Below are 71332 nucleotides of genomic sequence, written 5' to 3'. Positions count from 1 at the left end.
CTGCTGATACCAGTGCCTGGTGTTCCCGCAGCCTGTGACTGTGCCGCTGAGGGGTCGGACACTCTCCAGTGCGATCGAGCCACTGGCCGCTGCCTCTGCCGACAGGGGTTTACCGGGGCCAGATGTGACCAGTGCAGCCGAGGCTACCTTGGCCGCTTCCCCCAGCTGTGCGCCCTGCCACATCTGCTTCTCCCATGTGGGACGAGGAGGTTGACTGTCTATGGGAGAGGATAGAGGAACTGCGGGAGAGGCTGGATCGGGCACTGGGCACGGAGGTCAACGGCACTGCCCACCGCGCCCTGCAAGAGCTGGAGGAACAGCTGGCAAAGCTGCACTCTCTCATCTCCTCACTGCTCCCCAACAGCACCCTGCACCTGTACCCCCTGCGAAACCTGTCCCGGGACCTCAGGTAGAACGGCACTCCCCTCCCCCCCCCCCCCACCCTCTCTCCACCCACCCCGCTTCCCCCCCCTCCCCCCCTCCCCCTTCCCACCCCCCCCCCCCCCACACTCTCCCCCCCTGCTCCCCACCCCCTCACCACCCGCTTCCCCACCCCTCTACCGGGATTTCAGGTAAGCACTCCCCTCCCCCACTCCCCTTCCCATCCCAACCCTCCCCACTTCCTCTCACTCTCCCCCTCCCCACCCCCTCACCAACTGGATACTCACAGAACTCATTCCCCTCCCCACCCCCACATCAACCTCTACCTGGATTTCAGGTAAGTACCCTGCAGACCCCCCCACCCCCCTCCTCCCTCCCTGCCCCCCCCCCACCCCCCCCCCCTCTCCAATCCCAAACCCTCCCCCATCCTCCAGCTACCTGCCCCTTCCCCTCCCCCTACTGCACCCCCCCCCTCCCCCCTTGCCATCCCCCTCCCCAACCTCTCCCTGGGGCTTATGTACGGTACCCGTGGACAGCCCTTAAGCCCCCACCCACTACCTCCCTCCATTCCTCTCCCCCTTTCCCCTTTCCCCTCTCCCCCCTCCACTCCCCCCCTCCACTCCCCCCCTCCACTCTCCCCCCCCCTCCCCCTCCCTCCCCTCCCTCTCTCCCCCCCCCCCCCCCCCCCCTCCCTCTACTCTCCCCCCTCCACTCCCCCCCCTCCACTCTCCCCCCTCCACTCTCCCCCCCCCACTCTCCCCCCTCCACTCTCCCCCCCCCCTCTCCACCACTCTCCCCCCCACCACCTCCCCCCCCTCCACTCCCCCCCTCCACTCTCCCCCCTCCACTCTCCCCCCCCCCTCCCCAGCAGCCCCCTCACCTCCCCTACCTTGGCAGGGGTTTGTCCCTGACCAATGGGCTGCCCAGAATGACCCTCCCCCCGCCCCCTGTCAGGCAGGAGCTGGTGGCCGTGTCGCAGAGACTGGATGATGTGGAGAGAGCCGTTGCCAGGACTCAGGAAGCCAACCAGGGCGCGGAGGGAGAGGTGGAAGAGCTGGACGAGATGACCCGCAATCTGACCGCAGGCCTCGCCCAGAAAACCAGGGAGCTGGAGAAATATATAAAGATGAGCTTCAAAGGTGTGTAAATGTTTCCTCCGGTGGGGGGGGGGGGGGCATGCTGTGCTGTGCTGTGCTCCCGAGTGCCCTGTTGTCAAAGTCAGGCCCGTTCCCGCTGTTGGTCCCCCCCACTCCCTCTGCTGTGTTCCCACTGTTGGGACATTTCTGTTGATCAGCTCCCACTGCCCTTCACACAACACCCACGCCAGTTACAGTCCTAAAGCACAGAAACAGGCCATTCGGCCCACCTTCACCATGCTATCCACAGCATACTAGACTAGTCCCGTTTACCTACATTTGGCCCATATCCCTCTAAACGCTTCCTATACATATATCTGTCCAAATGTATCCACTTCTATAGCTTCCTCTGGCAGCTCGTTCCAGATATGGACCACCTTCTGAGTGGAAAGAGTTGCCCTTGAGGTCCTTCTTAAATCTCTCCCTTCTTGAAAGTATGGTAGGTTCTTGGTTAGCAAGGGCATCAAATGTTTTGGGGAGTATGGGGCTGAGAGGGAGAATAGATCAGCAACGATCAATGGCAGTGCGGATGGGTCAAAATGTCCATCTTGGTCAGGATGGAGTAGTTGGGCCGAAGGGCCTGTTTCTGTGCTGTGTGGTTTTGCAACTCTGTCCTTCAGGCAAACAAGCTTGCTGCCCTCACTGGGCAAGCCCTGTACGTGACTCCAGGTTCCATCCATTGCTAGTGCTCCTTACATTTGCTAATTGACTTAGTCACACAGCACGGATTCAGGCCTTCAGCCCAACTTGTCCATGCTGACCAATATGCCCCATCTACACCTTGTGTTAGAAGGGTCTCGACCTGAAATGTCACCTATTCCTTTTTTCCAGAGATGCTGCCTGACCCGCTGAGTTACTCCAGCATTTCCTGATCATGTATCTGTTCAACTGTCTTTTCAATATTGTTACTACACCTGCCTTAACTACATCATGAAAAAAAAAAAAGACACAAAGTGCTGGAGTAACTCAGCGGGTCAGGCAGCATCTTTGGAGAACATGGATTGGTGACGTTTTGGGTCGGGACCATTCTCTGACCCTGCCTGAAAATGGGTGTCACACAGTGGTAGAATTGTTGCCTCACAGCGCAAGAGACACAGGATGCTGTCTGTGTGGAGTTTGTCCATTCGTCCCGTGACTGCGTGGGTTTCCTCTGGGTGCTCCGGTTTCCTCTCGCATCCCAAAGACGTGCAAGTTAGTAGGTTAATTGACTTTGGTAGAAATCGTAAATAGTCCCCCAATAGTGGTCAGCATGGACTCAGTCAGCTGAAGGGCCTGTGTCCGCTCAGTATCTCTAATCTAAACAAAGGGTCCTGACCCTTTACAGAGTACTTGGCAGCAGTGAGGGCAGCGTACTGGGAGTCTGGGCAGGCGGAGCAGCGGGTGAACGAGACGGTGTGGGGAGCAATGGGACCGCTGCAGGAGTCGGTCGACACACGGCAGCGGGCAGAGGGGCTGCTCCAGCAACACCAGGACCAACTCCCCACGGACATCACCGCTCACAGCAAGGAGCTGAGGGAGCTGCAGCTCAAGGTGCACAACATGAGCATGGACAACATCAACAAGGTCGGACCCGTTAGCAGTCAGTGGCAGTCGGAGACAGCCCACAGCTGGGAGCAGCGGGTAGTGTGTGTGTGTGTGATGGGGGGGAGTGTGTGTGTGTTTGGGTGTGGGTGTGTGGGTGGGTGTGTGTGCGTGTCTTTGTGCGTGTCTTTGTGCGTGTCTTTGTGCGTGTGTGTGTGTGTGCTTGTGTGTCTGTATTAGAACTTGAAACTTTGTCATTCTCACCTTATATCCATGCCCTCTAGTCTATGACATTTCTACCCTGGGGAAAATGCTCTGACTGTCTACCCTATCTATGCCTCTCATCATTTTATAAACTGCTGTCAGGTTGTGATCAGGATGCCAGGAAAGTGCACCAGTCTGGCCGGTCGGTCGGTCGGTCTCTGTCCCACACAACGTGCTAGTGAATCAGGGAACCAACATGTGCAGTTCAGCGGGTGCAGCAGCATCTATGGAGCGAAGGAAATAGGCAACGTTTCGGGCCGAAACCCTTCTTCCCGTTTCGGCCCAAAACGTTGCCTATTTCCTTCGCTCCATAGATGCTGCTGCACCCGCTGAGTTTCTCCAGCTTTTTTGTGTACCTTCGATTCTCCAGCATCTGCAGTTCCTTCTTAAACATGTGCAGTTCCTTGTGTGTCCACTGGCCCACGATCTCACTGGTCTCACACTGTTCCCCGTCTGTGGCCTGGTCCACTCTCTGTCCTGTACTGCCCCCTGCAGGCTCCCCGAGTCTCCCCGTTCACACCAATCCCCCCCATTCACACTCACAGTCACCCCCATACACACTCACAGTCACCCCCATACACACTCACAGTCACCCCCATACACACTCACAGTCACCCTGTTCACACTCACGGTCCCCCCCACACACACTCAGTCACCTTGTTCACACTCACAGTCCCCCCCACACACACACTCACAGTCCCCCCCACACACACTCACAGTCCCCCCCCACACACACTCACAGTCACCCTGTTCACACTCACAGTCCCCCCCACACACACTCACAGTCACCCCCACACACACTCACAGTCACCCTGTTCACACTCAGTCCCCCCCACACTCACAGTCCCCCCCACACACACTCACAGTCACCCCCACACACACTCACAGTCCCCCCACACACACACTCACAATCCCCCCCATACACACTCACAATCCCCCCATACACACTCACAGTCCCCCCCAACACACACTCACAATCCCCCCACACACACACTCACAGTCCCCCCACACACACTCACAGTCCCCCCCCACACACACACACAGTCCCCCCCACACACACTCACAATCCCCCCATACACACTCACAGTCCCCCCCACACACACTCACAATCCCCCCATACACACTCACAGTCACCCCCACACACACACTCAAAGTCCCCCCCCACACACACTCACAGTCCCCCCCATACACACTCACAGTCACCCCACACACACACACAGTCCCCCCCACACACACTCACAGTCACCCCCCCACACACACACACAATCCCCCCATACACCCTCACAGTCCCCCCCCACACACAGTCCCCCCCACACACACTCACAATCCCCCCATACACACTCACAGTCACCCCCACACACACTCACAGTCCCCCCACACACACACTCACAGTCCCCCCTCATACACACTCACAGTCACCCCCCCACACACACTCACAGTCCCCCCATACACACACTCACAGTCCCCCCCACACACACTCCACCCCCCCCACACACACTCACAGTCCCCCCCCACACACACACTCACAGTCCCCCCATACACACTCACAGTCCCCCCCACACACACCACAATCCCCCCATACACACTCACAGTCCCCCCCACACACACTCACACAATCCCCCCATACACACTCACAGTCCCCCCCCATACACACTCACAGTCCCCCCCATACACACTCACAGTCCCCCCCATACACACTCACACTCACAGCCCCCCCATACACACTCACAGTCCCCCCATACACACTCACAGTCCCCATACACACTCACAGTCCCCCCCATACACACTCACAGTCCCCCCATACACACTCACAGTCCCCCCATACACACTCACAGTCCCCCCCATACACACTCACAGTCCCCCCCATACACACTCAAAGTCCCCCCATACACACACATCACAGCCCCCCCTCATACACACTCACAGCCCCCCCATACACACACACACAGTCCCCCCATACACACTCACACACACACTCACAGTCCCCCCCCATACACACTCACAGTCCCCCCCACCACACTCACACATCCCCCCACACACACTCACAGTCCCCCCCACACACACTCACAGTCCCCCCCATACACACTCACAGTCCCCCCATACACACTCACAGTCCCCCCCCATACACACTCACAATCCCCCCATACACACTCACAGTGTCCCCCATACACACTCACAGTCCCCCCCATACACACTCACAGCTCCTCGTTCACTTACGGTCCCTCCATTCCCACACAGTCCCCCCCCCCCCCCGTACACACTCAAAGTAGCAATGTTACAAAATCTTGAGATTTTAAAAATCAAGTCTGTAATTTATCCCATCAGATAAAGCATAAAAATAAGTTTAATTTGGTACCTAATTCACTTTCATATCTTCAGTATTAAAAAGGTTATGGCTATTTTCATACTCGTAAATTAGCATCTTGTTCCCTATTGCTTTTCCATTGACTTAACACAAAAGCTGTGATCGAGGACAGTCAAAAGCCAATAGCTTTCTTAAAAATCAAGAGAACTGAATGAAATTGTCAGTTATTATAGATTGAAACATTCTGAAACAAATATAAAACATCTAACTTGGATGACCTGAAATTAAAGCATGTAATTAGTTAATTACCTAATTGTAGTTAATTACAAAATTGACGGACGGAAATAGTAATAAATACCCAGACTGCCTTGAAAATTCAAAAATGTGATATTCTCAAGATCAGAATTTTAATATTATTGTATAATATGCTGTAAATCCATAACAGACAGGTAAATAAATTACAACTTCTAGCAATAGACCAAGTCTTTATAGAGAAGATCAGTTGCTAGCTGGTACATTGGAATATCATAATCAGTAGCATCATCATACTCCTCGGATTGTAACCAATAAGCAACCCTGTCCACCTTGTTTTTCCACAACTTTTTAATTTTGGCATTGTAAACTACAAGTTTTTGCTCTTCAAACCACACATGACATGCCTTTCTGCCCATTACTTTCCCATTAAGAATGTCCTGTAGATTCCATTTCTTAAGATTTTTTTAATAGCTTAAGTATCCAAATAACAAACTAATCCCATTCACACAAGAATTCACAATATAACATGATTTTTAAATCTCACTGTCATGAATTTATATTCCAGATGGAAGGAATTTAATGTTGAATTCCCATAAATTAATCTAGAAACATCCACTCGATATAATTAAAATTATTATTTTTTTGCACAATACATGGGACTAAAACTGATATTTAGTATAAAAATATTGACTATGGGTAGACAATAACACAACATATAGACGATTTGGAGGCTCTTGTGACATGATTGTCCAAAAAAAAAGAGCATTTAAATCATCTTGCGAGTGGGTTTTTCGGGAACGCAATCGATTGGAACATTGCATTTGCTGTGAATTTGAACCCCATATCTGCACGAAAAACACTGCCGGTTTGTATGGGGCCCAAATCACATTTTCGCAAATGAAAATTAGATTAAAGCCATCCCGAGAAACAAGTTTATATGTAAAATAGACGACTTACATTATATTTTGTCCTGTTCATGCGATCCGTCCCGTTGTAGGCATTGAGGGCGTTAGAAGATGCTTTTTATTTTAATGTAATTATTGAATTGTCTCGCGATTAAATAAATTAAAAAAATTGGGAACGGAAGTCCGATCAATTGTTCTTCAGCAGCTTAGCAGCCCGAGAATAGCCGCCTCCAATAAGCAGGAGAAAACGGCATTTTAATCTCCCCACCGCCCCCTCAAAGGTGCCATAGTCGAGCACACGGCCAGTGGTGAAGGTAAGTTTTGTAACATACCTACTCACAGTCCCTCTGTGCACACTCACAGTCCCTCTGTGCACACTCACAGTCGGCCCGTACGCATTCACAGCCCCCCTGTTCACACTCAGTCTCCCCCCCCCCGTACACACTCGCAGTCCCCCCCGTTGACACAGTGCCCTGTTCACACTCAAGGAAGGGGGGTCTATGGGTGGGGTCAGCTTCATACAACCTTTGGCCCCACATGTGTGCAGGGGAGGAGGAGAGGGAATGGTGGGTGTGGTTGGGGGAATCGGTGGTGTGGGGTCATGGTGGTGTGGGGTCATGGGGGTGTGGGGTCATGGGGGTGGGGTGGGGTGTGAGGTCATGGGGGGGGGGTCATGGGGGGTCATGGGGGTGTGGGGGGTCATGGGGGTGTGGGGTCATGGGGGTGTGGGGTCATGGGGGGGTGTGGGGTCATGGGGGTCATGGGGTATGGGGTCATGGAGGTGTGGGGTCATGGGGGTGGGGGTCATGGGGGTGTGGGGATTGGTGGTGGGGGCCATGGGATGTCTCTAACCTCTGGCCACGTGTGTGCAGGTGTGCGGGGGCTCGGGCAGCTGTGCGGGACCCCTGTGGGGGGGGCAATTGTCGGGATGACGAGGGCAGACGGCAATGCGGGGGTCCCGGCTGCGGGGGGGGGTCATGCAGTGAGCAGCGCAGAGGAGGCGATGCGGACGGGCAACAATGTCAGCAGAGCGACGCAGGACATGGAGCGACTGCTCAGAGCCATCGACGTGGAGGTGGGGGAGGGGAGGGGAATGGGTGTGGAAGTTGCAGGGGGGGGGGGGGGGGGGGGGTGGGAAGAGGATGTCGGAAGAATGGGTGGAGGATGGAGGAGGGAGGGGGGTGTGGAGGTGATGAGTGAGGGAGGGGGAGCTGGGAGGAGGAAAGGTTGGGGTTTGGTGTGGGAACAGCAGAGGGGGGCTGAGGGGGGGGAGAGAGAGAGCTGGATGGCAGAGGGTTAGTGAGGGAAGGAGAGGGGAGGGTGAGGAGGGGGAGGTCCGAGGGGGGAGCAAGAGATTAGGGAGAGGAGGACTGGGGAAGGGGGAGATGAGGCAAATGGGGAGAAGAGGGGGGGCGATCAGAGAAGGGATGAGGTAGGGGGGCGACGGGAGAAGAGGGGGTAGGAGGTTTGGGGAAGGTGGAGACTGGAAGGGGTAGAGGGAGGAGGAGAATAGAAGGGAGGGAAAGTAAGGGGGGGAATGGAGGGATAGGGAGGGGGGTAGAGGGGCAAAGAGGCGAGAGAGAGGGGGGGGAGGGACTGTGGTGCCACCCTGTGCCTGACCCCCGCTGACCTCTGCCCCTCCCCCACAGCTGGCGGTTGTACAGAATCGGACGGATCGGGCCAGGGCTCTGGCCATGGACACATTGGCACGAGCGGCCGCTGCCCGGCAACAGGTCAACATCACCGTGGGCAACTTGCGTTCCTTCATCACCGCCCTCAAGGACTTCCTCAACGGTGTGGCCCGGCACGGGGAGGGCACACGGATATGGGGGGCACTTGGGGATACAGATCATAGAGTCATAGAGTACCACTATGTGGAAACAAGCCCTTTGGCCCAACTTGCCCACACTAGCCAACAATGTCCCAGCTACACTATCCCTCCAAACCTGTCCTATCCATGTACCTACACAATACACAATACAATTTATTTGTCACTTGAACCTCATAGAGGCTCAAATGAAATGTTGTTTCTGCAGTCATACACACAAGAAAAAAAGACCCAAGACACAACACAATTTACACAGACATCCATCACAGCGCATCTCCTCCTCGCTGTGATGGAAGGCAAAAAAAAACTTATCTCTCCCCTGCACTCCCCATTCCCCTCCCGATGTCAGAGTTAGAGCCCCCGGCGGGCGATGGCAATTGTCCCGCGGCCATTAACGCCGCGCCGGGTGATGCAAGGCCCTGCTCCGGGTCTTGTTGTTGGAGCCCCGGGCGGGCGTTTGCAAAGTCCCGCAGCCGTTGAAGCCGCGCCGGGCGGTGATGTAAGGCCCCGCTCCAGGCACTCCTCGACCCCGCGACTCGGGTGGGTGAAGTCCCCGTTGTGGAAGCCCGCGGGCTCCCGGTGTCTAACTGTCTAACTGTTTCTTAAATGTTGGGATAGTCCCAGCCTCAACTACCTCCTCTGGCAGCTTATTCCATACACCCACCACCCTTTGTGTGAAAAGGATTCCGCATTAAATCTTTTCCCCTTCACCTTAAACCTATGTCCTTGATTCACCTACTCTGGGCAAGAGACTCTGAGCATTTACCCGATCTATTCCTCTCGTGATCATATACATCTCAATAACATCACCCCTCATCCTTGAGGTGCTCCAAGGAATGGAGTCCAAGCCTACTCAACCTCTCACTATAGCGCAGACCCGCTAGTCCTGGCTACATCCGTGTAAATCTTCTCTGTACCCTTTCCTGCATGACAACATCTTCCCTATAACACATTGCCCAGAACTGAACCCTAAATCCTCTAAATCCAGTCTCACCAACGTCTTGCACAACTGCAACATGATCTCCCAACTTCTATACTCGATACTCTGACTGATGAAGGCTAATGTGCCAAATATCTTTTTGACCACCCACTTTTTCTACCTGCGACTCGACCTTTGTGGAACTATGCACCTGCTCTCTGCCCAGAGCCCCACCATTCACTGTGCAGGTCCTGCCCATGTTAGACTTCCCAAAGTGCAACACCTCACATTTCTCTGCATTAAATTTCTTCAACTATTCCTCAGCACACTTGGCCAATGGATCAAGAACCTGCTGCAATTTTTGACCGTCATCTTCACTCTCTGGGCACAGGGACACACAGACCCAGGGGGATATGGGGGACACACAGACACACGGGAATGCGCAGACCTACGGGGTCACACAGACCCAGAGGGGACATGGGGCGAGTGCTGGGAGGTGAGGGTCTGGGGAGTGGAGGGGGTGGGGAGTGGAGGGTGTGGGCTGAGTGGGTGGAGGGGAAGTGAGGGTGAGTGGGGTAATGAGGAGATCTGACGGCCATTGTCCACAGAGGAGGGTGCGGACCCGAGCAGCATTGACCTGGTGGCGGGGTTGGTGCTGGACATTACGCTGCCGTTCGAGTGGCTGGATGCCCAGCGCATCATGCAGGACATCGAGCTGAGCCTGGACCGCGCCCAGAGGGTGGAGACCATCCTCAAGGAGACTGGACCCCTCCTCCGCAAAGCAGAGCAGCTGCGGCGGCAGGCCGAGAAAGCACGGTCAGTGGGGGGGGAGTGGAGAAAGGAAGGGATGAGAGGGAGGGGGGGGGGCTAAGAAGATGGTATAGATTAGGAAGGGAGGGGAGGAGCAGGGGAAAAGAGGATGGGGCAAGGGATGGGACGGGGTGCTGGCTGACTCAGATCCCGTTAGCCCAGAGGTGGAGAGCGTGCAGCGTGACAGCCCCATGGTGGGGGTGATTTCCCATTACCCCGTGAGTTAGGGAAGGGGGGGTGTGATTCTGTCCCCGTTACCCCGGGGGTTGGATTGGGTGAGTTGGGTTGGGGTGGGGTGGGGTTGTGGTGAGTTGGGTTGGGTTGGGTGGGTGGGTTGGGTTGTATTGGGTTGGGTGGGGTGGGGGGGTGGGGTGGGGTTGGGGTTGGGTGCGGTTGGGTGGGGTTGGGTTGCGGTGGGGTTGTGGTGAGTTGGGTTGGGTGGGGTTGGGTTGTATTGGGTTGGGTTGGGTTGGATTGGGTGAGTTGGGTTGGGGTGGGGTTGGGGGTTGTGGTGAGTTGGGTTGGGTTGGGTGGAGTTGGGTTGGGTTGGGTTGGGTGGGGTGGGGTTGGGTTGGGTTGGGTGGGGTGGGGTGGGGGGGGGTGGGGTGGGGTTTGTTTGGGTTGGGTTGGGTTGGGTTGGGTTGGGTGGGGTGGGGTGGGGTGGGTGGGGTGGGGTGGGGTTGGGTTGTATTGGGTTATTGGGGGGTTGTGTTGGGTTGGTTGGGGGACTCTGTGCTGGTGGGTTGCCCCGGTCCGTGTCGCGGGGGGTGCTGACGGTGTGCGTTGCAGGATACGAGCGGTGGACATCCAGGACAAAGTGAACCAAACGGTGGACAACATCGAAGCAGCCAAGGACAAGCTGGACCAGGCTGAGGGAGCGCTGGAGGCAGCCAGCAACAGCACAGACACGGCCAACGATGCCGTCAACAAGGTACCCCACCTCCCCCGGAACTAGCCCACCCCCAGGACTAGCCCATCCCCTCTGGCCTTAGCCCACTCCCCCTAACGAGAGCCCACCCCCTCAGGGATTACCCCACCCCCTCCGCAGTTTAGCCCACTCCTGTGGGATTGTTGCTTCACTCACAGGCGAGAATTTAAACATGGCTGAGGTCAACACTAGAGTCAGTACTGGAGTAATCCTGCAGGTCAGGCAGCATCTCCTGGGAATGTGGATAACCTGTTTATAAGGCAAAGAAAGACAAAATTCTGGAGTAACTATGCGGGTCAGGCAGCATCTCTGGAGAACATGGATAGGTGATGTTTCTGGGGACCCTTCTACCGATTCTCCATGTTCTCCAGAGATGCTGCCTGACCCGTTGAGTTACTCCAGCCCTTGGTGTCTGCTTTTGTAATCTAACATCTAGAGATCCTTGGGTTTTCGCAGGAGTTTCATTGGAGATACAATTTGTATTTAACAAGGAACTGCAGGTGCTGGTTTAGAAAAGAAGTAATAAATGTTGGAGTAACTCAGCGGGTCAGGCAGCATCTCTGGAGAACATAGATAGGCGACGTTTCGATGGGTTTGAAGAAGGGTCCCGACCCAAAACATCACCTATCCATGTTCTGCACAGATGTTGCCTGACCCGCTGAGTTCCTCCAGCTCTTTGTGTTTTTGTAAGTGTTTAATTATCGTGTAATGATAATAATTCAATTAAATTCTTATTTGCTGCAGCCTAACAGGACTGTAAACTCAACGACATACAGATAAATATATAATAAACAGAAAAAGTTAATAAACCAATAACCTTAATACCAGTCCAAAAAACCAAAAGTGTCTACTGCAACCACAGACATGGTCCATAGATGATCATAGTTGCTGAGGGTGTTTGAAGGTCAGCATGGACTTGGTGGGCCGAAGGGCCTGTTTGCATGCTGTATTTTTCAATCAATTCAATTGCTTCTACTTCAGTGGGCGGCACAGTGTTGCAGCGGTAGAGCTGCTGCCTCACAGCATCAGAGACCCGGGTTTGATCTTGACTATGCGTGCTGTATGCATGGGTGACGTGTGTATGGGTTCAAGTTCAAGTGAGTTTATTATCATGTGTCCCTGTATAGGACAATGAAATTCTTGCTTTGCTTCAGCACATGGAACATAGTAGGCATTTACTACAAAACAGATCAGTGTGTTCATATACCATGATATAGATATATACACACATGAATAACTGGTAAAGTGCAAACTGGTAAAGTGCAAATAACAGAAAATGGTTATTAATAATCAGAGTTTTGTCCGAGCCAGGTTTAATAGCCTGATGGCTGTGGGGAAGTAGCTATTCCTGAACCTGGTCGTTGCAGTCTTCAGGCTCCTGTACCTTCTACCTGAAGGTAGCACGGAGATGAGTGTGTGGCCTGGATGGTGTGGGTCTTTGATGATACTGCCAGCCTTTTTGAGGCAGCGACTGCGATAAATCCCCTCGATGGAAGGAAGGTCAGAGCCGATGATGGACTGGGCAGTGTTTACTACTTTTTGTATGCCGTATGTATGGGTACTGTATGTACGGGTGCCGTATGTACGGGTGCCGTATGTACGGGCGCTGTATGTATTAAGTTTGTATGTTCTCCCCGTGACCATGTGGGAGTTCTCCGTGTGCTTCGGTTTCCTCCCACACAGCAAACATGTGCGGGTTTGTAGGTTAATTGGCTTCGGTAAAGATTGTAAATTGTGCCTAGTGTGTGTGGGAAAGTGCTTGTGTACGGGTGATCATTGGGCGGTGTGGACTCGGTGGGCTGAAGGGCCTGTTTCCATGTTGTATCTCTGAACTAAACCAACAATGTGAAGGCAATTCAGTTTTGCCACTAGAGGGAGATGAACCATGAGGGTCACAGCTCTAGAGGTAACTCTCGGGCTCCTCCTGCCTGTGTGTTTTCAATACGGTCTACGGTGGGAAGTGTGCGTCTGACCTGGCAGTCCCTGCTCCTGCACCTCACCACACGAGCCGCACTCTGTGGTTAGTGGCTCTTATTGTCACAAGGAAACTGTGACCAAGGGTCCCAACCCGAAACGTCCTCTATCCATGTTCCCCAGAGATGCTGCCTGACCCGCTGAGTTACTCCAGCACACTGTGCCTTTTTGTGTAAACCAGCATCTGCAGTTCCTTGTTTCTACAGTGAAAATCATTTTTTGCATGCAGTTCAGTAACAATCTTCCGATACATGGGCACAATCATACCTTAGTACACGAGTGTGAGATGAAGGAGATACAAGCAGAAGGTACACAAAAAAGCTGGAGAAACTCAGCGGGTGCAGCAGCATCTATGGAGCAAAGGAAATAGGCAATGTTTTGGCCCGAAACGTTGCCTATTTCCTTCGCTCCATAGATGCTGCTGCACCCGCTGAGCTTCTCCAGCTTTTTTGTGTACCTTCGATTTTCCAGCATCTGCAGTTCCTTCTTGAGATACAAGCAGATGCTGGTTTACAAAAAAAGACACACAGTGCTGGAGTAATTCAGCATGTCAGGCAGCACCTCTGAAGAACATGGATAGGTGACGTGTTGGTTCGGGACCCTTCTTCAGACTTCAAAGAATAGATTACAATGAAGGAAGAACATCACAGTCTAGAGATCCAGTATGGAAACAGGCCCTTCAGCCCACCCAGTTTGTGCAGCCCATCAATTACTCATTCACACTAGTTCTATCCCACTTTCTCATCCACTCTCTACACACTAGGAGTAATTTACAAAGGGCCGGTTCACCTACAGAACTTCCTCCAACTAAACGAGAGTAAGTGAGGTCATCGTACTCGGCCCCTCCAACTCCATCAAAACGATAACAGGCAGCAGCCTTGGAAGCCTAACCTCCTTAGTCAAACCGCCCATCAAAAACCTTGCCGTGATATTTTACTCCACTTTAAATTTGACAAGCAAGTCAACTCTGTGGTAAAAGCTAGTTTCTTCCAGGTTCGTATGGTACAGAATCAACTTCAAGCTCCTCTTATTCGTATACAAAGCCCTCAACGGACTTACACCCCCCCCCCCCCATATCAAAAATCTTCTAACCCATCATTCTACCTCCAGGTCTCACAGGTCAGCCGACTTGGAGTTACTGACTATCCCGCGGTCTAGGTTTAAACTCAGGAATGACTGCGCTTTTGCAGTTGCAGCATCTAGACTGCAGAACTGCCCCCTCCATCGACTCCTTTAAGTCGAGGCTCAAAAACTATTTCTACTCCCTAGTGTTTTTGAGGCCCTCTGAGGGGGCGCTGCAAACAGTTGTATTGTTAGATCTGTGTACCATTGTATGTAGCACATTAGTACCTGCACTGATGTGAAGCACTTTGGTCAACGCGAGTCGTTTTTAAATGTGCTATACAAATAAAATTAGAAACATAGAAATTAGGTGCAGGAGAAGGCCATTCGGCCCTTCGAGCCTGCACCGCCATACAATATGATCATGGCTGATCATCCAACTCAGTATCCCGTACCTGCCTTCTCTCCATACCCCCCTGATCCCCTTAGCCACAAGGGCCACATCTAACTCCCTCTTAAATATAGCAAACCAATTGATTGATTGTATGAGTTTGAGATGTGGGAGGCAACCCACGCGGTCTAAAGGAGAATGTGCACAGACATCACCTGAGGTCAGGATCGAACCCGGGTCTCTGGAGCTGTGAGATGGCAACTCTACCGCTGCGCCATCGTGCCGCCTGGTGTGGTCACTGTGGTATAGGGTGGTCACGGTGTGAGTGCCGGTTTGGTGGTTCCTGGTGTAACTCTCCCTCCCTGTGGTCTGCTTCAGGTCAGCGAGCTACTGTCCGCCGTTGAGACACAGCTGACCACGGCAGCCGACAGGATGGGCAACCTGACAACCGGTGTCCAGGCACTGCAGAATAAAACATCCGCCAACCGGGAGCTGGTGCAGGAGGTGAAGAGGGCAGCACAGGAGGTCCTCAACCGCACACAGCAGCTGAAGGCCGTGAGTTCATCCCCTACCCCCTCCTCATCCCCTCCCCCCCCCCTCGTCCCTCCTCGTCCTCGTCCCCCCTCGTCCCCCCTTCGTCCCCCCCCGACTCCCCCCTCCTCCCCCCCCTCCTCGTCCCCCCTCGTCCCCCCCTCCTCACCCCTCGTCCCCCCCCCTCACCCCTCCACTCCCCCCTCCTCTCCCCCCTCCTCCTTCCTCTCCTCACCCCTCCTCACTCACCCCTCCACTCCCCCCTCATCCCCCCCTCTTAATAATAATAATACATTTTATTTATGAGTCTCAAGGACACCTTACAAAAATTTAGCAGGTAGAGGAAAAACATGTAAGGGAAATGAAATAAATAGTAGAGACATGACTAGTACACAAAGTAAAGACAGAATTCAATACAAACACAATATGAGGCAATTCATGCACATATGAAAAGGGAGGGGGACGTGGGGCTAAGGATAGGCAGAGGTGAAGAGATGGGTCTTGAGGCGGGACTGGAAGATGGTGGGGGACACGGAATTGCGGATCAGTTGGGGGAGGGAGTTCCAGAGCCTGGGAGCTGCCCTGGAGAAGGCTCTGTCCCCAAAACTGCGGAGGTTGGACTTGTGGATGGAGAGGAGAACGGCTGATGTGGATCTGAGGGACCGTGAGGGTTGGTAGGGGGAGAAGAGGTCAGTGAGATATGGGGGGGGGGCAGATGGTGGAGGGCTTTGTAGGTGAGGATCAGGACTTTGTAGGTGATCCGGTGGGAGATGGGAAGCCAGTGAAGTTGTTTGAGGACTGGAGTGATGTGATGCCAGGATTTGGTGTGGGTGATGAGTCGGGCGGCTGCGTTCTGGACCAGTTGGAGTCGGTTGATGTAGGTGGAGCTGATGCCAAGGAGAAGTGAGTTGCAATAGTCCAGTCGGGAGGAGATGAAGGCATGGATGAGTCTTTCAGCAGCGGGAGGTGTGAGAGAGGGTCTGAGTTTGACGATGTTGCGGAGATGGAAGAAGGAGGTTTTAATGACATGGCGGATGTGAGGCTCAAGGGAGAGGGTGGAATCAAAGATCACACCAAGGTTGCGGGCCTGGGGAGATGGGGAGACAGTGGTGCCGTCGATGGTGAGAGTGGGGTTATTGATTTTGCTGAGTGTGGCTTTGGGGCCTATGAGGAGGAATTCTGTCTTATCGCTGTTGAGTTTGAGAAAATTATGTTGCATCCAGGTTTTTATAGCTGACAAACAGTTGATATATGGGAGAGGGGGGGTTGTGGGGGGATTTGGTGCCAAGGTAGATCTGGGTGTCATCAGCGTAACAGTGGAAGTCCAGGTTGAAGTGGCGGTTGAAGTGGCGGAGTATCTGACCAAGGGGGAGGATGTAGATGATGAAGAGGAGGGGCTGAGTACGGAGCCTTGGGGATCGCCTTGAGTGACTGTGGCTGTAGCAGAGGTGTGGTTGTGGAGAGAGATGAAGTGGGATCTGTTGGAAAGGTAGGAACAGAGCCAGCTGAGTGCAGAGCCTTCAATGCCGAGGTCTTTGAGTCTGGTGAGCAGGATGTTATGGTTCACTGTATCGAAGGCTGCGCTCAGGTCAAGGAGGATGAGGATGTTGAGGGAACCGGAGTCAGCAGAGGTGAGGAGGTCGTTGACGACTTTGAGGAGAGCAGTTTCTGTGCTATGGAGGGGGCGAAAGCCAGATTGGAGGGGTTCAAGTAGGTTATACGCAAGGAGGTGGGAATGAAGTTGCGACGCAACGATACGCTCCGGGGTTTTTTAAAGAAAGGGGAGGTTTAAGATTGGGCGATAATTAATTAGAGAGGAGGGATCAAGACCAGGTTTCTTTAAGATTGGTGTAACAGCAGCAGTTTTGAAAGCGGAGGGGACAATTCCTTAGGACAATGAGGAATTGTCCTCCACCCCTCCACTCCCCCCTCATCTCCCCCTTTTCACCCCTCATCCCCCCTCTTCACCCCTCCACTCCCTCTTCCTCCCATTGGTTACCTGTCCCTCTGGGGCCGTGTGTTACTGGTTTGGGAGACCACCACGTGGAGAGGGGGGGTGATGTATGTGACCCTGCACACTCGAACCGTCACCCCCCCCCCTCCCCTCCCCCCCCCCCCCCCCCCCCCCCCCCCCCCCCCCCCCCCCCCCCCCCGGAGTGTAGAAGGTTCGGCATGAACGCGGCGCCCCGCTCCAGGTTGCGGGCAGGGCGACTGGGAGGAGGTGCAGCAGCGGTACCGTGAGCTGAAGGACAAGGTGGATGCGGCAGGAAGTGGCGGAGAGGGAGAGGGTGAGAGGGCGAAGAGGCTGCAGGAGGAAGCGGAGGAGCTGAGGCAGCGAGCAGCGAGGAGCCTGGAACGGCTGGACGGTAAGGACAGTGTCGTCGCGGCCCCCCTCTGCTCACTAGCCCCCCCCCCCCCCCCCCTCTGCTCACCAGCCCCCCCCCCCCCCCCCCTGATCATCACCCCCCCCCCCCCACCCTGGTCACCAGCCCCCACCCTGGTCATCACCCCCACCCTGGTCAACACCCCCCACCCTGGTCATCACCCCCACCCTGGCCAACATCCTCACCCTGGCCAACGCTCCCCCCCCCCCCTCCCTCCCGCTCAGCACCCACAACCCCAGAGCCAGCCAACCATGTCACACACTCACAAAACACGAAACTCGGCCCTTCAGCCCAATCTGCCCACACCGGCCAACATGTCCCATCTACACTAGTCCCACTTGCCTGCATTAAGGGCCGCTGTGTTGTGAGGGGCAGATGTGTGGGGTTGGGGGGGGGGGGGGGGGGGGGGGGGGGGTGTGGGACGGGTATAACCGGTGTAAACCTCCCCCTTCCCCGCAGCTCTACAGAGCAGGTTCGAGAGGAACGAGCAGGTGATGGTGCAGAAGACGGAACAACTGCAGGCCTTGGAGGGCAATGTGACAGAGTTGCTGCAGCACATCCGCGAGCGCTCGCAATACTACGGCTCCTGCTCATGATGCACCGCTCCCCCTGCTGCAGCCCCTCGCATTTATACTGCTCCCTGCCTCCCACAGACACTGACCCGGGGGAAGGTACGGTCAGTGTGGATGGCATTGTGGCCACCACAATGTCATTGAGCTGGTGGTGTGGCTGTGTCTTCACCCACCGCTCCCCCATACTCTCGCTGATACTAAACTTCAATAAATATATCATTCAACCTCAACACTACTTCCTGCACTGAATTATAGAGCGTTGAACAGTACAGCACAGGAAATGGCCCTTCGGCCCACAATGTCTGTGCCCAGCTAAACTAATCTCTGCCTACATCGGGAGTCGGGGGAGATGCTGGCTGGTGTAGTGAGGTGGGTGGGGGGAGATGGGTGGGGGGGGGGGGGATACTGGCTGGTGAAGGAGTGGGGTAGGATACTGGTGGTGAAGGAGTGGGGGGGGGGGGGGAGGATACTGGCTGGTGAAGGAGTGGGGGGGGGGGGAGGTGATGGGGACTGTGTGGTGTAGGTGAGTGGGCTGGTGAAGGGGGGGTGGGTGGGGGGGTGATGCTGGCTGGCGAAGGGGAATGGGGGGGTGGGTGGGGGTGATGCTGGCTGGTGAAGGGAGGAATGGGCTGAACACAGTAGTTACACATTCCTCCTGTTCAAAAATAACTGTGTGGGGACGGGAGGTAAATCCTGGGCTGGATCAGTCAGAAATCGGAGCAGATCTGGGATTCACATGAACGCAATAATTTATGGTTTAGGCCCATGATAGGCCACTCGGTCCTGCTCTCCTGTTCACCCAGGCACCCACCATCCTCTGCAAATCTCATTTAAACTCCCCCCCCCCCTCTCACTTTAATGTTATGCCTTCTAGTCTTCCACATATCCTCCCTGGAGGAAGAAAGGTGCTGACTGTCCACCCTATCTATGCGTCTCATAATTTAATATCAGGTCTCCCCTCAACCTCTGACGCTCCAGAGAAAACAAGTCAATGTTGTCCAACCTCTGCTTATAGATACTACTCCCTAATCCAGGCAGCATCTCATTTCTCCTCGTCTCCAGGACTTGAGGTCATACTCAGAATTAGATGTTCTTTTAGGAAGGAGATGAGAAATGTATTTAGTCACAGGGTGATGAATCTGTGGAATTCTTTGATACAGAAAACTGAGGAGGCCAAATCATTGGATATTTTTATGGTATAGATAGATAGATTCTTGATTAGTACAAGTGTCAGAGGTTATGAGGAGAAGGCAGGAGATGGGGTTAGGAGAGAGAGAGAGATCAGGCATGATTGAATGCCGAGACCGAATGGCCTAATTCTACTCCTATCACTTCTGACCTTATGGTCTCCTTAAATGGACCACCCTGTTTTTAACGCGTGATACCTTGTTCTTAATTCTCCCTCGAGAGGGACTATCTGCACTCTCACCCCATGGAAACACCTCAGGTTTCAGCCATTCTCTCTCCCCATCTCTCTCCCCCCATCTCTCTCCCCCCATCCCCCTCTCTACCTCTCTCCCCCTCCCTCTCGCCCCCTCCACCTCCCTCCCTCTGGTTCGATCCGCACCTCGGCTGCTGTCTGTACGGAGTCTCTGCACGTTCTCCCTCTGACTGCGTGGGTTTTCCTCCGGATGGTCCGCTTTCCCTCTCGCATCCCAAAGACGGCAGGGGTTTGCCGCACCTCGGCTGCTGTCTGCACGGAGTTTGCACGTTTCTCCCTGTGACCCGCGCGGGTTTTCTCCGGATGGTCCGCTTTCCTCTCGCATCCCAAAGACGTGCAGGGTTTGCAGGTTAATCCGCCCTCTGCAGGGAGTGGAGGAGAAAGTGGGAGAACTAGCGTGAACGGATGGTCGTGGACTCGGTGGGCCGAAGGGCCTGTTTCCAAACTGGATCTTTAAACTAAACTAACTGAGTAACTTGAGGTCTCAACCTAGAGTCGTGGTGTGGATGTAGCCCGGCCCATCACACTCCCCACCACCATCGACACTTCCAATCGCTCCACACCCGGATTGTTCTGGGTCTACATCAGAACTGCCGCGGATACAATCCGGGTTGCTCGGATTCTGCTCTGGATCTACTGCAGGCTGAGTCCGGATCCACTCCAGACCCACTCTGGAGCAAGTACGGGTCCACTCGGCGACTCGCTGTGATCCAGCGCAGACCGACTCCGGATCCATGCCGGAGCAGCTCCGGGTCTTTCCCGAACCCGGCGGGACCCGCTGCTACTGAGTCCGGGCGGGGATAGGGGACAGGGGCCGGGACAGGGCGGGCAGGCAAGCGGGCAGTGACTGAGCGGACACGATCCAGTGGACAGGTGCAGCGTGAGGGAGCGCACGCCCGAGGGATCGCCGCTACCATGAACCTCTTCATCCTGCTCGTTTGCGGTGAGTGAGTCCGCGGCGCAAAGTTAGCGGGAAGTTTGTGGAAAGTTTTCGGGGCCGGGGGGGGGGGGGGGGTGACCCGGGGCGGCCGCTGATACAGTTCATCACTCCCTCCTCACCCAGTCACCCCCTCCTCTCTCCCCACCACCCCGTCCTCCTAACCCCCGCCCTCACCCCTAACCCCCACCCTCCCTACCACCCCTAACCCCCCCATCCCCACCCTCCCCACCACCCCACCACCACCATATAATCATCTAAAATTAAGGACACAAACACATCCGTTACTCTCTTTCACACACACCCACACTAAATAAACAGTCAGATACAAACACACAAACTCATTTAATCTATTCACACACACATCACAGATTCATAGGCAGGCACACTCACACAGTTAATCTGTCATACACACACATAATCACACACACACACACACAATCACCACACACAGTTAATCTCTCTCTCACACACATGGACACACACAATAATTAACTCGCGCGCACACACACAGCACACACACACAGCACACACACACACACACACAGCAACACACACACACACACAGTCAACACACACACACACACACACACACACACAGCAACACACACACACACACAGCAACACACACACACAGACAACACACACACGCACACACACACACACAGCATCACACACACACATATACAACATCATACACACACACAGTTAATCTGTGTCACACTCAATCGCACACAAACAGAACCACATTCGCACACTCACAGTTACCCTCATACACACGCATAGTTAATCTCTCTCTCTCTCACACACAAACACACATGCGGGGTGTGTGTGGGTGGAGAGACTGCAATAGGAAGGGTTGTGCTGCTGTAGTCTGTAGCTGTGTCCTGTTTACGAGCTCCCTGCCGCTGCCGCCCATGGAGCGGATCCCGGGAGTTCCTGCCCGGCATTCCGGACATTTCCCCGGCCCACCTCCTGCTGCACTCAGCCAGGAGGTGGGGGGAGGTGAGGAGGGTGCTGGTAGTGCCCTCCTGCCCCGCTCTCCTGGAGCCGAAGGACCAGTTACGTTCTCTGGTCACCCAGTGTGGCCACAGTAGGGCCGGGACTCAGAGCTGCAAACACTCGGCAGGTCGGACAGCAGCCGTGGAGGGAGAAGGAGGAAGAACACTGCTCCCCTCTGACCGATGACCTCTGGCTGGGACAGATGCACGGTGGAAGGGAGCCGTCACACAGCACTGAAACAGGCCCTTCGGCCCACCTTGTCCAGCTCGTCCCAGATAACGGAAAATGTTGTCCCTGAGCTCCCTCTTAATTCTCCCCCCTCTCACCTTAAGCCTGTGCCCTCTAGTTTTAGGATCGTCTGCCCTGGGGAAAGGTCTGTGAGCATTCGCTTTAACCGTACCCTCATGATGTTGCGGTGGCAGCAACGTGCCTGGTACCGTGTTCCCCTCCCCTGTCACTGCGCTCGGATGTCTGGGGAGATTGTACCTTCCCTGTGCTTGCTCCAGCGTGTGGGGACCACAGACAAATCTTTCGCTCTTTGTGTTGAACTGCGGCTTGTCCATGCCCCGTGGCCACATGGTGCATGGGGAGGGAGTTTGGGGTCACACGCAGGCTAAGGATGGCAGATTACCTGCCTGCCTGCAGGATAGCAGTGAACAGGTGTATCTTTAACACAGTCCCGTTAGCTTTGAGTCAGTGTTTCCGAGACTAATTGCAGAGGATTAACAAGTCCTCAGAGGCTGTGAGGGGACGAACTCTGATCAGTGCAGACATCTGCATTACTAATCTGGGAATGTTCTTGTGCTGTTACTGGTTAGATGCCAGCATTGTAACTGTGGAGATTCAGCACGAGATTCAGTACCAGTGGGGATGGGTCTGTCACTGTATAACACTGGGGTACAGTGCCGGTGGGGGTGGTGTGTGTGACAATCTCTGGGTGCTGCCCAGCCTATGACTGGTGTTCTGGGTAACATGAACCCATGCTGGAATGCGGTTTATTTTGGAGCCGGCTTGGCCGACCAGCCGCACATTCCTGGCCGTCCGGCTGTGCGTTCGGTGTGGGGGCTTTGCCAGCGGTACATGGGGCCGGGGTCTGTGGGACTCCTGTCTCGGGCAGGAAGTGGGGCCGGCTTGAGATGCTGTCAAAGCATCTGGAGATGGTCTGGGTGTCAGCGTGATTTGGAGCCTGGGTCAGAGGCCAGGGGTCATCCAGCCCGGGGAAGGTTCCGGAGCCTGGGAAAGTGTTCGGCTGGGGAATCCCACGTAGGCAAAAAGCAGGAGACAGGTTCACTGTGTGTGGACACCTCCCTCCCTTCCCTCACTCTCTCCCTTCACCCCTCCCTCCCTCCCCAACTCCCCTCACCTCAAACCCTCTCCCTCTCTTCCCCCCCCCCCACTACCTCCAACTCCCCTCTCCATCACCCCCCCATCTCCCTCCCTCCCTCTGTCCCCCACTCCTTCTCTCCCCCACTCTCTCCACACTCACTCCCTCTCTCCCCACACTCCCTCTCTCCCACCACTCCCTCTCTCCATCACTCATCCTCTCCACCACTCCACTCACTCCCCCACTCCCTCTCACCACCACTCCCTCTCTCCACCACTCCCTCTCTCCCCCCCTCTCTCTCCCCCCTCTCTCCTCCCCCCCTCTCTCCTCTCCCCCCTCTCTCTCCTCCTCCCTCTCTCCACCACTCCATCTCTCCTCCCCTCCCTCTCCCTGAAGAGAAAGCAATACTCGAGGAGCAGCCCCTTCAAACACAGACAGGGGCCACAGCCTCTCCTTCTCTGCACATATTGGGTGATAGAACCGAACTGCAGGCAAACAGGCCCTTTGGCCCACCTGTCCATGCTCACCAAGTTGGTATACTGTGCCAGTCCCGTTTGCCTGCATTTGCCCCATGTCCCTCTAAACACTTCCTATCCATGTATCTGTCCAAATGCCTTTTAAAAGTCGTAAATGTATCCACTTCTATAGCTTCGTCTGGCAGCGCGTTCCAGATATGGGCCACCCTCTGGGGTCCGCCTTGAATCTCACCCCTTCCACACACACCGGGTGATTCCAGTGTGTGTCGGGGCCTGATGACATGGTGCTGGGTTGAGGCTGATGTGCCCAGCGTGCCATGTACATCTGTCCCGAGTGACCTGCTGGGGATGGAAGCCCGTCCTTCATCAGGGCTTCATCATGCGGGCACCAGTGAGGTTGAGGGTTGCGTCAGTTGTCAAGCTGGAAAGAGTGCAGAGAAGATTCACGAGGATGTTGCCAGGACTCAAGGACCTGGGGAATCAAGATTCATACGTTTAAGGTGAGGAGGGAAACATTTAATAGGAACCTGAGGGGCACATTTTTCACACAGAGGGTGTATGGAATGAGCTGCAAGAGGAGGCAGTTGGGGCAGGTACTATCACAACATCAGAGACATTTAGACAGGTACATGGAGAAGAAAGAATTAGAGGGATATGTCAAAAACGGGCAGTGTAGATGGGACATCTAGGTTGGCGTGGGCAAATTGGGTCAAATAACCTGTTTCTGTGCTGTGTGATTCTGTGACTCTATGGCAGGCAACATATTATCTCGGTGATCAAACCCAGCAAAGGGCGGCACCCCCTAAAAGGACTTTAATGATCCCAGTTCGCAGTGGATCAGTTGCTATGGAGATGCAGAGGTGGGGCGGGTGAGCTAGCGGCTCAGCAGACAATGGCCCTCTGAGCTCCTCATGGGGGGGTGTAGGTGTGGTGCAGTGGACAATCCCCTCCCCCACCCTTGCCCACCCCCCCCCCCCCTCTTTCCCCAAACCAGCTCCCCACCAGTCTGAACCCACTGCCTCTCTTCCCAGCTCCCAGACTGAGGGAAAGAAATTCCAGGGAGAAGAATGAGACATAAAATGCTGGAGTAACTCAGGTCAGGCAGCATCTCTGGAGAACGTGGATAGGTGACGGCTCGGGTCGGGACCCTTCTGCAGACTGGAGGAGAACCTCGTCAAAGCAGATGTGAAGAAGGGTCCTGACCCGAAATGTCACATCCATATTCTCCGAGAGGCTGGCCGACCTGCTGAGTTACTCCAGCACTTTGTGTCTTTTTTTTTTTGTAAACCAGCACCTTATGTTCCTTGTGTCTCCAGTTTACAAGGAGAGGTTGGATAGGCTGGGATTTTGTTCTTTGGAACATGGGTTGAAAGGTGACCTTATTGTGGTGTACAAGATCATGAGGGGCAAGAAAAAAGAGAGCGCTCACAGTCTTTTCCCCCAGGGTAGAGGATTCTAAAACTTAAGGTGAGAGGGGAGAGATTTAATAAGGACCTCGGGCGATTTTTTCACTTAGAGGGTAGTCCGTATATGGAACAAGCTGCCAGAGGAAGTTATAGAAGGAGCCAGCAAAATATCAGTCATGAGACACATGGATGCTGGAATCTGTGGCTAAACACAACATGCTGGAGTAACCCAGCAAGTCAGGCAGCATCTGTGCAGGGAGCGGACAGATGACCTTTCTGGTCAGGGCCCAGCACAGGGCTCTTCATAGATGTGACGGAATCCACTCTTGTTGAAAAATAGAAACACAGAGTATTTTTAAATTAACATGAGACTGAAAGACAAATACTTTTAAAGTGATGAGGAACTGAATGGGGAGGCACAGCAGCGCAGGGCTCACAGAGACCTAGGTTCAATCCTAGAACTGTCTGGCTGTGTGGAGTTTGCACGTTCTCTCTGTGACCACGGGGGTTTTCTCCGGGCGCTACTGTGTCCTCCCACATCCCAATGACGTGCAGGTTTGTCAGTTAATTGGCTTCTGTAAATTGTCCCTAGTGTGTGTCAGATAGTGTCAGTGTACAGGTGACTCCAGGTCGGCGTGGACTCGGTGGACCAAAGATCCTGTTTCCGCGCTGTATCTCTTAATTAAACTAAACTGAATGGTATTGGTGTTCAGGAGTGTCCTTGTACACAGATTAATGAAACATAACACAGACGTCAGCAAATAATTAGGAAAGTATTTTGTCTTCATTGTAAGAGGGGAGGTTAAATACACAATGCACCAATTAAACAGGCCCTTCGGCCCAATTAACCCATGCTGACCAAGATGCCCCATCTACGCTAATCGCACCTGCCTGCGTTTGGCCCATATCCCTCTAAACCTTTCCCATCCATGTAGCCGGGGCCTGTTCGAGAGCAGAGGTCCAGTGCTGTGTCGGCATCTGTGATTGGTTTGGGCACCTCCACTTTTAGCTATGTCCTCTCTCCCGCCCTAAATACCCTGCCGCCGCCACTCTGAATAACTCGTGTCTCTGCGCTGTGTAACGCTTCAGTTTTGGGCTGATATCTTAAACTGATGTTTCCAATTTTAAAAGTCCAGATTTGGATCACAGTTTCCAAGCCCCTCTCCCTGTGGACACCCTCTGTGACAGGCAGTCAACAGGCTCAGGGGAACAGGCTCAGACACAGGGCGAGACCAGGGGTCGGGATGGGTGCAGACTTCAACCCCCCCCCCCCACCCCACCGTCTACTCACTGTCCCGGCTCTCCCCCCCCCCCCCCCCCCCCCCCCCCCCCCCCCCCCCCCCCCCACCCTACCCTGCCAGCGTGTATCGCTGTTGGACACATCAAACCCACTCCCACGTCCCGTCACCACCTCCTCCCACGCCAGGACTCCCAGGCACCCCCCTCCTCACCGTCACCCCCTTCCCCAGTCACCAGCAACAACCTATCCCAGAGATTGTCGACGTTCCCCACCCATCCCCAGAGGTCAAATTATTTGTTTTGTTTTCCATCTGCAAAATAAAAAAAAATTTGTTCCTTGACTGGAACATTCCATTCCCAGGCGTTCCAGCAAGGACTGGGATCGGAGCTCCCTCACCAGTAGATCCACATCTGCTTCTCCGACCCTCGACACTCTCTTTGTCTCTCCTCACAGATGCTGCCTGACCTGCTGTTCCCCTCCCCAACCCAAACACAGCAGCCCCCTGCCCCAAGCACCTGCCCCCGAGCCCCCTCCCCCAAACCCCCCCCCCCCCCCCCCCCCCCCCCCCCCCAGTTCCCACTCCCCCAGTCCCCACCCCGGGCTGGACACCCTCAGCTGGAACCACGAATCAGAGCGATCTATACAGGTCCACCCACCACCGCTGTTCGGACACCCTTGGTTCCAGAGCCTTGCCGTATTGCCCCTTTTGCCGGACTAACAGAGGTCATGGCCTCAGGGAGCCGGGACACCAGCCCACAAGGACGACAGTGGAAGTCGGCTACGGGAACGGATCTGCCGGCTCTGGCCAGGCCGGAGTCCCAGAGCCCTGGACGCAGGGGGGGAAATTCGACCCCCCGATCGACGGTTGAGATTGGCCGCCTCACCCGGCCTATTTTCGGGGGGGACATCCATGGGGGGATTTTGTCCGGATTAACGGGGAGGGGCCGGATCACCAGTTGGTGGAAGATCTGTACTGGACCTGCACTGACAACTGGCTGCATTTACATATCACCTGTGAAACCGCCAAGGTAACCGCCACGACCAAAGTCTGACCTCAACACACACAGTTGCACCATGGGAAGCATTGTATCGGGATGCTTCACACCCTGGTTTGGGAACAACTCTGCCCAACACCCCAAGACATTACAGAGAGTTGAAGATGTCGCCCAGTTCATCACACAGTCTAGACTCCCCACCGTCGACTCCATCTACACTTTATCTCGATAACCATAACCCTATCTATATGCCACACTCTTTTATTTTTTCTCGTTTGTACTTGAGCTGCCTGTTGTCCTTGTGTGCGGTTTGATTGTACTCGTGTACAGGATGATTTGACGGGACAGCACAAAGACAAAGTTTGTTGCTGCATCTCGATACACACAACAATAATAAACCAATACTAACACTGCTGGAAAATAGCCGGACAGATACTGCAAGAGCAGCCCCATCTCAGACGTCTGATATCCGGGTATGAGTTCAAATCCCGTGAGGTTATTAATAAGTATCTGAAAAGTGCAGAGTAAATTTATGAGGATGTTGCCAGGACCTGAGCTATAGGGAAAGGTTGAGCTGGCTAGGACTTTATTCTGTGGAGTGCAGGAGGCTGAGGGGTGATCTTAGAGAGGTGGATCAAATCATGAAGCAGAGGTGGGTCGAATGCCTTTTACTCAGAGTGGAGGAATCAAGAACCAGAGGAGATAGGTTTAAGGTGAGAAGGGAAAGATTTAATAGGAACCTGAGGGGCAACGTTTTCACACGTTGGGTGGGTGTATGGAACAAGCAGCCAGAGGAGATAGTTGAGGCAGGTGCTGTAACTACATTTAGACTGAAACATGGATAGGAAAAGGTTTAGAGGGATATGGGGCAAATGTGTGCAAGTGGGAGTGGTGTAGATGGGGCAAGGAGGGTTTGGGCTGAAGGGCCTGTGTGTGTGACACTGTGACCAGAGGCAGTGTTGTGAATTTCTTGCTATTGGTTTCCAGCTGGGCCTTGATGTTGGTGCTGGGACACGGTGTAAATGATCGGTGTTGACAGACACCCACACCTGGCGCTGTCAGCACCTCGCTAACGGCAGCTGTTGCCCATGGCGACAGCCAGCACCACCGGCCCCCATCCCCACGCTCATCCCCTCGGCCCCACACAGCCCCTGACAGCCACTGATGACCTCTGACATACACACACCCCCCCCCTGACCTCCAGCCAGGGAGCGCAGCCTCACCCAGGGTCCGCAACATTCCCTGGCCGATGGTTGAACTCATTCCCTGGACACCGAAGGCACAGGGGGAGGGTCCTGGAATACACAGACACGTGTGTACGAGGAACTCCCAGCCACCTGAGGCATGTGGACAGCCATGTGTACATGGAGCATGTATAGCTATGTGTGCAACTAACACGCAGTCACACAAGTCATGTGTACAAGGAATGCGTACAGCTAAGCGTACAAGGAACATAGGTGAGGCGTGTGCACACAGAACACGTGCATAGACATGCGCACTCGGATCATTTGTACACCCATGTGCACCATGAATATGTCATCAAGTGAAGCAAGAGCAGAGTTCACCATTCTGCCCCTTGGACCTGCTAGCCCTTCCGCCCAGACCCTCTTGTACCTCAGCACCATTCCCCACGCCCAGCATTTGCAGAATGCCAAGAAATCTAAACATCTGATTCAGTCAAAGAACCTCCACAGTCTCAGGGTAAAACCACAGAGCCAAGCAGCACAGAATCAGGCCCTTCGGCCCACCTTGCCTGTGCTGACCATGTTGGCATTCTGGGCTAGTCCCATTAGCCTGCCTTTAACCTATATCCCTCTAAACCCTTCCTATCCATGTATCTTCATTTTAAAAAACAATAAGTGGAGCCATATCTACAGCTTCCTCTGGCAGCTCGTTCCAGATATGGACTACCTGAGTGGAATATCTTAAATCTCTAACCTCTCACCTTAATCCTGTGCCCTCTGGTTTTAGAATGCTCTACCCTGGGGAAAAGACTGTGAGCGTTCACTTTATCCGTGCCCCTCATGATCTTGTACACCTCAACATGGTTACCCCACAGCCTCCGACGCTCCAGAGAACAGTCCCAGCCTATCCAACCTCTCCCTGTAACTCAAGCCCGCAAGCCCAGGTAACATCCTGGTGAATCTCTTCTCCACCCGCTCCACACAGGTCTGCCTGACTTTTGAAGAAAAGACTGGAAAGTCTGAAGAACGGTCTTGACACAAAACGTCACCCATTCCTTTTCTCCAGAGATGCTGCCTGACCCGCTGAGTTACTCTAGCACTTTGTGTCTATCATCGATATAAACCAGTATCTGCAGCCCCTTCATATACATTCTCCAGGAAGCTGCCTGACTTGCTGACTTACGCCAACACTTTGAAGGGTCCCGATACGAAACATCACCCATCCATGTTGTCCGGCGATGCTGTCTGACCCTCTGAGTTACTCCAGCCCTTTTGTCTTTCCTTGGCAACGTAACACCTGCAGTTCTTTTTCCTACATTTTGTTTGCCTAACATTTTCCAGTCTCTGCAGCTGAATATGGCCATTGACACTCCCTGGAAACTGCTTCCTGAAGGAAACTGATGTCCTTTACTGAGATTAAGGGTGTTTTTCTGTAGAATGCAGCGGATATAGAAGGGAACAACAGGTTTCTGTCCTGCTGTACACAGCACAGAATTGTCTGCTATGGTCAGGGTGAACGGCAAGGATATGTATAAGTGCCCTGTATTTACATATTTACTAATTTTATCAATAGAGACTATTTTGGGAAGAGGATAGTTGGCTGCTGGCACCAAGCAGCTGCAGAGGACATTGGCCAGAGGCACAGACACTAGGCTGGGTGTCCCCTGGCCTGGCCGAGTGGGAGAGGACACGGGGAGCTCTGCCCTCTGGCAAGAGGTACAGAGTGTGACAACGCACACCTCCAATTTCCTCCCAGCTGTTCTCAGGCAACTGAACCATCCTCTCACCAACTAGAGAGCGGTCCTGAGCTCCCACCTACCTCATTGGAGATCCTCGGACTATCTTTAATTGGACTTTACTGTTCATTATCTTCCACTAACCTTTATCCCGTATCCGTATGCTGTGGGTGGCTTGACTGTAATCATGTACAGTCTTTCTGCTGACTGCATAGCACGCAACAAAAAGCTTTGGTTGAAGCTTGGCACCCCTGACAATAAACTAAACTAATCTGAAATTCGAGAGTATGAATGCGTGGAGCTGGTTGCCGGGGAAGTGTACAGTGAATGGCAGCACCTTGATGTACAGAGGAGTCTTGGGGTCCAAGTCCACACCTCCCTGAAAGCAGCAACACAATAGATAGAGTGGGAAGGTGTACGGTAAACTTGCCTTCATTGGTCGGGGCGGTGAGTGTAAGAGTCCGGAAGTCACGATGCAGGTTTATAGGACCTTGGTTCGGCTGCATTTGGAGTATTGCGTGCAGTTCTGGTCGCCCCATTACAGGATAGATGTGGAGAGAGTGGAGAGGAGGTTTACTAGAATGCTGCCTGAATTAGACTGTATTAGCTACGGGGAGCGGTACAAAGACACACACACACAAAAACATCAATTACTCAGAAATCTCACACACACTGCAAAACAGTGAACAGAATAAGACAGTAAAATAAAACAAGATGTTGGTGCAAAACAAAATTAAACACAAGTCCATGTGGTGCAAAAGGTGATCCGTAGTGTTTCGTTACCAAGGTAGGATTCGGGCTGTACGGGTCAGTTCAAGAACCTGACGACACACACGCACTCACTTACACACGCAGACACACACACACACACTTATAAACACAGAGATGCACACAAACATAGTCATACAGAACATCAAACATAAACACACTTAATTCTCTTGCGATAAATAGCAATTTATAATTCAAAGAATGAACACAGTGCACAGGAGGATTTGTGTTGTATTGTTTAGTTACCATCTCTGTGTGTCTCTCCCTCTCCTCACACCCTTCCCCCTCTCTGCCCCCTCCCTCCCCTTCCGCCCTGCAGTGATGGGGGGCACCGTTGCCCAGGCTCCGGACGCTGCCCACGGCTGTGCCCAAGGCAGCTGCTACCCAGCAACGGGGGACCTACTGGTGGGCCGGCAGCGCAAGCTGACCGCATCGTCCACCTGCGGGCTACGTGGCAAACAGCGCTACTGTATCGTCAGCCACCTGCAGGTGAGGGCTGGGGGGGAGAGGCAGCGGGGGGGGGGGGCAGACAGCTGTGCTATATTGCCCCTGTCACCTGCGGGTGAGGGAGGGCCAGGGGGAGGAAGGGGGCGTGTGGGGGGGAGAGGGGGCAGGCAGCCCACCTGCGGGTGAGGCAGTGGGGAGATAGAGATGGGGCAGGGGAGGGTGGGGGGAGACAGCAGGCATGGTGGGGTGAATGAGGGAGAGAGTGGGTTAGAATTGAGGGAAAAAAACTTGGAGAGGGAGGCACCGAGTGGGGAGAGGAGGGGGAGAGAGTCGGGGAATGGGGCGAGGTAGGTTGTGGGGGGGGGGGGAGTTTGAGAGTGGATGGTGGGAGGGGGGTGGCTGGGGGGAGCTATTTGGGCAGGCAATTGGCAGAGTCCTCATTGTCAAGGGCCCGGTTGCCAGGGACCCGTGATCCGGTTGCCAGGGACCCGTGACCCGGTTGCCATGGACCCGTGACCCGGTTGCCAGGGACCCGTGACCCGGTTGCCATGGACCCGTGACCCGGTTGCCAGTGACCAGTGACCCGGTTGCCAGGGACCCGTGACCGGTTGCCGGAGACCTATGGCCCAGTTGCCGGGGACTGTCGGTCCAGTTGCCATGGGCAGTGACCCTGTGACCTTTCTCCCCAACAGGATGAGAAGAAGTGCTTCCTGTGCGACTCGCGCAGGTCATACGACCGGCTACAGAACCCCAACAGTCACCGCGTGCGGAACGTGATCACCGCATTCACACAGTACCGCAAGGAGGCGTGGTGGCAGTCCGAGAACGGTGAGCGGCACCGCTGCACGGCTCACATACAATATACAGCGTAAAATGTGGACCGGTACAGCACAGGAACAGGCCCTTCGGCCCACATTGTCCGTGCCCAACATGATGCCAAGTTAAATTAATCTCCTCTGCCTGCACGTGATCTATATCCCTCCATTCCCTGCATATCCATGTGCCTATCTAAAAGCCTCTTAAACATCACTATCGTATCTGTCCCCCCCCCCTGGCAGTATGTTCCAGGCCCCCACCACCCTCTGTGTGAAAAAATTGCCCCGCATATCACCTTTATACTTTGACCCTCTCACCTTAAAGCTATGCCCACTGGTCTATGTGTGTTTAATTTTCATCTGTATCACCAATAGAACAATGAAATTCCTACTTGCTTGCTGCAGTTTAACAGGCCCATTTGATTTAGGTTCATTATTGTCATGTGTACCGAGGTACAGTGAAAAGCTTTGTTTTGCATGCTATCCAAACAGATCCGATATACCATGCATAAATACAATCAGCCAAACACAAATACAACACACAGATAAGACATAATAATCAATAATTCACTCAATTAATTGCAATGAATGTACAATTGGATATGATTTGGACTTGGCATGGAGTTTGACACATACATCGTGGGCCGAAGGGCCTGTTCTTGTGCTGTACTTTTATGTAACTATAATAGTGCAAAACTGACGTCTGTAGTGCAACCGAAGTCCACAGAAGATCACAGTAGCTGAGGTTAGTGTTGTGCAGCGTTCAAGATAGTAGCTGGGAAGAAGCTGTTCCCGTACCTGGAGATCACGGTTTTCAGGCTCCTGTACCTTCTTCCCGATGGTAGCAGTGAGATGAGAGCGTGGCCAGGGTGCTGGCTGCATTTTTGTGGCAGCATCTCCTTTAGATGCCCTTGATGGTGGGTGGGTCAGTACCCGTGATGGACCGGGTGCTGTGTGTGTGGCGTTTGCACATAATTCCAGGTAGTCTCTATATCCTTCCCACACACCACACATTTGCAGGTTCAGTGGCAGAAATTGTCCCCTGTAAATTGCCCCACGTGTGTGGGTGAGAGATAGAATCTAGGGGAGTTGATGGGACTGTGGAGAGAGTAAAATGGATCATTGAAAAATTGGTGTGAATGGGTGTTTAATGGTCAGCATGGGCTTGTTGGGCTGAAGGGCCTATTTTCTATGTGGTATTGATAAACACACATTTGTTTGGTTTAGTTTATTGTCACGTTGACCAAGGTACAGTGAAAAGCTTTCGTTGCGTACTAACCAGTCAGCAGAATGACTACACATGATTACAATTGAGGCATTCACAGTGTACAGATACATGATGATGGGAATAACATTTACTGCAAGAAAAAGTCCAATAAAGTCTGATTAAAGATAGTCCGAGGGTCTCCAATGAGGTAGATGGGAGGTCAGGACAGCTCTCTAGTTGGATGAGAGGATGGTTCATTTGCCTGATAATGGCTGGGAAGAAACTGCCCTGAATCTGGAGGTATGTCTTTTCACACTTTTGTACCCTCTTGCCTAATGGGAGAGGGGAGGAGGGAGTGTGACTGGGGTGAGACTGGCCCTGGATTATGTTGGTGGGGAGACAGGGTGAAGTGTGGATGGAAGTGAGGGAGGTGTTGGCTAGAGGGCAGGGGTCAGGGAGCACTGCGTCAGGATGGGCGGGCCAGATGCGGGAGGGTGGGGCCATGCAGGGGAACAGTGCAGCCAGTGTGTGGGAGCTTCTGGCAGCTCGGCTCCGCTGGAATGTGTCTGTATGAAGTAATCATCTCTATCGCCAAGCCCTGGCCTTGTACAGTCCTAGACTCACTCCCCACAGAAATATCTCTCTGCTTGCTTGCGAAGCAGGTCTGAAACCATTATTTATCTCACAGAGTCACAGTCACACAGCACTGAAACAGGTCCATGTTGACCAACAAGCCCCATCTACACTAATCCCACCTGCCCACGTTTAGCCATATCCCTCCAAACCTGTCCTATCCATGTACCTGTCCAAGTGTCATTTAAATATTGTTACAACACCTGCAAATTGCCCCTCATATATACAATCATGAGGGGAATAGAGGGATGAGGTGAATGCACAGAGTTCTTTACCCAGGTCGCGGACTTAAGAACTGGATGACATAGGTTTACGGTGAGTGGGGAAAGATTTAATAGGAATCTTTATGGAACGAGCTGCCACAGGAGGTATTTGAGGCGGATACTATAACGACATTTAAAATACAATCCTGTCTCCCCCTCCCCCTCCACCTGCCCACTCCTCTCCCCCCTCTCTCCTCCCTGCCTCCCTCCTCACCCTCTGCCACCTCCACTTGCCCTCTGCCACCTCCACGTCCTCCCCACCCCCTCCTCTCCCCTCTGCCTCCCCCATCCCCCCTCCTCTCCCCTCATTAATCCAGGCTCAGACCCACAGGCACTGAGGCCCTTGTTATTCCTGTCATCGCTGGGGAACGCAGGGTTGTCAGCAGCTAATGTACACAACCCCATAAAAAGCATTGGATTAAGATCACCATCCTTTTATAGTGATGATCCACACAAGCCTGTTTACTGGGAGCCTCTGGCAATCTTCAAACTGTGTGGTGGACTATTCCTGTGATCTCGAGCCAGACAGGTCTGGATAAACCTCAACTCAACTGTCTTTTAAATATTATTTTATTTCAACTACCTCCTTTGGCAGCCTGTTCCATATAATCAGCCCCTCTGTGTGGAAAAAGCTGTCCCTCAGGTTCCTATTAAATCTTTCCTCTCTCACCTGAGACCGATGTCCTCTTGCTCTCCCCTGAGTAAACTCTGTGTGTTCACCTTATCTGTTCCCCTCAAGGTTTTACTCACCTCTATAAGATCACCGCTCAGCCTCCTGCGCTCCAAGGAAAAAAGTCCTAGCCTGCCCAACCTCTCCCTGTAGCCCAGACCCTCGAATCCTGACAACATCCTCACCACTCACAGTATGGAAGGGTTTGATGGTGTAAAGAGGAGAGAGGGTCCTGGGAGCCGGCGGGAGGGGAGATCGGGAGAATGTTCCCGGCAGTGTGATAATGATCTCGGACAAGCTGCATGGATGAGCGGAGGAGATGATCCAATGGGAGTTTGTACAAAGAAGTGGCAGAGGTCCCAGCCTGGTCTAGTCTTTGTGTTTGGTGTTTGGAGTATTATGCTCAGTATAATTATAATAATAATAATAATAATATATTTTATTGTCATTGTACATAAGTGCAACAAGATTTGGGTATGCAGCTTCCATCCGATGTCATAACTTAAATAACTAATAACATTTAGACGGATACCCCGACAACATGGTAAATAGTAAATAGTCAAAACAGTTCAAACAGACTAAAGTGCAGATGTGTCTGTGCGACGTGACCATCTGAGGGAGACAGTCCATGGGGGTGGGGGGCACTCAGCAGGGCCGGTTCAGAGCCACTGATAGCTCTGGGAATGAAGCTGTTCCTGAGTCTGGAGGTGCGGGCGTAGAAGGCCTTGTAACGTCTGCCGGAGGGAAGTAGTTCGAACAGTCTATTACAAGGGTGTGGGGAGTCTTTATGGATGCTGACGGCCTTCCTGAGGCACCGTGTTGGTCACCCTGCTGCAGGAAGAATATCATTAATGATGATGTTGCCAGGACTCGAGGGGCCTGAGCTACAGAGACAGGTTGGACAGGCTAGGACTTTATTTCTTGGAGCACAGAGGTGACCTTGTAGAGATCATGTATAAGATCATGAGGGGGATAGAGAGGGTGAATGCACAGAGTCTTTTACCCAGAGTAGGGGAATCAAGAACCAGAGGACATAGGTTTAAGGTCAGGGGGAAAGATTCATTAGGAACCTGAGGGGCAACTTTTTCACACAGAGTACGAGCTGCTAGAGGAGGTAGTTGAGGAGGGCAGGTTTAGGGGAATATGGGCCAAATGCGGGTCAGTGGGACTAGTGTAGATGGGACTAGTTGGTCGGCATGAAGAACCTGTCTCCGCATCATGAAACTGTGTGACCCCCCCCCCCCTGTCTCCTCCCAGGTGTTTCTGACGTCCATCTCCAGCTGGACCTGGAGGCAGAGTTCCACTTCACCCACCTCATCATGACATTCAAGGTGAGCACCGCACCCTCGCCCGGCGGGGGGGGGGGGAGGGGGGGTTCAGTGGAAGGGTTAGCAGAGGGAGGGAGGACATTGGGAGGATGGGGAGATGTCAGTGGGATGGGCGATGTGGGCTGGGTGGGAGGGTTACTGGAAGGAAGGGGCGGTGTGAAGAGGGGAGGTGGAGCGAGGGTTTGGTGGGGGGGGAGGGGAGGGTTAGCAGTAGGAGGTATGATGTTGGGAGGAGGGGGGTGGGGTGTGTTGGAGGCGGGGGGGGGGGTGGGCGGGAGGGTTACTGGAAGGAAGGGGGGGTGGAGTTCAGTGAGAGCGGGGGTTTGGTGGGGGGGAGGGGAGGGTTAGCAGTGGGAGGTATGATGTTGGGAGGAGGGGGGTGGGGTGGGTTGGAGGAGGGGGTGGGGTGTGTTGGAGGAGGGGATGGGGTGGGCGGGAGGGTTACTGGAAGGAAGGGGAGGTGGGAGTGCGGGTGGGTCCGGATGAGGACTGGAGTTGAAGACCCCCCTGCGTTGTCTCCACAGACGTTCCGGCCAGCGTCCATGCTGATTGAGCGGTCAGCAGACTTTGGCCGCTCCTGGCAGGTTTACCGCTACTTCAGCCACGACTGCGCGACGGACTCTCCCGGCGTCCGGCGTGGCCCACAGCGGGAGGTCGACGAGGTCATCTGCGAGTCCCGCTACTCAGATATCGAGCCCTCCACCGAGGGGGAGGTGAGGGGAGCTCAGCCTGCGGTCACTCTTACAGCTACAGGCCATTCGACCCACCATGCCCATACTGTCCTTCAAGGGGGAGGTGAGGGGCAGTGGTTTGTGGTTATTCCCAGGGCAACAGGCCCTTCGGCCCACAGCTGCAATACTGTCCACTGAGGGGGAGGTGAGGGGGTATCGGTCTATGGTCACTCTCAGAGCTACAGGCTCTTCAGCCCAACACACCTATATTGTCCTCTGAGGGGGCAGTGGTCTGTGGCACTCCCAGAGCTACAGACTCTTCAGCCCACATTGGCCATACTGTTCACGGGGAAGGTGAAGGAGGCTCTGCCTGTGGTCACTCTCACTGCAACAGGCCCTTCAACCCACAATGTCTGTGCTGACCCTAATGCCAAGTTAAACCAATCCCATCTGGCTGCACAATTTCTACCCCCTTCCATTTCACACCTAATACCCTTTAAACATAAGGTCATAGAACAGCACAGGAACAGGCCCTTCAGCCCACAATATCCATGCCCAATTTAAACTAATCTCTGCACGTGATCCATATCCCTATTCCCTGTATTTTGTTTGATTGAAACAGTTCAGGGAAACAGGCCCTTCAGTCCACCGAGTCCATGCCGACCATCGATCACCCGTTAACACTAGTTCAATATTGTCCCAATTTCCCACCCACTCCCTACACACCAGGGGGCAACTTACGGAGGGCCGGTTAACCTACAAACCCACACGTCTTTGTTGTGTGCAGGTGATCTTCAGAGTGCTGAACCCAGCCATTGCCATCGAGGATCCCTACAGCCCCCGCATCCAGAGTGAGTAGTGGGCACTGGGGGGGGGGGGGGGGACATGGAGGGGAGAGGGAGGGGGGGGGGGGTACGTGGAGGGGCGAGGGAGGGGGGGGGGGTAACAGGGAGAGGGTATGGAGTTATGGAGGGGGGGTATAGAGAGGGAGAGGAGTATGGATGGGAGGGGCTGGGTTCAGGGATGGGCAGCTGGAGGGAGGGGCTGGGGGGAGCGGGAGGGGTATAGTGTGGGGGGTGAGGGGGTTATGGAGGTGGATGTGGGAGAGAGGCCACTGGGCGAGGTCTTTGACTGGGAATCGATGGAGGAATTGAAGTTGTTTCTGATGGGACTTGCTGCTGGGTAAAGACTGATACGGGCTCATCCTAATGTTTAACCCACACTCTGCCTGTGAGAATAAATTACAGACCTTCACAACCTCAGAAGTCGTCTGTGTGGAGTTTGCACGTTCGCTCTGTAACCACGTGGGTTTCCTCCGAGCGCTCCAGTTTCTTCCCACATCCCAAAGACATGTGGGTTTGTCGACAGCCTGAAGAAGGGTCTCGAACAGAAACGTCACCTATTCCTTCGCTCCATAGATGCTGTCTCACCCGCTGAGTTTCTCCAGCATTTTTGTCTCCCTTCGCGTTTGTAGGTTAATTGGCATTGGTAAAAAACATTTTAAAAAGTTGACCCTGTTGTATAGAATAGTGCTAGTGAACGGGGTGACTGTTAGTCGGCTTGAGGACCTGTTCCCATGCTGTATCTCTATCGTCTAAGTAAAGTATAAAGTAAAAGAGGAGAGATACGGTCAGCTGTCATAGAAACATAGAAAATAGGTGCAGGAGGAGGCCATTCGGCCTTTTGAGCCAGCACCGCCATTCAATATGATCATGGCTGATCATCCAAAATCAGTTCCCCGTTCCTGCTTTTTCCCCATATCCCTTGATTCTGTTAGCCCTAAGAGCTAAATCTAACTCTCTTGAAAACATCCAGTAAATTGGCCTCCACTGCCTTCTGTGGCAGAGAATTCCACAGATTCACAACTCTGGGTGAAGAGGTTTTACCTCATCTCAGTCCTAAATGGCCTACCCCTAATTCTTAAACGGTTAAACAGAACCCCTGGTTCTGGACTCCTTCAGCATCGGGAACATGTTTCCTGCATCCAATCCCTTAAGAATTTTAAATGTTTCTATAAGATATCCTCTCATCCTTCTATCGTCCGTGATGATGGCTACAGTCTCCAGCACTCCTGGCCATCTCTCCTCTCTGGTGAACTGCACATTGCCTTCTGTGCTAGGGTTTGTGCCAGGGCCATATGGAGCTTGAGTCAGTGACTCACAGCTCTCTGGAGCCTTTTCTCTGCTGTAAACAAACCCACGCTGTACAATCTCTGTCCGCCTCAGAAGCCTGAAAACCACCGTTTCTGTGTTTCCCTTGCTTGATAACCTTGTATATTCAGCTTTAAGTAGACTCAAGGAACTGCAGGTGATGGGTAACATAAAAAGACACAAAGCGCTGGAGTAACTCAGCGAATCAGGTGGCATCTCTGGAGAACCTTTCAGGTCGGGATCCTTCTTCAGATTGAGAGTAATGGGTGGGGGGAAGGAGAAAGCTGGAAGAGAGGTGGGGTCGGGACATTATGTTTAGAGATACAGCATGGAAACAGGCCGTTCGGCCCACCGAGTCCATGCCAACCATCGATCACCCGTTCACACTTGTTGGTGTGATCCCACTTTCACATCCACTCCCTGCAGGTTAGGGGCAATTTACAGAGGTCAATTAACCTACAAGCCTGCACATCTTTGTGATGTGGGAGGAAACTGGAACACCCGGAAGAAACCACGTGGTCTCAGGGAGAACGTGCAAACTCCACACACACACACACACACACACACATGCACACAGACAGCACCCGAGGTCGGGATCAAACCCGGGTCTTGGGCACTGTGAGTCAGCAGCTCTACCCACTGCCACCACTTTTACACAGAGAGTGGTTGGTTATCCCTGCAACTCGCTGCCTGGAAGGAGGTGGGAGCAGCGCTTTCAGAAGGGAATTGGGTCAACGATGCTTCCTAATCCTAATGCAATGCAGCCCAGAGGTGGTGCAGCACAGAAAGAGGCCATTCAGCCCATCAAACCTGTGCTGGCCTTTGTACAATCACCCCACCCCTCCCAAACCAAACATTGGGAAGAGTGGGAGGGGGAAAATATGCACGTAGAGATCAGGAGTTTGGAAAAATAATTGAATGATTTAAAAGGGGATCCTTAAGTTCTATAAATAAAGTGACAGCAGAAGACCCCTCAAGCTTGAAGTTTAGTTTAGCTTAGTTTATTGTTATGTGTACTGAGGTACAATGAAAAACTTTTATAGCGTGCTATCCAGTCTCAAGAAAGAATATACATGATTACAATCGAGCTGTCCACAGTGCACAGATACATGATAAAGGGAATAACATTTAGTGCAAGATAAAGTCCAGTAAAGTTGGATTAAAGGTAGTCCGAATGTCTCCAATGAGGTAGATGGGAGGTCAGGACCACTCTCTAGTTGGTGAGAGGATGGGTCATGAGTTGCTCATGTTCCACATCTTAGCTGCCGTGGGGAGACTACAACTGCATGGGAACGTGAAGAGCCAGGGATGGGAAGTGTGCAGTGGTGGTGACGTTTCACTGATGGACCTCCCCTCCCCTCCTCTACCCTCCTCTCCTCTCACTTCCCCTCCCCTCCCTTTTCTTCTTCTCCTCTCCTCCCCTCCTCTCCCTCCCCTCCCCTCTCCCCACCCACCCATCCCCTCCCCTCTTCTCCTCTCCTCTCCCCTCCCCTCCTCTCTCCCCACCCATCCCATCCCCTCTTCTTCTCTTCTCCACTCCCCTCCCCTCCCCTCCCCTCTTCTCCCCTCCCCACCCCTCTTTTCCTCCCCTCTCCCCTCCCCTCTCCCACCCACCCCTAGATCTGTTGAAGATCACCAACCTGAGGGTGAACTTCACCAAGCTGCGGACGCTGGGTGACAATCTGCTGGATACGCGGCGTGAGATCAAGGAGAAGTACTACTACGCTTTGTACGAGCTGGTGGTGCGCGGCAACTGCTTCTGCTATGGCCACGCCAGCGAGTGCGCGCCCATTGCCGGCGTCCCTGGCAACATCGAGGGCATGGTAGGAGGTTTGGCGACCCACCCAGCAGTGGGGCACCAGGCGGCTGGTGAAACGGCCACTGGGACAGAGGGAAGGGGATGGTGGGACAGACGGCAACCTCTTAAAATGGATTGAGATCTTTTTGACACAAGGAGGCACCAGCGAGTTCTCTTGGAGGGAGAGACGTCTATTGAAACTTCTGTGACATCAGGTGTACCACAGGGGACTGTCATGGGTCCATTGCTCTTCCTACTGTATATCAATGACATTCTTAATACAGCTTCGTCCAGAGTTCGACTCTTCGCAGATGATGCCGTAATTTATAGAGAGATTAAAACACCAGAAGGCAGCTTGTCCTTACAGAAGGATGTGGATGCCCTCTGTGAGTGGGGGAAAACCGGGCAGATGTCATTCAATACAACCAAATATCATACCATGCATGTCTCAAGTCAAGTCAAGTCAAGTTTATTTGTCACATGCACATACGAGATGTGCAGTGAAATGAAAAGTGGCAATGCTCGCGGGACTTTTGTGCAAAAGACAAACAACAAAACAACCAAACAAATTATAAACACAATCATAACACACATATTCTTTTACATAATAAATAATGGAAGGAAAAAACGTTCAGTAGAGTTAGTCCCTGGTGAGATAGGCGTTTACAGTCCGAATGGCCTCTGGGAAGAAACTCCTTCTCAACCTCTCCGTTCTCACCGCATGGCAACGGAGGCGTTTGCCTGACCGTAGCAGCTGGAACAGTCCGTTGCAGGGGTGGAAGGGGTCTCCCATGATGCTCTGGAGTTGCACCTCCTGTTGTATAGTTCCTGCAGGGGGGTGAGTGAAGTTCCCATAGTGCGTTCGGCTGAACGCACTACTCTCTGCAGAGCTTTCTTGTCCTTGGCAGAGCAATTCCCAAACCAGATGGTAATGTTCCCGGACAAGATGCTTTCCACCGCCGCTGCGTAGAAGCACTGGAGGATCCTCGGAGACACCAGAACCAGAACCAGGGCAGTGGGTCAGAGGGGAGGGTGCTGTGTCGGGGTTGGAGTACTGGGTCCAGCCAGACCGCCGGGATGGTTGACCAGGTGAACACAGTAGTGGGTGCATGGAGCGAGCTGCCAGAGGGGGCAGTTGAAACATGTGCTCTCACTATGCTCTCACATCCAGGCAGAACTCTATACACCCCTTCCTAGTTTAACAACATCCTCCCCATAACAGGGTGACCAAAACTGAACGTAATACTCCCAAGTGCGGCCTCACCAATGTTTTGTGCAGCTGTAACATATCAATCCAAATTCTACTCTCAATACTCCAACTGATGAAGGCCAATGTACAAAAAGCCTTTTGTCACACCCTATATACCTGTGACGCCACTTTCAGGGAACTATGTACCTGCACTCCTAGATACCTCTGCACTGGGAGAGGGGAGGGCCAGGAGGGGTCGGGTGGGGTAGTGTGGGGGGATTGATGTGTGAGGGCCAGGGTGGGATTGCCCACTGCACTGACACTCCTCCTCCCTGCCACCAGGTACACGGGAGGTGCGTGTGTAACCACAACACACATGGGCTGAACTGCGAGAAATGTGCAGACTTCTACAACGAGCGTCCCTGGAGGCCGGCTGAGGGCCGAAACACCAACGCATGCAAACGTCAGTGTGGGGAGAGGGTGGGGGGGGGGGGGGGTGAGAGGGGCGGATAAGGGTGTCCTGGCAGGGGAGGGATGGGGAGTTGTTGGGGGTGGTGGAGGTGAGGGTGAGGGGTTCCTGCGTGGCTGGGTGGTAACGGTGACCCTGCGGTTCCAGGCTGCGACTGCAACAACCACCCTGCTGCTGCTGCCACTTTGAAATGGGGAGGGTGGAGGAGGTGAGGGGTGAAGGATGGGAGGTGAGGGGGGACGATGGGAGGGGTGGACAGTGCGGGTGAGGGGTGGACAGTGAGGGGTGAAGGAAGGGAGGTGGGGGGTGGGGGGGGGGTGGAAGATGGGGGGGGGTGAGGGGGTGGACGATGGGGGTGGGGGTTGGACGGTGGGGTGGATGATGGGAGGGTGGATGATGAGGGTGGGGGTGGACGATGGGGGTGGGGGGGTTGGTGGACGATGAGGGTGGGGGTGTGGATGACGATGGGGGGGTGGGGGTGGACGATGGGGGGATGGACGGTGGGGGTGGGGGGGTGAGGGGGTGAAGGAAGGGAGGTGGGGGTGAGGGGTGGACAGTGTGGGTGGGGTGGACAGTGAAGGTGAGGGGTGGATAGTGGGAGTGAGGAGTGCCGGGGCCTGGCAGTGATGGTGACCCTGTGGTTCCAGGCTGCGACTGCAACAACCACTCTGCCCGCTGCCACTTCGACATGGCGGTGTTCCTGGCAACGGGCAATGCCAGCGGCGGCGTGTGTGACGACTGTTTCCACAACACCATGGGCAAGAACTGCGAGATGTGCAAACCATTCTACTACCACCACCCGTCCCGGGACATGCGTGACCCACGCGTGTGCATGCGTGAGTATCCGGGTACCGGCTGGGAACCAGGGGTGGGGGGGAGAAGGTGGTCTCAAACTGCCTGAGAGGGTAGTTGATTCCTCTTGTTCTTGACTCCCCTACTGCGAGTAGGAGACTGTACATTCACCCTATCTATTCCCCTCATGATTTTACACACCTCTATATGATCACCCCTCAACCTCCTGCACTTGAAATAATAAAGTCCTCACCTGCCCAACCTCTCTGTAGCTCAGGCCCTCGAGTCCTGGCAAAATCCTTGTAAATCTTCTCTGCACCCTTTCCAGATTAATGACATGCTTCCTGTAACAGGGTGACCAAAGCTGAACACAATACTCCAAGAGCAGCCTCACTAATATCCTGTACAACTGGAGCATAATGTCCCAGCTTCTATATTCATACCCTGACTGATAAAGGCCAATATACCAAAACCCTTCTTTGCCACACTATCTACCTGTGACCCCACATTCAGGGAACTATGTACCTGTACTCCTAGATCCCTCTGCCCTACCACACCCCCCAGAGCCATGCCCTTCACTGAGAAGGTCCTGCCCTGGTTTGACTTCCGTACTATGCCGGCAGGTGGAGGGGTTAAGGGGATGTGGGGTTTAGGCGGGAGGGGGGGGGAGGTTACAGGGTGTAGGGTTTAGGTGGGGAGGGGGGGGGTTACAGGGTGTGGGGGTTATGGGGCATGCGTGGGGTCAGCTGTGAGAAGGTCAGCGTCTCTGTATGCTGCAGCCTGTGACTGTGACCCGGACGGCTCGCTGGACGGAGGGATGTGTGACGGACGTGAGGAGTCCTCGCTGGGAGCGCTGGCCGGGCAGTGTCGGTGCAAGGAGCACGTGCAGGGAGCACGTTGTGACCAGTGCAAGGCCGGCTACTACGGACTCAGTGCAGCCAACCCACAGGGCTGTCAGCGTGAGTGCCCCACACCACACCCCCACCTAATACCCCTCCCCACTCCCCCACCCTCCCTCCGCACATCCCTCCCCTCCCTCCTCAACCCCACAGCATGCGTGTACTGCACCACACCCACCCCCCTCACTGCACCTCCCCCCCCCCCCGAACGCCCACCGTCCCGTCACGTCCCGTCGGCCTGCGGGTGTGCCTCACACTACTGCACCTCCTCCCCTCCCCACCACCGTCCCACCCACCCCATACCATGCTCTTGTTCCTCTGCCCCCCTCGCTGCACCCCCCCCTCCAACTGCCCCTCTCACCGCAAACCCGCAAAGCTGTCAGCACCTCTATCCCCTCCCCCCACTGTCCCCCCTCCCACTGCAAACCCTTGAGGCTGCCTTGTGTGCGCCTGGTGCCGCACCGCCCCTCCCCCTCTTTGCACCTCCCTCCCCTCTCCTGCCCTCCTGCGCTGCCCCCTCTCACCTCGCTGCCCCACCCTCAGTGCCAGTCTGTTTGCAGCTTGCTGGTGCGACCCCCGTGGGACGGTGCTTCGCCCTGTGACCCGTGACCCCGTCACTGGCGACTGCTTCTGCAAGAGGCTGGTGACCGGGCGGCGCTGTGACCAGTGTGTGGTGAGTCCCTATTCTCCCCCCCCCCACCCACCCCACCCCCCCTCCACAGTGTGTGGTGTGTCCCTCCCCCTCCTCATCGCGTGTGTGTGTGTGTATTCACATGTCCATGCCGTAATTGTGCCCATGTGTGACCGTGTATTTGCTGTGGTGAATGGCCAGCGCTGTGACTGTCCCGGTACATGTGTGTGCAGGGGTGGTGGTGTAAGTGTGCCGGGTGTGTGGGCGAGTGCGGTGGTGTGAGTGTGCCGGGTGTGTGCGATGGTGGTGGTGTGACCCTTGTGCTAATACAGTGCTGTGTTGCAGGGGGAACACTGGGGGCTGAGCCACGATGTCAGCGGCTGCCGGACCTGTGACTGCGACCTGGGTGGAGCGCACGACAACCAGTACGTGGGGAGGGGGGAGGGGGGGGGCAAGGGGGAGAGCTGGGGTGGGTGAAGAGGAGGGAGGGGGAGATTTGGCCGGGGCGAGATTTTACCAGAATTATGCCGGAATTAGATGGTTTCAGGTAGTGGGAGAAGTTGGACAAACTCTGGAGCGTCAGTGGTTGAGGGGAGATCTGATGGAAGTATATAAACTGATGAGAGGCATAGATAGGGTAGAGAGTCAGAACCTTTATCCTCCAAGGTGGAAACGACCAGAGGGCATAGATTTAAGGTGAGAGGGGCAGATTAAAGATGATGTGCGGGGCATGTTTTTTACACAGTGGGTGGTGGGGGCAGATACCATAGTGGTGTTCAAGATGGTTTGAGATAGATACATGGAAATACAGGGAATGGAGGGGTATGGATCACGTACAGGCAGAGGAGATTAGTTTAACTTGGCGTTATGTTGGGCACGTACATTGTGGGCCGAAGGGCCTATTGCTGTGCTGTACGGTTCTACGTTTGGAGGAAGTCGAGACGTGTCCGCACACGCTGACTGCCGTCTCTGTGCTCGGCAGGTGCTCGATGGAGACGGGTCAGTGCCGGTGCCGGGACCATCTGACGGGCCGGCGGTGTGACGGTGTGCAGTCCGGCCACTACCTGCCTGCGCTTGACCACCTCACGTACGAGGGGGAGCTGGCCCAGCACGGCACCGTGAGTCTGCCGGCGGGGGAGGGGGGCAGACTGAGACGCCAACTATCCCCACTCCCCCCGCGGGACTGAGGCGCCCCCACCCCTCACTGTCCCACAGCCGCTACAGCCCCATCCCCCCCTCTCCCAGACCCCCGACCCCATCCCAGAGCCCCAGTCTCTCCTGTCCCCCCATGGAACTGAGGCACACACCCCTCACTGTCCCAGATCGGTTGCTGCCCCAGTGCACGTCCCCACACCCCCATCCTCCCCCTGCCGACTCTCACCCAGCCCATCACCTGTTTAACCCCCCCTCCCCCCACCACTGTACCCCAGCCCACAGCATCCTGTTCCCCATCCAGATCCTCTGTCACTCAAACCCCCCACCCACTTTCTTCTACATCCCCCTCCTTCTCTCCCCCTCCATCCCTCTTCCTCTCCTCACCCCCTCCCCCCCCCCCCCTCCCCCCCCGGGCCAGTGCCGCTGTAACGCCCCCCCCTCTCCCCAGGGGGTGACGGTGGTTTCGCGGCAGCGCCTGGGGCCGGAGCCGGTGACCTGGACGGGTGCCGGCTTTGCCCAGGTGCTGGTGGGCGGAGTGCTGGAGTTCCGGGTGGACGACGTTCCCAACTCCATGGAGTACGACGTGGTGATCCGCTACGAGCCGCAGGTAGGAGGCTGGGCTGCCATTCCCCCAACTGGGGGGTGGGGGGGGGGGGGGGGGGGGGGGGTGCACCGTTTGCCCTGGGGGGGAGGGGGGGGGAAAGAGAGAAGGGGGAGCTATGGCCGTGTTACTCCCCCCCGGGCTCCCAATCCTGCCATGGGGGAGGGGCAGAGATCGATATTCCTCCATTCACTGCATATCCATGTGTGTATCTAACAGCCCCTGAAACACCACTAGGTATCTGCCTCCACCACCACCCTCTGGGTAAACACTTCTGCTTTAAACCTTCCCCTCTCAACGTACAACTCTGCCCTCTGGTGTTGGACATTCTTCCATGGGGAAATGTTTTGTTCATAATGACTGTGCCCAACTAGATGTCAAATGAATTCCCTCTGCCTATATCTGACCCACACATGGGTGGGGGGGGGGGGGAGTAGGGAGGAAGTGGGGGAGGGGGGGAGGGGGTGAGCAGGGTGGGGGGAGGGGAGTCATTTTGACGGAGCGCGGGCGGGGAGGGGGTGGGGGGGTGAGCAGGGTGCGGTGAGGGGGGGGGGGGGTGTTGAGCGGGGTGGGGGGAGGGGAGTCATTGGACGGAGCGTGGTGCGGGGAGGGGGGTGGGGGGGGTGAGCGGGGTGGGGGGTGAGGGGGAGTCATTGGGACGGAGCGCGGTGCGGTGAGGGGGTGGGAGGGTGAGCGGGCTGCGGTGAGGGGGTGGTGAGTGGGGTGGTGGGAGGGGGGGATTGGAGGTGAGTGGCCTGCTGACGGAGTGCCGCTGGATGTTGCAGCTGCGAGGGGAGTGGGAGAGGCTGGTGGTCTCAGTGAAGAGGCCGGGACCCATCCCCACCAGCAGCCCGTGCGGTAACACCATCCCTGCCGACGACATCCTTACCGCCCCCGCCTGCTGCAAACACCCTGGTGAGGAGGGCCGGGGGTGGGGGCCGTTGTGGGGGGGGGGGGGGGGGGGGGCGTGGGGGTGAGGTGGAAGGGGGGATGGTGGTCCAATGTCCACGGGGTCACTGATGCGCCCGTCCGCTGCCCTGTCTGACAGCAGCTCGCTGACAGCAGCCCACCATCTCTCTGTCACCCCCCACCCCCCCACACGGGGACTGTACCCTCCCTCGCCCCCTACCGCTCCCCTCCACTCCCCGTCACACAGTCCACTCCCCGCTACCCCCCCTACCCCTCCTCCCCCTCCCCTTCTCTGCACCATATCTCTCAGCTCCACACCTCCCATTCACCCATTCCTCATCCCCTCCCTATTCCCCTTCATCTCTCTTCCCATTCCTTGTTCATCTCACTTCCTCCCACCTCATGTTCGCCCTCCGCACTCTCGCCTTCTCTACTCTCTACCCTCTTTCTTCCTTCACCCATCCTCCCCACTCCTGGGTCTGGTGCCATGGTGACCCTCTCCCCCCCTCCCCAGGTATGTGGTGCTCCCACAGCCCGTGTGCCTGGAGCGGGGGGTAATCTACACCCTGCGGCTCCACTTCCAGCACTACTCCGCCAGGGAGCGGGTTCCCAACGCCAGCATCCTGCTCGACTCGGTGAGTGACAAGGGGATCTGGATGTCGAAACTTCCTCCCAGAGCTGGCTCCGTCCATGGATGGGGGCCGGGGTGGGACTGGATGGGGCAGGGTGAGGCAGGGTGAGATGGGGTGGGGCAGGGTGAGATAGGGTGAGGCAGGGTGAGATGGGGTGGGGGGCGGGGTGACATGAGGTGGGGGGCGGGGTGAGATGGGTGGGGGACAGGGTGGGGCGGGATGAGATGAGGTGGGACAGGTTGGGGGGTTGGGTGGGGCGGGGTGGGACGGGGTGGGGCGGGGTGAGATGAGGTGGGCCAGGGTGGGGTGGGGTGAGATGAGGTGGGACAGGGTGGGGTGGGGTGAGATGAGGTGGGACAGGTTGGGGCGGGGTGGGGCGGGGTGAGATGAGGTGGGGCAGGGTGGGTCGGGGTGAGATGAGGTGGGCCAGGGTGGGGCGGGGTGGGGCGGGGTGAGATGAGGTGGGGCAGGGTGGGGCGGGGTGAGATGAGGTGGGACAGGGTGGGGTGAGTTGGTCAGGGATGGGGGTAGGATGGGGATGGGCTGGGCAGGATCGGAGACCACCTCAGCCACTGGCCTCTGCCCACAGATAGTCCTGGTCCCTCGTTACTCCTCGCTGGAGATGTTCATCGCTGGGGACGCTGCCTCCATCGCCAGGAAGGAGACCTTCGAGCGCTACCGTTGCCATGGCAACAGCATCATCCTGGGCCCCCCGGCCGTGCCCCAGCACTGCCAGCCGCTCATCGACAGTATGGCCGCTCTGGTGTACCACGGCGCACAGCGTGAGTCTGGCCAGCACGTTAAACCCCCCCCCCCCCCCCGCCACCCCCCACCTCCGACTCACCCTACGTTGACCAAGTTGGCAATCTGGGCTGGTCAAGTTTGCCTGCATTTGCCCCATGTCCCTCTACACCCTTCCTATCCATATATCTGTCCAAATGTATTCTAAAAGCCATCATTGTATCCGCTTCCATATCTTCCTCTGGCAGCTCGTTCCAGATACGGACTATCCTCCGAGTGAAAAAGTTGGCCCTGAGGTCCTTCTTAAATCTCTCCCCTCTCATCTTAATCCTGTGTCCTCTAGTTTTAGAATTCTCTCCCCTGTAAAAAAGACTGTGAGCGTTCACTGTGAGCGTGCACCTCAATAAGGTCACCCCTCAGCCTCCAACGCTCCAATGAATAAAGTCCCAGCCTATCCAACCTCTCCCAGTAACTCAAGCCCGCACGCTAACATATGCGTGCAGGTGTGGCTGCCCAGCTACAGGAAGAATGGGGGTGAAGCGGGACATGATGTTGCTGCCTGCCGTTGTCAACCCCAGGGTGGGGTGGGTGGGGGGTGATGGGGCTATGGTGACTCTGGGGGTGACGGGTCTCTGTGTTACAGTGTGCCGCTGTGACCTCCAGGGCTCGATGAGCTCGGAGTGCCGTCCGCGGGGCGGGCAATGCCAGTGCAAGGCCAACGTGATGGGTCAACGGTGCCACAGCTGCAGCCCCGGCACCTTCGGCTTTGGACCCGCCGGCTGCAGGGGTAAGGGTCACCGCAGGGTCACCGGGCTGCAGGGGTCAGGGTCGCCGGGCTGCAGGGGTAGGGGTCACCGCAGGGTCACCGGGCTGCAGCGGTCAGGGTCGCCGGTCTGCTGGGTCAGCAGGGTGCATACTTTTCCTCGGTGAGGGTGGGAGTGGGGGGTCAGTGTGGGGGTGGGGGGTCAGTGTGGGGGTGGGGATCAGTGTGGGGGGGTGGGGATCAGTGTGGGGGTGGGGGGATCAGTGTGGGGGTGGGGGGGTCAGTGTGGGGGTGGGGATCAGTGTGGGGGTGGGGATCAGTGTGGGTGGGGGTGGGGATCAGTGTGGGGGGGGGATCAGTGTGGGGTGGGGGATCATCAGGGTGGGGGTGGGGGGTCAGTGTGGGGGTGGGGGGTCAGTGTGGGGGTGGGGATCAGTGTGGGGGTGGGGATCAGTGTGGGGGTGGGGATCAGTGTGGGGGTGGGGGGTGATCAGTGTGGGGGTGGGGGATCAGTGTGGGGGTGGGGGGTCAGTGTGGGGGGGTGGGGGGTCAGTGTGGGGGTGGGGGGATCAGTGTGGGGGTGGGGATCAGTGTGGGGGTGGGGTTTGGGGGGGTCAGTGTGGGGGTGGGGTTGGGGGGTCAGGGTGGGAGTGGGGGGGGTGTGTGGGGTGTGGGGGGTCAGTGTGGGGGTGGGGGGGGTCAGTGTGAGGGTGGGGATCAGTGTGGGGTGGGGGTGGGGGGGGTGGGGGTTTGGGGGTCAGTGTGGGGGGGTGACCAGGTGGGTGCCAGGGGGTCAGTGTGGGGGGTGAGGGGTCAGTGTGGGGGTGGGGGTCAGTGTGGGGGGGGGGGGGTCAGTGTGTGGGGGTGGGGGGGGGTGGGGGGGTCAGTGAGTGGGGAGGGGGGTACAGGGTGGGAGGGGGTGTAGCCTTGGGCACTGACAGTCTCTCCCTTCCCCCAGCGTGCCGCTGTGATCCAGAGGGGTCAGTGGGGCCACAGTGTGACCCAGTCGGCGGTCAGTGCCAGTGCCGGTCAGGGGCGTTCGGCTCCCAGTGCGGTCAGTGCCAGCGGGGGCACTGGGGATTCCCCACCTGCCGACTCTGCCAGTGCCACGGGCACGCCGAGGAGTGTGAGTCCCACACTGGAGCCTGCCAGGGCTGCCGGCACCACACCAGCGGCACACACTGCCAGCAGTAAGCACCGCACCCCTCCGCCTCCCGTCCCCCGCCCCCCCTCCGCACCCCCCCCCCCCTCCCCCTCCCCCCCTCCGCCAACCCCCTCCCCTCCCGTCCCCCTCCCCCTCCGCACCCCAACCCCTCTGCACCCCTCCCCCTCCGCACCCCCTCCCCCTCCCCCTCCCCACCCCACCGCCCCCCCCCCTCCTCCCCCCTCCCCCCTCCCCCTCCCCTCCGCCTCCCCCTCCGCACCCCAACCCCTCCTCCTCCCCTCCCCCTCCACACCCCCTCCCCCTCCCCCTCCACACCCCCTCCCCCTCTGCACCCCCTCCCCCTCCGCACCCTTCCCTCTTCCCCACCCAACCCCTCCCCCACCCATGTAACGTGCCCCTTCTCCTGCAGGTGTGCCCCCCCGGTTACTATGGGAACCCGGAGCTGGGTGCAGGGGGGCAGTGCCGTCCATGCCCGTGTCCGGGTGGTCCGGGCAGTGACCGCAACTTTGCCACCTCTTGTCGGCTGGACGGGCACAGCGGGCAGCTGGTGTGTGAGTGCCAGGCCGGACACACAGGTGGGTTGGGGCAGAGATACGGGGGGGGGGGGGGGGGGTGGAGAGTGGGGCCAGTGGGGGGGCAAGGGGAAAATGCCCTTGTGGGAGGTGGGGTGGGTGGAGGCAGAAAGGAGAGCTCAGGGCTTTGAGCTAAAAACCAAGTGCCGGAGGAACTCAGCGGGTCAGGCAGCATCTGTGGAGGGAATGGACAAACGACGTTTCGGGTCGGGACCCTTCTTCAGGGTGGAGAAAGCTGGAAAAGGGAGGTGGAGGTGAGACAAATCCTGGTGAGTGATAGGTGGATACAGGTGAGGGGGTGATAGGCAGAGTGGAGTAAGTGACAAAGGCTGGAGGTGAACAGGAGACAAAAGGGTGTCAGATAAGGAGAGGAGCAGTGACATGTAAAGCTGGAGGGAGGGATATGGGTGGAAGGGAGCAGGGGAGAGGGAGATGAAATGGAAATGGGGGATTTGGGGATGGGAGACGTGGTGGGTGAGGGAGATGTGTTCATTGGGGAGTAGGAGGGACAGCAGAATGAGAAGGGGCGGAGAGGGGGTATGACTAGCTGGGAGGGAGCTTGTTGTGGACCCCTGGCCCTCTAACACAGACCGACTGTAGGTGACTCCCCTCTCTGCCAACAGGCCCCCGATGCCAGGAGTGTGCGCCCGGTTACTATGGAAACCCCTTGTTGCCAGGGGGCCGGTGTGCTCCGTGCCAGTGCCATGGCAACGTTGCCGCGGGCGATCCTCGGGCCTGTGACCGGGAGACGGGCCGGTGTCTGAGGTGCCTGTACCACACGGAGGGTGCGCAGTGCCAACTCTGCCGGCGGGGTTACCACGGCGATGCCCGGCGACGCTCCTGCCGCAGTGAGTCTGTCCGACACAGGACGGGGGTCCGGGGTGGTGTCACCGGGGGGGATGGGGAGTGGATGGGGACACACGGAATCTGGCACTTCAGCCACAAGACTGGATCAGCATTGGAGGGAATGTTTGGCAATAGGATTGAGGGAAGGGGGTGCCATGGGACTCCAGAAGGTGTGTAGAAAAAATAGAGTGCAGAGAAGATTTACCAGGATGTTGCTGTTGGGCTGAGCTGCAGAGAGAGAGGTTGGGCAGGCTAGGACCTTATTCCTTGGATCGCAGGAGGATGAGGCATGATCTCATAAAGGTGTATAAAATCATGAGGGGAATAGATAGGGTGAATGCACAGTCTTTTACCCAGAGTATGGGAATCGAGAACCAGAGAACATGGGTATAAAGTGAGGGGAGAAAGATTTAATAGGAACCCGAGGTGCAATTTTTTAACACACAGGGTGGTGGGTGTATGGAACAGGCTGCCAGAGGTGGTAGTTGAGGCAGGTAGTATCACAACATTTAAAAGACATTTGGACAGGTACATGGATAGGAAAGTTTAGAGGTGGGACTAGCATAGATGGGGCATCTTTGGTTAGCATGAGCGAGTTGGGCCAAAGGGCCTGTTTCCTTGTCTGCCACACTGTGTTCAAGTGGAAAGCTTTCCATCTGAGCTTGGTCCTGATGTGCCAACCATTGCCTTCAAGGGTCAAATGTGTTTATTTGTCATTTGCACTGGCCCATAAACACAACACACAAGTAAATATATCATAATGAACACTACAATAAATTAATAACAGTAATACTGGGAAACCATAATGGTGCAAAACCAAAGCCCGTAGTACAAGCAAAGACACAGTCCATGAAAAATCCATCAACAGTTGCTGAGGTTAGTGTTGTGCAGTGTTCAAGAACCTGATGGTTGATGGGAAGAAGCTAGAGACATACATAGATACATGGACAATAGGTGCAGGAGTAGGCTATTCGGCCCTTAAAGCCAAACCCGTCACTCAATGTGATCATGGCTGATCATCCACAATCGGTACCCTGTTCCTGCCTTCTCCCCATATCCCTTGATTCTGCAAGCCCAAAGAGCTCTATCTAACACTCTCTTGAATGCACGTATATCAGTATATCGGCAGAGAATTCCACAAATTCACAACTCTGTGTGTGAAAATGTTTGCCCTCATCTCAGTTCTAAATGGCCTACCCATTCTTAAACTGTGGCCCCTGGTTCTGGGATCCCCCAACATCGGGAACATGTTTCCTGCATAGAGCGTGTCCAATCCCTTAATAATTTTATATGTTTCTATAAGAACACCTCTCATCCTTCTGAATTCCAGTGAATACAAGCCCAGTCGCTCCATTCTTGCATCATATGACAGTAATTCCGGGAATTAACCTTGTGAACCTACGCTGCACTCCCTCAATAGCAAGAATATCCTTCCTCAAATTAGGAGACCAAAACTGGACACAATATTCCAGGTGTAGTCTCACTAGGGCCCTGTACAACTGCAGAAGGACCTCTTTGCTCCTATACTCAACTCCTCTTGTCATGAAGGCCAACACTCCCTTAGTTTTCTTCACCGCCTGTTGTACCTGCATGCTTACTTTCAGTGACTGATGTACCTCACCCAGGTCTCGTTGTACTTCCCCGTTCACTATCACCTCATTACACCCACTTACTGTCCACATCACTGTTCCCAGTCGCTGTTCTTGTTCACAGACTCTGTTTACTTGCGCCGCTCACTATTCTCGTTCACCATTCCCACTCACATTCCCACTCACCGTCCCCGCTCACCATTCTTGCTCATCGATCCCGTTCACTATCCCTCTCACCATCCCCGTTCCCCAACCCGTTCCCCAACCCGTTCCCCATTCACTAACGCATGTTTCCTGACACAGAGTGTACCTGCAATGTGCTGGGCACTGCCAGCGGCCATTGTCCGCCACAGGAGGGGTGTGAGTGTGACCGGACCACCGGGCAGTGTCCGTGCCTGCCCAACGTCACCGGCCAGAACTGTGACCGCTGCACCCCTGACCACTGGAACCTGGCCGGTGGGTCCGGCTGCCAGCTCTGCCGCTGCGCCACCACCAACGTATTCTCCGCAACCTGCAACGAGGTGAGGCCCCGCGCGTCGCTGCTCTTCGTCCCCGTGATGGTGGGTGCTCACGGCCAGGCACGGTCAGTCCCCGGGCAAGTCCCGGGCAGTGACCGGTTGCTGACCGTGGCTGTGTCCAGTCCACACCCGCTGACCAGCGGGCAGTGATCCTTGTGTCAGCGGTTTGAAACATCCAGAGACCAGGCCAGTGCTCTCAGTGTCCAGTATATGGTCAGCACTGGAGTTGTCTTTGGAGCGAATTCTGTCTTTAATTTGTGTATTGGTGATGTCCTTATTATTTATTTTACTCCGACTATATGTTTTTTCTCTCTTGTTAATTTCTGTAAGGTGTCCTTGAGACTTTGAAAGGCGCCCGCAAATAAAATTGATTATTATTATTATTATAATCCAGCGTTCTCCTGTGCAGCTGATTCCAGCTGTTATCCTGTGTATGGTTGGCACTCCTGAATCCAGCTGTTGTTCCAGTGTGCAGTCAGCTTTCTATCCAGCTGTTGCCTGTGCAAAGTCAGTGCTCCCCAATCCAGCTGTTGTCCTGACCTGCTGAATCCAGCAGTTGCCTGCGCATATCCTGCGCTCCAGAATTCAACTGTGGTGCGGGAGATCTCTGTAAACGTGGGCCCCCTGGATGGTGACAGGACCCTGTGGTGGCGGCTCTATCCCCAGTGTTCCACAGCCGGTGAGCTGGGTTTGACAGTGACTCCTCTCTCCACAGGTGAGCGGGCAGTGCCAGTGTCGTCCTGGCTTTGGGGGCCAGACCTGCACCGACTGCCAGGAGAATCACTGGGGTGACCCCAACGTGCATTGTCGAGGTGAGTCATGGCCGAGATCTCACCGCAGCCTGGGACCCCATCTCAATCCACACCGGCAGGGGCGGAAATCCCAGATGGGCCAGAGGGGACACGTCCCCCTCATGTTTTGAGAGGTGGGGGACATCCCCCAAGTTTTTGTGATCCGGATTTTAAAATCTCCACTTTCCGCGAGACAGTGGAGGTGGGACTTCTGATCGAGGGGGTCAATTGGACGAGAGAGACGTCGGTCAGCGGGCAATGGGGGCGGGACATGATGATTCAGCGCGGTGATTGGAGGAGGGTGAAGTGGGGTGGGTGGTACTGAGGATAGAGTGCGTTGATTGGAGGAGGGAGACGTGGCACAGACCTGGATCCACCAGGATCGACCCCGGCCGGCTCTCTGGTGCTGTCCCGCCCCCACCCGAATGCCTCCCCCCCCCCCCCCCCCCCCCCCCCCCCCCCAGAGGGTGGCCAGGGAGTCGGGAAGACAGGTTTCGGGCACGGCCTACCCCCGCTCCATAGGCCCACCCGCTGAGCTCCAGCTTTTTTGTGTAACGCAGAGAAACATGCAACGCAAAAACCCAGCTCGTAAAAACCCAGCTCAACTCTGCCTGTCCCGCCAGGTTAACCTGCCTGGGCTTGCGAGAAATATGGCCAGCGTGGAGAAGCAGCGCTGGTGTCCCGTCAGTCCAGGGTTTGCTGTAGTTAACCCGGCGAGACAGGCAGAGTTGAGTTGCAATTAGCGCTGGATTGAGGCTCCGAAGCCTCGCACATGTGTGTGTGAGTGTGCGCATGCGCGAGCGGCCGCCAAAAAATTCCCCCCCCCCCCCCGGTCCCCTCCATATTTTGATAGCGAGTTCCGTGCCTGCACACCGGGGCCCCATTCACACGGTGACCCCATCCACACAGTGACCCGTCCACTCCATGACCCTGTTCACACCGGGACCCCCATTCACACGGTGACCCCATCCACACAGTGACCCCGTCCACTCCACGACCCTGTTCACACCGGGACCCCCATTCACACGGTGCCCCCATCCACCCAGTGACCCCGTCCACTCCATGACCCTGTTCACACCGGGACCCCGGTCCACACCGTGACCACATGGTGACCAGTGCACCCTCTCCAAAGCCTGCACATCTATCCTGTAATGGGGCAACAAGAACTGCGCATAATACTCCAAATGTGGTCTAACAAAATTATATAAATCTTTTTGCAAAGTCTCATAACAGTTTATAACGTTTATAAATCAGTATCATGAATTGCTGACTCTTCCCGCCTTCTCTCTCCCCCTCCTCTCTCTCCGCCGTATCTCCCCCTGTATCTCCTCTTCTGTCTCCTCCTCTCTCTGTCCCTCCTCTCTGTCCCCCCCTCACCCCCCCCCCCCCCCCCCCCCCTCTCCCCCCTCCCCCCCCTTTTGTACCCCCCCCCCCCCCCCCCCATCCCCCAGTGTGTGACTGTGATGAACAGGGGGTGCAGAGTGGTCAGTGTGACCGTGCTACTGGTCACTGTGCCTGTCGTCCAGGCGTGTCGGGTGTGCGCTGCGACGCGTGTGCCCGCGGCTTCTCGGGGGAGTTTCCCGTGTGCCAGGTGTGCCACGCGTGCTTTGGGGACTGGGACCGGCTGGTGCAGGACCTGGCGGCGCAGACCCGTGACCTGGCGCGGCGGGCCGCCGACATCCGGCTATCTGGCATCAGCGCTCTCTACGACAAGAACTTCCGGGAGCTGGAGGAGAAGCTGCGGCGGGCGCAACAAATAGTCAGCGCCCGCAACACCACCGCAGCCGCCATCGCAGGGCTGATGCAGCTGATCAACGAGCTGCGGTAAGGAGCTGACCCCATCACCAACCCACCCCTCCTCCTCCACTCCCCCCAACTCCCTCAGTGAGGGGCTGACCCTCGATCCCCTTCCCCCCACAGTAAACATGAGCTCCTGTCCCCCATCTTCCCTCCCCCACTTTTGCTTCCTCCCGTGAGGGTCTGACCCCACGGCCCACTCACCCTCTGGGGGAAAACACCCTCACCCACACTCACTCCCTCCTGGGGGAATCAGAACCCACACCACCCTCCCTCCAGTGAAGTACTGGACCCACCACCTCTCCCACTTGTCTCCAGGCCATCTGGTCTCCCCCCAGCACAACAGCCTGTTCTCCACCTCAGGGGACACCACAACCTGCCCCCCCCCTCCCCTCCCCTCTTGAGCTCATCAGAACTGCCCACCCCCCACCCCTCCACTCCCATTCCCACTGATCTTCCATCCTCTGTCCTTCAGGCCCTTCAGCCCATCGCGCCCATGCCACCTACACCAGTGCCTCGTACCCAGATTTGCCTCTATCCCTCTTGCCCGTGGGGGTGGGGCACCCTGGCGGGCGTGTAGAGGGGGGAGGGGCAGAGTGGCTCTCTCTGCTCTGACACTAGTTTTGTGTTCTCCAGGGAGAGGGTGAGTGGGACGACGGACACGCTGGACGGGCTGGAGGGGACGCTGACGGCGGTGCAGCAGCAGAACGGGGGGGCCAGCGTGGAGCTGGGGCACCTGGAGCGAGACGTCCTCGCCCTCAACATGTCCGCCCGCTACCTGGGCCGCCAGCTCGACAAACTCAGGCACGCCAACTTCCTGGGTACGTGGCCCACACCCGGGCAGGGGGGTATGTGTGGGTGTGGTCATACAGGCTACACACATGACTGACATGTGATCACGTGGGGTACACACGGGTCCGAAGAGCGATCACACGTGTGACCGGTGCAAAGTCATGGTGCATGTACATGCATATCAGACACATGATTAGCCCGGTACACATGTGTCCAACGTGTGTAGGGGGATTCACATATGTCCGACATATGATCAGTAGGGCACACGTATGTCTAACTCGTGGTCAGTTGGGGTATATGCCTATCTAGCACGTGATCAGTTGGGGGACATCCTTGTCCACCTGTACCCACCATACACCTGTACATGCCCCATACACCTGTACAACTGCCCGGTAAACTGCGTACGTGCCCCTGTACACCTGCCCCATACACCTGTACACCTGCCCCGTACACCTGTACACCTGCCCCGTACACCTGTACACCTGCCCCGTACACCTGTACACCTGCCCCGTACATCTGTAGACCTGCCCCGTACACCTGTAGACCTGCCCCGTACACCTGTGTACACCTGCCCTGTACATCTGTACACCTGCCCCGTACACCTGTACACCTGCCCCGTACATCTGTACACCTGCCCCGCACACCTGTACACCTGCCCAGTACATCTGTACACCTGCCCCGTACACCTGCCCCGCACACCTGTACACCTGCAGTGACATAGCTGCCTCTCCGCAGGTGCCTACGACAGCATCAGCCAGTCGTACCGGCAGTCCTGGCAGGCGGAGTGGGCGGTGAATGCCTCCACTGTGGCCGTGCCCTGCACGGTCAGTGAATCGTTGGGCACCCGCCGCCGTGTCGAGCTACTGCTCCGGGCGAGGAAGGACGACTTCCACCGCAAGAATGCCGCCAACCGGCGCGCGCTCAACGACCTCAGCGCCAAGGTGCAGACACTCAGCCTGGAGAACGTCAACGAGAAGGTGGGTCACTGCCACCCCGCTGCACCCTAGGGTGCCAACAATTGCCTCACAGCACCCCAGCATGCCAGCTCCCATCCGCAGCACCATTGGACGATTTCCCGTTCACACTCGTTCTACGTTATCCGTCTTTCTCATCCACTCTCCAAACACTTGGGACAATTTACAGAGAGGACGATTAACCTATAAACCCGCACATCTGTGGGATGTGGGTGGAAACCAGAGCAGTCACAGGGAGCACGCGCAAACTCCACACAGACAGCAACTGAAGTCAGCATTGAACTCGGTCCCTGGTGTTATGAGATAGCGGCTCTACCTGCTCCGTCAAAGTTCCACCCACGTGTTGGGCACGGACATTATGGGCCGAAGGGTCTGTGTCGTGCCGTGCCATGGTGCACTGTACCATGGTGTACTGTGCCATGGTGTACTGTGCCATGGTGTGCCGTGCCATGGTGTACTGTGCCATGGTGTACCGTGCCATGGTGTACTGTGCCATGGTGTACTGTGCCATGGTGTACTGTGCCATGGTGTACTGTGCCATGGTGTACCGTGCCATGGTGTACTGTGCCATGGTGTACTGTGCCATGGTGTACTGTGCCATGGTGTACTGTGCCATGGTGTACTGTGCCATGGTGTACTGTGCCATGGTGTACTGTGCCATGGTGTACCGTGCCATGGTGTACTGTGCCATGGTGTACCGTGCCATGGTGTACCGTGCCATGGTGTACCGTGCCATGGTGTGCCGTGCCATGGTGTACCGTGCCATGGTGTACCGTGCCATGGTGTACCGTGCCATGGTGTACCGTGCCATGGTGTACCGTGCCATGGTGTACTGTGCCATGGTGTACTGTGCCATGGTGTACTGTGCCATGGTGTACTGTGCCATGGTGTACTGTGCCATGGTGTACTGTGCCATGGTGTACTGTGCCATGGTGTACTGTGCCATGGTGTACCATGCCATGGTGTGCCGTGCCGTGCTGGGAACTGACTGTATGGTTGTTGCGTTACAGGTGTGCGGTCTCCCCGGTAACCTGCCGTGTGCGGACAGTCCCTGCGGTGGGGCCGGCTGCTACGAGGACGACGGCACTCGGCGCTGCGGCGGCCTGAACTGCAACGGTGCAGTGGCGGTGGCAGATACGGCGCTGGGCCGCGCACGTCAGTCCGAGCAAGAGATCCGGCAGGCCATGAACGAGGTGGAGGAGCTCTTCAACAAGGTGGGCAGCCCAGGGTCCGGGCCAGGGAAGGGGGAGACCACCGGGGAGGGGAAGCCTGGGTTATGGGGCGGAGAGAGACCACCAGTGGAGACAGACCTCTGGCCACTGGTGTGGTACCTGTGTGTAGGCACTGAGGGACAGGTGGTCACTGCTTGTGTCCCTACAGGTGGCCGAGGCCAAGGTGAGGGCGAATGAGGCAAAGCGGAAAGCCCAGGGAACGCTGGACAAAGCCAATGATGCCAAGGACAGGATCAGTCACTCCAACAAAGAGCTGCGTGATCTCATTCGGCAAATCCGAGACTTCCTCACACGTAAGGGCGATCACGGGTCCGCAGGCGAGAGAGCTCACCGCTCTTCTGTTCCGGCAACGCACCAGCAAGAATCTGACAAGCTGCAGCCTTACAGCCCTGTACACACAATAACATAGACAATAATCAATAATGATCAGTAGCATCATAGTCACACTGTATGGAAACAAGCCCAACTCGCCCATGCCAACCATCTACACTAGTCTCACCCACCTGTGTTTAGCCCCGATCCCTATAAACCATAATACTAGGTAACCAGAAACGTGCAATAGCGCTCCGTAGTGCAACCTAAGAGGTTAAGTTAGTGTTGTGCAGTGTTCAAGAGCCTGCTGGTTGCTGGGAAGGTGTTCATGAGCTAGAGCTCACGGTTTTCAGGTTCTTTTACCTTCTTCCCGATGGCAGCAGTGGGATGAGAGCGTGGCCAGGGTGGTGTGGGTCTGTGATGATGCCGGCTGCCTTTTCCAGGCAGCTCCTACCATAGATTCTGTGATGGGCCGGGCAGTGTGCACCACTCTCTGTAGTCTCCTCCATTCCTGTACATTCACTAATCAGGTTCACTATCGTTCCGTTCACAATCACCTCTTACTATTCCAGCTGACTGTTGTATGTTTCCTTGAACCCATGTACAGAGGAGGGAGCAGATCCCGACAGCATTGAGGAGGTGGCCACCCAGGTCATGAACATCCACATCCCCGCTAACCCACAGCAGATCCGTTACCTTGCCGAAGAGATCAAGGACAGGGTGAGCAGCTTGTCCAACGTGGATGACATCCTGGACCAGACCGCGGACGATGTGAGAAAAGCAGGAGAACTCCTTCAGGACGCTAGGAGGGCCCGGTAAGTCCGGCCGGATGCCCCACTCCACAGGCCAGCCAACTCTCTGTCTGCTGTGCCTTTAATCATCTTCCATGGAGCGTAGCACAGAACAGCACAGGACCGGCCCTCCAGCACATCATGCCTGTGCTGTACATGATGCCAACCTACCTAATCCCATCCACCAGCATGTGGCCTGTGTTTCTCCAGCCCTGCCTCTTCATGTATGGCTCTCTGTGTCCACTATTGTATCTGCCTCCAACACCACCCCCGGCAGCACGTTCCAGACCCCCACCACCCTCTGTGTAAAAACACTAGCCTCACACGTCTCATTTCAACATCATCACTATACCCTCTAGTCTTTAACATTTCCTGGCTAAAGGGTTCTGACTGTGTAGCCTACTTCTATCAGGTCTCTCCTCAACCTTCACCTTTCGAGAGGACACAATCCAAGTTTGTCCAACCTCTCCCCATAGCTAATACCCTGTAATCCAGGCGTCATTCTGGTAAATCTCCCCTGTACCCTTTGCAAAGCCTCCACATCTTTCCTGTAATGGGGTGACCAGAACTGCACACAATTCTCCAAATGTAGCCGGACCAAAGATTTATAAAGCTGCATCATTACTTCTTGACTCTAATACTCACTTGACTGCTGAAAGCAAGCATGCTGTACACCTTCTATACCGCTCTATCTACTTGTGTTGCCACTTTCAGGGAGCTGTAGACTTGGACCCCAGAACCATCCATACATAACGTTGCTCTATCTTGGTCTCTGTCTCACTCTGCCTCTGCTTCTGTTTCTCCCTCTCTTTCTCCCTCTCTCTCTCTCTCTCTCTCTCCCTCCCCCTCCCCCCCCTCCCCCACTCTCTGTTTCTCTCTCCCTCTCTCTCCCTCTCTCTCTGTCTCTTCCTCTCTCTCTCTCTGTCTTCCTCTCTCGCTCTCTTTCTCTCTCTCTGTCTCTCTCTGCCTCTGTCTCTCTCTCTGTCTCTCTCTGTCTCTGCCATCCAACATCTGCCTATACAAGAACACAGAACTTGTACAGTCTAGCACAGCAACAGCCCACAATGTGCCAAACATGATGGCAAGTTAAACTATTCTCCTCAGCCTGCACGTGATCCATATCCCTCCATTCCCTGCATATCCAAGAGTTTCTCAAACACCACTATCGTTTGTGCCTCCACTACCACACCACGTGTGTTCCAGGGACTCACCACCCTCTGTGTAAAACACTTGCCCCGCACATCTCCTTTAAACTTTGCCCTTCTCACCTTAAAGCTATGACATTTCCCCCCTGGGGGAGGAGGTTCTGCTCTGGTCGTGCTGGGAACGTGAAGCAGACGCAGAGGGTACATGGGGGGCAGTGTGTGGGCGGTCGGGTGTATCATGGGATTATAATTGGGTATAAGGTGGTGTGTCTGTCCCTGGCAGAACCTTGGTGAGAACAAGAAGCAGACGGTGGGCGGAGGGTATATATGGGGGCAGTGTGTGGGCTGGTGGGGGGGTGTAACGGGGTATAACGGGGTATGTCTGACCCCTGGCAGGGGCCGTGCCGAGAACGTGAAGCAGACGGCGGAGGCGGTGAAGCGGGCCCTGGAGGAAGCAGGCCGGGCCCAGGCTGCTGCCGACACCGCCATCCAGCAGGCCCGGGGAGACATCGAGGACAGCGAGCGGGTGCTCAATGAGGTGAGGGGGCAGTGGGGTCACCGTGAGCCCAGGGGGTGCTGCGGGTCACCATTGGACCAGAGGTGGGGAGGTCAGTGGGCGCGGGGGAGTCACCGTGGGGTGAGGCAGCACGGGGAGGGGAGGGGGGGGTCACAATGAGTTCAGGGGGTACGGGGAGGTCACTGTGAGCCCATGGGCACTGGAGGTGGGTGGATTGGGGGCGCGGGGGGCACCATGAGACTGGCCCAGGACACAGGGAGCTCAGTGCTTCCTCCCACATCCCAAAGACGTGCAGGTTTGTAGGTGAATCAGCCCTCTGTAAATTACCCCTAGAGTGTATGGAATGGATGCGAAAGTGAGATAACATAGAACTGGTGTGAATGGGTGATGTTTCCTCAGTAGGCCGAAAGGCCTGTTTCCATGAATTAGGCCCTATTTTCAGAGCATAATTCTGCTCAGACTGCTCCATGGTTTCACTGGAGGTCAGTACATGTGATGGACCGGGCAGTGCCCATTGTAGAAGATCATTCCATCAGCTTGGTCACTGTACCACTCCGCCATGGGGTTATGGTTTCATGGATACATTCCCAGGTCACTCACTCTCTGTGATAAGGAACGGGTGTGACCGGATCCTGACTGATGGTCTGTGCATCTCTCCCTCTTTCCTCTCACTGTCCCCTTTCCCTTTCTCTCCTCTCTCCCCTCTCCCTCCCTCTCTCCCCTCCCTCTCTCCCCTCCCCTCTCTCCCTCTCTCTCTCCCCCTCTCCCCTCTCTCCCTCTCTCTCTCTCCTCTCTGTCTCTCCCCTCTCTCTCCCTCTCCCTCTCTCTCTCTCTCCCTCTCTCTCTCTCTCTCCTCTCTCTCTCTCTCTCTCTCTCTCCCTCTCTCTCTCCCCTCTCTCTCTCTCTCTCCCTCTCCCCACTCTCTCTCAATCTCCCCTCTCTCCCCTCAATCTCCCCTCCCACCCCACCCACCCCTCTCTCCACTCTCCCCTCTCCTACCCCTCTCCCTCTACCCCCCCGTTACAGATCCGTGGTGAGACTGCGGGTGCGGAGCGGGAGCTGATGAAGGCAATGGACCAGCTGACCCAGCTGGACGGCAGGATCGACGCGCTCAGGATGAAGCGAGCCAACAACTCTTTGGTGGCCACGCGGGCACGGGACACGGCCGGCCAGGCCCGGGACAAAGCCAACGAGGCCAAGCAGGTACTGGCGCAGGGAGCGGCCTGGCAGGGGAGAGGCAAAGCCAGGGCCCGATGGAGAGAGAACTGGGGTGTTACCTTCCACACCCTTCATGATCCAGGGGCACGAAGGCTGAAGGTGGCCGGGCGAGGAGAAAGGGGCGATGGTTCGCTGGATGGTCTGGAGGGAGGTGACGGCTGAAGGCCCTGCAGAAGCCTGGGGCTCGCCTGGATCCAGGACCACCGGTTCACTGGTTCTGTATCATCACATATTCAGACATAGAGTGAAATTCTTTTATTTGCCAAACCCAAGCACAACCCTTGATTAGTACAGTCTCCGCTCCAGGAGCCCGAGCACACAGGCCGGACTGGACTACGGAAATAGCGGCAAAACCTGGCGGCTCTTACATGCGGTCTAAGTGGGCTATTTCCATGCACTTTATACCAATCAGGGCTTGTGCTTGGGTATAGCAATACTTCACTGAACTACATGTAATAAAGAATGTCACTAGATGTCTGTACATGTGATGATAAAGCACCACTGAACCAGTGGCATGGCGGTAGAGTTGCTGCCTGACAGCGCCAGAGACCCGGGTTTGATTCTGACTACAGGTGCTGTCTGTACGGAAATTGTACCTTCTCCCTGTGACCCCGTGGGTTTTCTCTGGGTGCTCCGGTTTCCTCCCAAGACACAGGTTTGTAGGTTATTTGGCTTCTGTAAATTGTAAATTGTTCCTAGTGTGTAGAATAATGCTGGTATAGGGGGTGATTGCTGGTCTGCACGGACTCAGTGAGCTGAAGGGCCTGTTTCCATGCTGTATCTCTAAAGTAAACTAAGACTGCAGACACACCCCACAGGTGCTGATCGCGGTACGCAGCCTGAGGCACACGGTCGTGTACACGGCTGAAGACGGCAGTGTGCAGGCTTGGCAGAGGGAGTGGGGACAGCTCTGTTGTGTACACAGGCCGGTCGTTCCCCACCCTCCTGGCCCCACCAGTGTGTGAGTGACAGATGTTTCTCTGGTTCCAGATTTTGGACGGGCTGCTGAAGGACAAATACAAAACGGCGCAGGGACTGATAGACCGCAAGAGCGGCACCGTGTTCAACGCCAAACACAAGGCTGAGAGCCTTCGCGACGAGGCCAAGGAGCTGCTGACAGACGCACAGGTCAAACTCGAGAGGCTGAACGGTGAGCGGGCGGGCGGTGGTGAAGTACTACTTGCCTGCACATGTCCCCGGTGGGTAGGGTTGTGGTTGACCCACTGGGCTAGTCCCGTTTGCCTGCCATTATCCCATATCCCTCTAAACCCTTCCCACCCATACACCTGTCCAAATGTCTTTTTAAAAGCCATAATTGTATCCGTTTCTGTAGCTTCCTCTGGCAGCTCGTTAGTGAAAAAGTTCCCCTTGAGGTCCCTCTTAAATCTCTTCCCTCTCACCTTAATCCTGTGCCCTCTAGTTTTAGAATCCTCTAGCCTGGAGAAAAATACTGTGAGCGTTCTCTTTATCCGTGCCCCTCATGATCTTGTACACCTCAGTAAGATCACCCCTCGGCCTCCTGTGTTCCAAAGTGCAAAGTCCCAGCCTATCCAACCTCTCCCTGTAACTCAAGCCCAGGTAACGGCCTGGTGAATCTCTTCTGCACCCTCTCCAACAATGACATGCTTACTGTAGCTGGGCGACCAGAACTACACACAGTGCTCCAAGTGTGGTCTCACCAACTCTCCAGTATCCGTCATTCCCCATGTGATCCAGGTTTCCAATGCCTACAGGGTTTTACTGTTGGAGAGAGGTTACATGCTCACTTTGGGAACGGAGGGGTGTGGGTCAAGTGAGCGTTCACTTTATCCACGCCCCAGTAAGTGACTCTTTCACACTAAGTGTGTCATAACCTCCAGCAGTCCAGGACACGTGTTACTCCAGCAGCACTACCCCCCCCGAGGATACAGACTGTCCGAGTTTTTCTGTTATTACCATCAGCCCCGCTACAAATCTTGCAGCATAAAACCTAAAAGACATGAATCACTTCTCTTTAAATGTACCCCAGCATCTGACAAACCTGCTACATGGCTAACACAGAGCTGGTGCAGCGGGAACACTGGCCTTGGCTGTTTCTGCATTCATCATTCATGAGGGGAATGCAGAGAGCCTTTTATCCTTATGATGAGTGTTTGTCGGCACTGGGCCTGTACTCGCTCGAGTTTAGAAGAATGAGGGGGGACCTCATTGAAATGTACTGAAAAGTGAAAGGCTTGGATAGAGTGGATTTGGAGTGGGTGTTTCCACTAGTGGGTTAGTCTACGACTAGAGGTCATAGCCTCAGATATAAAGGATGTTATTTTATGAAGGAGATGAGGTATTTCTTTAATCAGAAGGTAGTGAATCTGTGGAATTCTTTGCCACAGAAGGCTGTAGAGGCCAAGTCAATGTGTATACTTAAGGCTGAGATAGATAGATTATTGATTAGTACAGGTGACAGAGGTTATCGGGAGGAGAATGGTGGGAAAGATAGATCAGCCATGATTAAATGGTGGAATAGACGATGGACCGAATGGCCTAATTCTGCTCCTATTACATGACCCCCGAGAACAGGGGAATCATGAACCAGAGGACGTAGGTTTAAAGTGAAATAGGTTTAGTTTAGCTTATTGTTACGTGTTACAGTGAAACGCTTTTTGCTCCGTGCTATCCGGGCAGTGGAAAGACTACAAGATTACAATCAAGCCGTCCACCATGTACACATATAGGATAAAGGGAATAACGTTTAGTGCTGTTAGTGGAGTACAGGTGTAAACCAGTGGAGTGATGGTAATGAATGATTGCAGAATCCAGTCTGGGAACCAGCACGCAGGGAATCATAACCCCAGGGGCAGCTTTTCCACATAGAGGGTGGTGGGTGTCTGGAATGAGCTGCCAGAGGAGGCAGGTACTATAACAGTGTTTAAGAGGCACTTGGACAGATACATGGATACGAACGTTTAGTTTTGTTTATTGTCACATGTACTGAGGTACAGGGAAAAGCTTTTGTTGTTGTGTGGTTTGCAGGGATATGGGCCTAATGCAGGCAAATGGGACGAGCTCGGGAAGGCAGTTTGATCAGCATGGACGAGTCGGGTCGAAGGACCTGTTTCCATGCCATGTAACTGAATGGCACAGGGCCTGGCACTCCTCCAGTGCTGGCATGGGGGGCATTGCTGAGTGTCCTGCCTGGCTCCCTCCCCAGCCACCTCCACCCTAACCAAAACCCACCTGCTTGTAACATGTCACCGATCAAGCTTCGTCTCTCTCTCTCTCTCTCTCTCTCTCTCTGTGTCTCTGCCTCTCTCTCTGTCTGTCTCTGTCTCTGTCTCTCTCTCTCTCTCTCTCTCTCTGTTTCTGTCTCTGTCTCTGTCTCTCTCCCTCTCTCTGTCTCTCTCTCTCTCTCTCTCTCTCTGTCCCTCTCTCTGTCCCTCTCTCTGTCCCTCTCTCTGTCCCTCTCTCTGTCCCTCTCTCTGTCTCTCTGTGTGTCTCTCTGTGTCTCTCTCTCTCTGTGTCTCTCTCTCTGTGTGTCTCTCTCTCTCTGTCTCACTCTGTCTTGCTCTCTCTCTATGCAGCACAGGGAAGTGTTGTTTCATGTTGCTCCTGTTTATCACTCTTTGGAACCTAACAGGGTGCCTTGTGTCCGGCCCCACAGATCTCGAGGGTGCTTACAAAATCAATGAGCAGGTTTTGGAAAGAAAGGCACGGCAGCTGGACGGACTGGAGGAGAAGATGAAAGAGATATTGAAAGCCATTAATCAACAGATCCAGATCTACAACACCTGCCAATAACCTGAACCCTGTGCGTGTGTAACCCAGCCTTTAGTGGAGCTGACAGAATCCCACAGTTTTGATGCAATGTTTATTAAGCAACGTATACCAAACCCTGGCTTTTCCTACCCACACCAAACCCTCGTCACCCCGATACCTCTGGAATCCCAACTGGCCTGTGGCCTCCAAAGCTCCCAACCAAAGACGGGGACATGGCAGAATGATGAGCTGCTTATACAAGGAACTGCGAGTGCTGCAATCAATTCCCTACTCCTTTGTTACACCATTCAACAGCTGAGGAATATCAGGATTATTGGATTTGAATTAAAGATGCCTTTGTTGATCCATTCACCCGTTGGGTGTAACACCACGTGCCAGTGAGCTGGATGGCCACATGACAAGTGGGTACTGTGTTCTTTTAGCATGGAGCTGAGCAGGTCATGTTCAAAGCACAAAGTACTGGAGAAACTCAGCAGGTCCAACAGCATCTGTGGAAGGAATGGACAGGTGACGTTTCAGGTCGGGACCCTTCTTCAGACAGCTGTATGAGTGAATGAGGAGCTGTGCTTTCAGGGGAGATTGGAGTGGGTAAGGGGAGTGGTTAAAGAAGGGTCCTGACCCGAAACATCACCTGTCCATTCCTTCCACAAATGCTACCCGACCGGCTGAGTTTCTCCAGTACTTTGTGTTTTGAACATGGCCTACTCAACTCCAAAGATCCTCTAGCTCGCTAAAAGATCTTTGCTCAACTGTGCTGAAACAACAAAGGCTATCCATGTGTCCTGTTGAACTCCAGTTCAGTTCTTCAATGGTTTGACAAAGGAGTAGAGAGGGAATTAAATATCTGTTAAAATATTATTTTAACTTTGTGTTTATTGCTCCCCATGTACACAATTGAAACCCAACCTGTGACCACGGCCACTATTTGTCTGTGTCTCAACCGAACATCTCGCCTGTCCGTGAACCCTTGTTTAATGAGGAGCAAGTGAAGGACTCGGCTCTGTAATGTCCAGCCTTGCCCCGCCCACTATTGTACCTGTGGGTCAGATGTAGATGTCCATGGGAGCGACAGCATCTTATTTTGACTCAAACTTGGGAAGGAATATTTATTTCCCAGGACGAATCAGCCTGCAGAATCAAAGTCATGGAGTTTTCTTTGATAGAAAATGATTTGATAGATGAATGATTTGATAGATTTGCAGGGATGTTGGTTAATTTTGGTCGGCCATTTGAGACAGCCTGGAAATACCAGGCCCTATCGTGACTCGTTTCCAACCTGCTCTCATCTTTTTATACTTTTTTAAGAAGGTAAATATTGAAGGAGCATCCAGTTTTCACTTGGCTAGTTGCTGAGTGCAGCAGCGATCTCCCCGTCAGTGTTGAATGCTCCTGTCCTGTACATACCCCAAGTGCTGAACTGCCGAGGTGTTGTTGACTCAGGCAACGTGGGGATCTTACCTTTTGCCTTAAACTTAGCCAGCCAAGAACCAAAGACGCTACAAATGCCAAAGGAACTTATTAATCCTCTTCATACGTAGGCTTTAGATTGCCAGTAAACTGATCTCCGCATGCTGAACAGTAACTAGTTATCAGGATATGCCAGAACTTTAATGCTGTTTCTAATTTAGTTCAGTGTTGGCATTGAACCACAGAGTACAGGAGTCCATTCCCTGTCACATCTGTGCTAGCCTTTCACAAAGAGCTTCAATTATTCCCCATATCCCCGCTGATGTTTCCCTTTTTGCCAGTGGTTTACCTGCCACTTCCAGTTACACAGTTACCAGATCAAAACTCACTCCAAAACAACCTTAAAACCCCGCCCACTGCTCTCTGATGTGCTGGAGTGGAAAGGAAACAGAGAACCGTGGAGTGCAGGATGTGGCCCTGTGGCCTGTGGCTTTCCGGCCACCCATCAGAGATCAGATGTTCGGCAGGTCAGACAACGTCTATGGGGAGAGGACCGGAGTCATCGTGACGGGTCGTCCACCTGCAACATTGTGTCCCTGGCTCCCTCTGTTGGGTGGCTTCACATTTCCAGCATCTGTAATTTATTGGTTTTTCTGCCCCATCAAAACTTTTCACAAGTTTGACAATCTCTGCTGAAGGAGAACAGTCTGGCAGTTCAGCTTTTGTTGGCAGTCAATTCGTGTTCATACTGTAAATCTGCATTGACACTTGCCTTTGTCTTGGGCTGGGTAGTGATGACCAGCAGTGCATCACGAGTAGCACGGATTTTGGTCTCTGATGCATGTTTACATTCAGTTTCTGAACTTTAATGTATGAAGCCACAACACCAGCATAAATATCGAATAAGCTGCTCCCAGAAATTATTAGTCAGAACGGCCGCCAGTGTGGATCGACATAGGACCGTGGAAGAGTTTCTGATTCTCTTTGCGTACTCTTCTGATACTCTTTTCTTCCTCTTATGGGAGGCTCCTTGCACCAAATTCCTTTTATATTACATTCTACGCTCCTTTGAAGCTCTGGAATATCTTAGACTTTTAGGGCCAGGATTTAAGAAGTAAATATTGGCAGATCAGTTTCACTCCTTTCACAGACAGCGTGAGACATAACTAATGGAATGTTTTTCACAGAGTTGATCTGAGAGAAATCTCTGCCTGGAAACAGCGTGATCCCAACATCACTGTTGCCCAATAGCCTTGTGTGCCTCTTGGTAATCCAGATGTAACTCACCCCGTTTCTAATTGATGACTAGAAAATAAATGACAATCATTGGACATCTGACTTGAGTGTGAATCATTTCCTGCCGTGTGGCATTCCTGAGTCTCTTGGTTAAACATCACAACACAAAGAGTACAAGTGTGTTTAATCGTGGTGCCTGTTTCAATCTCCTGGTTTATGGATGGTGAGAAATGTTTGTGATGCTCTTTCGCTGTGTGTGAAGCACGTTGCCTGTGTGTGGATGGTGAATTCAACACTCGTTTCATTGTCTCTATGGAACGTTGGAGTTTGAGAGGAGACCTGTTAGAGGAATATAAAATGATGACAGGTAGAGACTGGATAGGGTGGACATGTCCAACACGAGAGGGCATAGTTATAAGGCAAGAGGGGGAGGTTTAATGGAGATGTGCAGGGCAAGGTGGCGCGGGGTGGTGGGGGCCTTGAACTTGCTGCCAGGGGTGGTGGAGACAGATATAATAGTGGTGTTTAAGAGGCCTTTAGATAGACACATGGATATTCAGGGCATGGAGGGGGATATGGATCATGCATTGGCAGATAAGATCAGTTTAACTTGGCATCATTGTGGACCGTTGGGCTTGTTCCTGTGCTGTACTGTTCTATGTTCTATGCCAGCACCTCCTGTAGATCCCTTCGTTGGTGGGGAGGTCCTTACCTGTGATGGACCAGGCAGTGTCCACCACTCACTGTTACCGAACCAGGCCTTGATGCAACCAGCCAGTGTGCTGTCCACCCCACGTCTCCTTATCCCTTGTTGATGTGTGATCCCACACTCATTCACTGAGCCGCCCACCAGCCAGCAGTTTCTGGGTGTCTCTGAGTGAACCCCAGTCAGGACTGAAATGGTTAACTACTTGGGGAAATTCATTCCCAACCTCAGCGAAATATCTGCTCCCCTACTCCAACTGACTCCCAAAGACACTGCCTGGACATGGTACCCACAACACCAGAGAGCTTTTGAAATCCTTAAATTACAATTAACCAGTGCTCCAACCCTCGCTTATTTCGCTTTAAACCTACCGATGCCGCTCACGTGTGATGCATCCCAAAATGGACTGGAGCTTGCCTACAGACTTCCACCGAAGAAGGCTGCAGACCTATTGCCTTGGTCCACGGTCGCTACCGACATATTCGAGTGGCGTGGCAAACATTATCTGGTTCTCGTTGACTCGTATTCGGGCTGGT

General features: G+C 54.9%; 2 protein-coding genes across 2 annotated transcripts in view; both read left to right on the top strand.

Annotated features, from left to right (window-relative positions):
• lamb2l (laminin, beta 2-like) overlaps positions 1 to 7822 on the top strand; it is a 64107-nt gene extending 56285 nt beyond the window's left edge. The window contains 6 exon segments of the mRNA XM_055647914.1: positions 32 to 159; positions 161 to 193; positions 195 to 409; positions 1336 to 1520; positions 2842 to 3080; positions 7640 to 7822. Of these exon segments, the coding sequence (XP_055503889.1) occupies positions 32 to 159; positions 161 to 193; positions 195 to 409; positions 1336 to 1520; positions 2842 to 3080; positions 7640 to 7699 (860 nt within the window). The 3' untranslated portion in view covers positions 7700 to 7822.
• A 12451-nt stretch (positions 7823 to 20273) lies between these two features.
• Positions 20274 to 70185, top strand: lamb2 (laminin, beta 2 (laminin S)). Its single transcript, XM_055647913.1, is given in 34 exon segments — positions 20274 to 20550; positions 30995 to 31164; positions 31815 to 31950; positions 35968 to 36041; positions 36563 to 36751; positions 37497 to 37560; positions 40480 to 40682; positions 42189 to 42309; positions 42963 to 43151; positions 43887 to 44066; positions 44567 to 44679; positions 44983 to 45062; positions 45620 to 45755; positions 46241 to 46399; positions 47179 to 47286; positions 47289 to 47308; positions 47817 to 47937; positions 48524 to 48716; positions 49319 to 49462; positions 50397 to 50632; positions 51013 to 51178; positions 51799 to 52023; positions 53914 to 54131; positions 54844 to 54940; positions 56371 to 56743; positions 57353 to 57537; positions 58244 to 58485; positions 59493 to 59696; positions 59863 to 60007; positions 60634 to 60841; positions 62359 to 62500; positions 63506 to 63682; positions 64688 to 64847; positions 67332 to 70185. Coding segments are annotated over 34 exon segments (5343 nt in total). The 5' UTR covers positions 20274 to 20522; the 3' UTR covers positions 67469 to 70185.
• The last annotated feature ends 1147 nt before the right edge of the window (positions 70186 to 71332 follow it).

The sequence above is a fragment of the Leucoraja erinacea genome, chromosome 16 (genome assembly GCF_028641065.1).
Source record: "Leucoraja erinacea ecotype New England chromosome 16, Leri_hhj_1, whole genome shotgun sequence".
Taxonomy (NCBI): Eukaryota; Metazoa; Chordata; class Chondrichthyes; order Rajiformes; family Rajidae; genus Leucoraja; species Leucoraja erinaceus.
This window is presented reverse-complemented; position numbering and strand designations above follow the sequence as displayed.